The following is a 72,089-nucleotide window of genomic DNA, read 5'->3' as shown; positions in this document are numbered from 1 at the left end:
ATAATTTGACTTTTAGAAATCCACTTGTCAGAAATGACTGACGGGAACAACTCCACAGACAGACAGGCAGGATAATATGTGAAATCCCATTAAGAGGGGGATGATTCAGTTAATAGCGTTATATTGAGTAATTCAAAGAGCTGCGAGAGAGGATCTTGACTGAATAGTCTCACTGCAAATAAATGATACATATAGAAGATAAAGGAAGACATAAGTATATCGAGTTGATCATTATACATTACAAACATGTCCTCAAACATCTTACCATATTCCATAAAGGCACACAATTACTATTAATAAAGAGCCACTTGGCAGTGAGCAAGAACCTCAAAACTGTCAATCAGAGCCTACACTGTGTGTGTGTGTGTGTGTGTGTGTGTGTGTGTGTGTGTGTGTGTATGTGTGTGTGTGTTTCAAAGAAACTCTTGCCTGTGCAAGTGAGCAGGATTCTGTGGCAGTATAAGAGATAACTGTGAAAAGTTGGATATAACCTAAAAATACTTAATAAGAAATGAAATGGCTCATAAGACTAAATTTAGTAGTATATGATCTAGCCAGGTCTGTTACTGTAGGCTGTAATGCCAGCTACTAGAAAAGATGAGGCAGAAGGAATGTAATATGTTTCAAGGCAGGCTCGAGCTACCGAATGAATTCAAGGACAGGCTGAGCAGCTTGGTGAAATGTCTCAAAAGGTAAACAGAGGGATGGGGATAGAGCTCCATGGTAGTGTACCTTCCAAGCATTCATGAAGTGTGTTCAGTCATTAGCCATACACACACACACACACACACACACACACACACACACACACACATACACGTACACACACAACTATGTAGGTATCATGGTAGACAGGGGGCAAACAAAATATTTAGTGGAAAAAGTAAGTTTTGGAACAACATGTTAGGATAATATCATTTCTAAAAAATTCCCCAAATCAAAGAAAGAAACATGCCACCAGTTATGACCACTTGGCTGCATTTAAAGACAGACATGAATGACACTGTCTTGATCTAATATAGGTTTATACTCTTGTTCCGTTACAGTGTAGCTGAAGGTGACCTACATAAAGGTGACTTGTAGATGCCACCAACCAGTCTGATCCCACAAAGTGACAGACAGGAGGCTCAGGCAATTAGCTCTGTCTGGGGCCAAAGGGGAACGGGGCACAGGATCAAATCTGAGGTTCCTACATACTTATATCAAAAAGCAAAGACTTTCTGGGAAGCTCAGCTTTTACACCTTTATGGTATGCCCCCAGCCAAAACTTAAGTTTTGCCATTTCTTACCCATTACCTCACCCTTTAACTAGAGGCCACCGAACTGAGGAAGGGAAATGAATGGGACTTCCCGGAGCATGCCAGGATTCTGAAAGAATGGAAAATGGAATCCTAACAACCAGACGCAGGAGTAGAATTGTGCGTTTTTTTAGATACTACATATTAAAGATGGACAGTGAAGCTCTGTGGTCAGGGACTGAGAGGGCACATACCAAATTTATGAGAACGCTAGTCTCTAGGGTGGGAGAAAGGGGGATACAATTGTGGAGGACAAAGGTTTTCACTTAATCTCTCGATAATTTGTAGGTTCCCATGAAGAGAAAGTCTGGGGTGGCCCAGATAATAAATATATAGTGTTGCTTGCAGCAGAAGCCTGGTGATCTGAATTTGATCCCTGGACCCAAATGAAGATGGAAGAAAACAAATGACTCCACAAAGCTGTCCCCTGACCTCTACCTGCACACCTTGGTAAGGGTGCCCACACGCACATCACTAATACTTAAATATAGAAAGAAAGGAGGAAGAAATGAAGGGAGGAGAGGAGGGAGGAAGAGAAAGAGAAAAAAGAAAAACATGGAATAGTTATGAGCATTTACTACCCTTACAAAGGGCATGGGTTTGAGTCCTAGCGCCCACATAATGCTTCATAACTACCTGTAATCCCAGTTTCAGGGAATCCAGCTCCCTGTTCTGGTCACTGCAGGCACCTACACTCATGTGCATGTGCCCACACAGACATGCATATGCATACATTTCAATACTAAAATAAATTCCCCACCTTCTTTTGAATAAGTAAACTGCAAGGTAAATATGACATAATAATGTTTAATCATGGCTATTAGACACACAAATATTTTTCTAACTTTCCCAAGTATTTAATGGTGTGTGTGTGTGTGTGTGTGTGTGTGTGTGTACAGGCACCACAGCAAGTATGTAGAGGCCAAAGGACAACTTTGTGGGTTCTGGGGATCAAACTCAGGTCATCAGGTCTGTCAGCAAGTGCCTTTGCCAAACAAACTCTCTTGAAGGCTAGACACATTAATCTTAGGCATTAATAAAAATAACTTTACTATAGTGCTTCAACATTTTTTTTTAAAGCCATTGAAGGCATTTTGTTAACCTTCAAATCCTGGGGCCATCAGTAAGTGTTCTGTCACCTTGAGAAGAAACAAATGGTGATAGTCCCTGCTCAGACAATGAGAGGAGTGGCTGAGAAGGAGACATCAGAAGTGTCATTGCCATTACCCACCGAACTGTACAGAGCCTGGGAACCCCACCCCCCATCTCTGCACTGCCTACAACATCTCCCGGGTGCACACTCAGAGACAATGAGATTCTGATTTAAACAGACCCACAGGAGAATAATTCGAGTATTTCATGATTCCCCTTGTTCTCCTGAAAGTCAGCATGAAAGCGTCCATGTTCCAGGCTCCCACACAGCCGACTGTCCTAATGCTTTCATGACAGACGGGTCACACAGGATACCCACACAAGAGGTCTTTTTATGTGAGGCATTTTATTCCCCCTCCCCACCAAAAGAAAGAGTAATGAATTATTTTCCAAAGCCTGTGGTTTGTTTCAGAGCGTTCATTTCCATGAAAGCCAATGTCACCCCAATGCAGTAATGAATTCCTTTTGGATGCCGTTCTGACTTCCCAAGGTTACCGACTGAGCTTTCACAGAGACGTAGGCCAGTCTGATGGGAGATAAGCCTGAGGAAGTTGAGGGAAATTTTTCAGGAAGCAGGGAACAGAATAAGGAGGACCCCAGGACTGCTGCATAAGCGCCCGAAGAACATGGCAACAAAGCAAAGACAGGCAGTTGGTGTTTCGTTTTATGCAAATGAGGTCTGAGAATGGAAGCCTCCGTTTCCTGTTTCCACAAGGATAACTTCAAGGGCATATGTAGGAAGACTGGGCGAGAAGGGGTACCTGTGTCGTAGGAAATCATGTCATCCCAACATCAGCCACCAGAGCTCTGCCTACTTCCTGCCACGGTATCCATCTCATGTGCTCTTGATGCTCCTAACTGTCCTACAAATGTGGTGAAGGCTTTAGCGTGTGAAGGAGGGGAAACTCGCTTTATTTCTTTTTCCACCTTAATGAAATGCAGACAAGGGAGACAATCAAAAGAAAATGTTCTGACCTAATTAATCCCAGGACCACAGAAACAATGGCAAGAGTTTTCTTTGAGCAGATGTGCACGAGTCAACCAATTCTTTTGAAAGAGGACGTCGAGCTATGCTTCTCTTTTCTTAGGTAGCGTTAGAATATTCTAGGAGGTGGAGGCCGTTGATAGCAAACCAGTTAACGATTTAAGGATGGAGACTATAACCCCACTCTGATTGCACCCATAGATGTAGTCGTCATCTGTATGTAGATGTATGTGTGCATGCATGGTGTATAGTAGTGCCAATTTGTGCACTTGTGTATGCAGAAACACATGTGTGTGTGTGTGTGTGTGTGTGTGTGTGCGCGCGCGCGTGCGCGCTTGAGGTCAAAATCAGACATCTTCCTTCATTGCCCGCCATCTTATATTTTGAGACAGGATCTCTCAGAGAACTTCAAGTTAATCTACCCAGCTGGGCTGGCTAACCAATGACCTCCAAGTATCCACCTATTATCACCCCTGACCCAAGCTTTGGGGTTACAGATATGCACTATTTTGCCTTGCCATTACATGATTCTGGTAATTAAAACTCAGGTCCCTTTGTTTGCAGGGTAGCCCTTAATGGTCGGAGCCATCTCCCTAGCTACTGTAGTTACCACTTCTATGGGGTGCATTTGGACCTAATTAGGAGGACAGCAGATCAGCTCTGCTAGTCAAACCTAAGATCAATAGGGAAGGCAAATATCCTTCATTTTGTCTTGTGCTCTCACCTACTCACTGGTGGAACACAACTACTTCACAAAGCTGTATATTCAAACTCAGAAGGCTTGGCCTCATATAAACCCCTTGCCCTGCTGTTCACGTCCTCATATTTTTTAACTTGCTTCCAGAGCAGTTGTAGAAGTGGATGTAAAATATGAAATTATTGCCTAAACTTTCACACCACAGATAAGAATATTTCAAGGACACCAGAGACAGGATGTGACAGTAAAATCCTCAAGGTGCTTAATTTTGTTCTGTTTTCTAAACTTGCCTTTGTACACAGGCCATTGTTATCTTGAATTTGCTCTTTACTGGGTTACGACCAGGGGACCCTTCTTTTAGCTACCCTTTCCCAGCCTTCCAAAAGCTAAGGAAATACAATACTGTAGTCTAAATTCAATACTTTGGGAGCCCAGCACTCAAAATAAACCTAGAAAATGGAGTCTGAATGGTAAACTCCTTAGAAGGCTACCCCTGACAGGAAGTCAAAGCATGACGCTAAAACAAAGAGCCCCTTTGAGGGATCTGCAGCTTAAAAAAATAGAAGTTATAACAGTTGATGTTTGTTTTGGCTTCTCCAAGAAGTTGGAGACAAGAAATTTGTATTCTTTGGAAGACTGATAGAAAGGAGGTTTTTTTAAATTAAGTTTGAGAAGAGCCATGGGGCAAGAATGAATTCTCTGATAGCTGCTCAAATATTTCCTGAACATTATCCCTTTGCAAGGACTGGAGCTTTGATGAATGTGGCTGTCACCCAGGAGATGCCACGTATAGTATAATGAATGGATCAGCTCCTGGATATTCAGTCTTCTATGGAAGATCAGTGAACACAGAGATTCCATGGCCAGTTTCTTTTGGTAGGTTCTGTTTTACAAGCAGGTATACAATTTCAAAATCCAAATTACTGTGAAGCGGTGTCACAAGTGCTCAGTCCATAGAGTCATGTGTACATCAGAGCTGGAGATACATGTGCGTTTCATATTGTATAATTTGATAATTTATTAAGAAGCCAGATTGACTCAGGAACACCAACCATTTTTTTTCTGCTGTTGACTCACTCCCAAGCAAAATTAACAGTAGTCAATGGTTTGTTTTCTCATATCCAATTTAACAACATATAGTTGAATATGCTTACCTAGAGTGCATTGATGGACACTTGCCCTTACCTAGACTGACATGCTCCCTAAAGTTGTGCTTCCTTTAAGGCTTCTCTCCCACAAGGTCCTTAAGTATAGTTGTAAGTATTATGTAACTATTATGCAAAGTGATTGGAGAGCATTCTGAAAGAAATTGTAATCCTCAAATAAGATTGTTTTGTTACGATTGAGATTCCTGGGCTCTGATGGTCGCAATGGTCTTGCTTTCAATGTTTGTATCCCTTTCTAAGAAAATAAATTCCACTGCTCACTCACCTATGACCAAATAGCATCTTCTGGCCTGGAAATCTTCCAGGAGCTCACTTTGGGCTCTCTGAAGGTGTGGGTGATGCTTTCAAGTCTTCCACAATGTTTTCACATAAATGGTCTTTTGACTTTAACTGCGGAAACATGACTGAATTCAGACAAAAGCCTCCTCCAGAAGAGCTATATTCTCTGAAAAGAAGTCTACAGATTATTGCCCAAATCATGACAGGCCTAAGATGAGATTCTGCAATATTTGGGGTTCCAACAGTGGCAATCCTCCGGAAATCAACTGCCATCCACCTACAAAAATGTGTTTTCAAAAAACAAACAACTTTCATCTCTTTCAAACCAGCCTCCTCAGATCTCCTTTCCTGTTTGCCTCCTCTCTCATGTTTCAAAGGGCACGATGGAAGCAAAGCCAGGAGCTTCAGATTCGATACAAAACCCAGAGAGGACCAAAGGGAGTCCTTTCTGGGAATGAAGATGGGTAGCACAGAGTAGAGCTTGCAGCATCATAGGGGCTGCTTTGAAAGAGGGCTCATATAAATCTCCTCGAAGCCAGTGTCTTACTCACTTTTGCGTTCCTCACACGGTGTTCAATGGCTCATATAGAATCTATCTTCAAAGATATTTGTTGGTGCCATTGAACATTCAGAAAGAATAAATGCATTCTTCGTGTAACGTGACAGTGTCCACAGGACATAGGTCATGAATAAAATGAAGTCTAAACAACTTTCATTTGCCACAGGGGCGCACCATTTAGTCCCAGCTTCAAATTCACAGAGTTTTAAGACATTTTTCATTTTTGACAATGAGGTTGTATTTGTGTTCAGATAGGTGATATTGATAAGATTGAGAGCTGAAGTTCTTTAGAACACAAATTTAAGTCATACTTTTTTTTCTCTAATTCTTGCGGTCTGATGCAATTTTGTCTTTAAAAATGGTAACGCGTTACCACATTTTTCTCTGTCTTTCCAGCTATCATTTATCTTCAACAATTCACAAAATCATTTCCACCAAGTTGCTGTTAATGAGTACAGTAGCAGAGTGGGGTTTGAGATCATTTCACCCTGACCTTTGTGCTTGTTTGTACACCTGAAATCTTGGCGATGGATGTGTGACTTAGAGAATCCGAGAAAGTAGGGCAGCTGTGCTAACTAGAAACCAAGATTAGGGTTGTTAGACTCCAACAGGTACAAGAAGGAAGTTAACCATAGAGGAGCGCCTATATTGAGCTGAAATGACTGGTAAAAGAAGACATCTTCTGACAAAATCAATAGAAGGGAAAGCAAGAAAAGGATTTGGGAGAGGATTTGAACCTGTATGTGCTGAGCCGAGGTTGGGAGGAAGCAGATGATGATGGCAATGAGACAGTGAGAGGGGAGTCAAGAAAGGAGGGCTTCACTCAGGTAGATAAGATGGGACTCGTGTATTCTGTGAGTGACAGACTACCAGACCCTTTGGGACAGAGGGACTGGTGCTGATACTGTGAAAACATGAGGAATGCTTGGTAGGTTATGGTTCTCCTATCACCAGGGAAATGCAAGGAGGCCATGAAGAAAAGGCAGCAGACTGGGAATGATCAGAGTGGGAAAACCTGGAGTCGCTATGATTGGATCTGTTCTGTGTTCACATGCAGGAGTGGAGTAGATAGATGGGAGCAGATGCTCAGTGCTCCCTCTCTCCCTCCATCCCTCCCTCCTTCCTTTTCCCTCTTTTGTCTCTTCTCTTCTTCTTTCTTTCTTCCTTTTTTCTTTTCTTTCTTTCTTCCTTCCTTTCTTTCTTTCTTGCTTGCTTTCTTTTTCTTTCTTTCTTTCTTTTTTTTTTTTTTTTTTTTTGAGACTGCGATTCTCTGTGAATCCCTGGCTTTCATTGAACTTTGCTGTGTAAACCAGGTTGGCCTCAAATGCACAGAGATCCTCCCCATGTCTGCCTCCAAAGGGCTGGGTTTAAAGGCATATACCACCACCACCCAGACAAGGAATAAATGCTCTTAAGAAAAAAATAACAGTTCATATTAGGGACTGCACAAGCAAGGATAACACATTAATATATTCATAAATATAACTATAAAGTATGATTCTCATATTATAAAATAATTATTGTATATATGAGCATAATAAACACAATATAATAGAAATGAACATGTGAGCAACTTCTAATGTGCTTGCCAATAGACAGAGATGAACAAGACAGATACTTTTAATCTTAAAATTTTTATTGTAGGCTATAGGAAAGGGCCATTTCAGGCTCTCTCTCCTCAGCTGCCCAAGGAACTTGCTGGGGACATCTCCATGGATACCTAGGAACCCCTCTAGAGTGAAGTCTCTTGCTAACCCTAAAATGGCTCCCTTAATTAAGCTATCTTCTTCCCTGCACCCCTATCTACCCTTCCTCCATCCCAACCATCCCATTCCTCCAGGGTCTCCCCATTCTCCCCTCCTCACTTTTCTCTCCACATCTCCCCATCACCCCTTACCGCCACCCCACCCCTACCCCCAAGATCCCAATTTTTGCCTGACAATCTAGTCTACTTCCAATATCCAGAAGGATAACCATATGTTTTTCTTTGGGTTCACCTTCTTATTTAGCTTCTCTAAGATCAGGAATTATAGGCTCACTGACCTTTATTTATATCTAGAATCCACTTATGAGTGAGTACATACCAAATTCATCTTTTTGGGTCTAGGTTACCTCACTCAGAATAGTGCTTTCTATTTCCATCCATTTGCATGCAAAGTTCAAGATGTCATTGTTTTTTACATACTGATGAATATCTTGCATATCACCACAGAAGCTTCATCTGGAGATGGATGGAGTTAGAGACAGAGACCCACATTGGAGCACAGGACGGAGCTCCCAAGGCCCAAATGAGGAGCTGAAGGAGGGAGAACATGAGCAAGGAAATCAGGACCGCGAGAAGTGCGCCCACCTACTGAGATGGTGGGGCTGGTCTAATGGGAGCTCACCAAGGCCAGCTCAAATGGGACTGAAAAAGCTTGGGATCAAACCAGACTCTCTGAACGTGGCAGACAATGAAGGCTGACTGAGAAGCCAAGAACAATGGCACTGGGTTTTGATCCTACCGCATGAACTGGCTTTGAGGATGCCTAGTCTGTTTAGATGCTCACCTTCCTGGACCTGGATGGAGGGGGGAGGACCTTGTACTTCCTGCAGGGCAGGGAACCCTGACTGCTTCTTGGACTGGAAAGAGAGGGGGAGGGGAGTGAAGGGAGGGGAAAAGAAATGGGAGGTGGGGAGGAGGCAGAAATTTTTAATAATAATGATAATAAATTTTATTGTAGGTAAGCTAGACACTATAAACTTATCAAATAAGAAATTTTGACTTGTCAAAATGTTAGGAAGGAAATAAAGATAAATGTGGCTTTTAAGTGAAAACTATGAAAATCCCAGTGGGTGAGAGAGGATGCTTCCCTGTGGGACATTAATCATGAATGTTTCAGAACTTTACCAAGCAATACAAGCTATTGCCATTGCTCTTGGCTGCCCACCAGAACTATATATGGTAAGGCTCTTACTGAAGTTGCCACATGCATTGGTGGCAAAATGTAAAGAAACCAAACTGGAACTTACTTGGAAGCTTCCTTGTTAGACATTTTTCTCCCATCCACTAGTTCCCAAATAAACACACTGAGACTTGCATTAATTATAAATGCCTGGCCAAAAGCTCAGGCATGTTACTAGCTAACTTTTACATTTAAATTAACCTGTATTTCTTATTTATGCTTCGCTGTGTGGCTCATGGCTTGTTACCTCATTTTCTACACATCCTACTTCCTCACTGGCTGGCTGACATTATTAAGTAAGAATTATAGCAACACTATCCAGTCTATTTGTATTTGGAAAAATGAGAGAAAATGATTTATTATCTATTTTATCTTGGTGCATCTAAAGTTTTATACCTAATTTGCTTTCTATCATAACTAAGGAAAGCTATAATTTTAACTATTTAGTCTTTAACTCCATCAAAGGCCCCAGAAGGGCAAAATGTTACCTAGTGACAGGTAACATTGCTTGGACAGTCACCCAAAGTTCCCCTGTAATGTTGGGGAATCCAACTTTGGCCTACAGGCCTAGCATGTCTAACAGACTTTCATGTAAAGTAGGGAATTCTGAAGGACTGTCTTGGCAAAGTTTGGCAGTCTTTTTCTTTGTATTCTCCTACTTCAGTTTTGACAGTATACTGTCAGCAATTGAGGCAAGGGCAGTTTCTTTGCCTACATGACTAGCTTTTGCCATAAAAAAAAAAAACAAACCCCAAATGGAGTTGTTTTTGATGCTCATCATCTTCTCTGAAGTAGATTGGTGCTGCTAGGACCAGACATGTCTCACTGCCATAAAAAACCTTATGTTTTTAAATATTCTAAATGCTACATTCTGTAGGTCTTTGAAGTGTTTGAAAACCATCTACTTAAATATATCTGTTTAACCCTGAAAACATATCTAATATGACTATAAGTTTGACTATTATAGATGAATAACTAAATAACCTATATTTCTTAACTATACATTATATTTTTAAATGAGCTACTTAAGTACAATATCCCAGACAAGAGTAGAAACACACTTACAATATAACAGAAATAACTTTAAATTTGTTTCATTAAACTAAAAGCTATACTAACATAAACTAACATAAAATATTTTGAGATTGAAAGTTGTTCTTTGGATTAGATGCAATAATCTACCTTTTTATCCTATCATTTGTATATCCTATACCTCTTTTTACATTTAGAAAGAAACCGCTGAATTTAACTCTTTTGTTTAGCTCTTTTCCTATGACCAATAATAATTTGTAACCAAATCTCCCAAACAATGACAAATATCCATAATCTACTTTGGAAGGATGTGGATGTCATTATCCAGGCTACTTTCTGTTGTTTTGAGGGCACTGCTATCTTTGAGGGATCCTGCAAAAACTTAGGACAATGGTTAAATCTTGGCTGGAGTAATCTGGGACCGGGCTATCTTAATCAGCCATCTTAAAGTGGCTCTGGATGCAAAACTCAGAGGAAAGTGCTACAGACGTGCTCCAAGATGTTGGATCATCTGAGCCATCTGCTCCCATCAGAGATTTTTCAGGGGGTCCTCCTCGATCAAATCTGATTTTTCTTAACCCAGAATTAATCCACATTTCTCATTTCCCATAGAACAAAAGTATAACCTCTCCCCAAATACAACATGCCTTTTGACTTAAAATTTGAAGGTAAGATATTTTTTTAAATATATAGGTTTGTTTAACCTAGCAGTTTCCATAATCCAGGGTTTCTTAACAGCCAAAAAAATTTAAAGGCAACACAATAACTTACAGACTCCAGATTCTTTGTGTATTTTCCATTTTTATGTGGCTTATTATATTTTTATCACTCTATTTCTTTTTAAAGGACCTTTCTATTTTATTCTTAAACTATTTTTATATACTCTTTCTCTTCTTGCTACCAAATTTTTGTGTATTTTTAGATACACTGTAACCCATTTAGAAGTTTTTACCATCTGAATCTGTTATTACTGTGTATTTGTAACCTTTTCTGTCTGCAGGAACAAAACCCCAAATCTGTCATGTAGCAAGCTGGTGCTTGCGGCTCGAGTCTAAAAGCAGTGACTGGGAGAAGTCTCTCTGTACTGTGGCCTGTCTGAGAGACTGTGGAAATCTGCCAGGCTGCTTTGCTCATGGGAGTTGGCTCCATCTCGTGGGCAGTTGTCCAGAGCTGCATTTCTGCCCTACAACTAGCATAAAAGACTAGGACTTTTCAGTATGGCTCTGTTTCTGTGTGTTTAGAACCTTTTAAAAGCTTTCTCAGGTCTTATGTGGGTCCACACCAGATGGTGGGTGCTACATGTAGTTGACATTTCTCTCCTGTCTGGCAGTTCCCAAATAAACACACTGAGGCTTGTGTTAATTATAAATGCTTGCTCAAGCTTATTAGTAGCTAACTCTTACACTTAAATTAACACATATTTCTTATCTATGCTTTGCCATGTGACTCATGGCTTGTTAACTCATTTTCTAGATATCCTGCTTCCTTACTAGTTGACTGGGATATCCCTGATTCTGTTTGACTCTGCCCTTCTTCCTCTCATCATTCTCTCTGCATCTGACTGTCCTGACTAATCACTTCCTATCCTGCTACCTGCCAATCAGTTTTTTTTTTATTAACAATGAGCATATTCCACAGCACTTTCTCCCTGCTGACTAGCATTCGCAGTGCTGGAAGGCACTAGGCAGCTGGGGGAGAGCAGTCAACAATGAATTTACTCCACTTTGGACCCTAGGTGCTACAATAATAGTAACATTCCAGGCAATGTGTGCCCACAGATGATGCATTAGGGGTGTGCCTGTTATAGGTTTAACCAAATATTTTCTGGTTATATTTGAAGCCTCTTTTATAGGAAGGAAACTACATTTACCACTGTAAAAACCCATTCAAAAGCCTATGGCTGAGGAGGTCACAGGCAAGAGCCAACTATAGCTGTTTTGTCAAACCACCTTCTTAATGCTTGTGTCTGTAGACAGTGCTAACCTCATCCTTGGTGACGTTCTGTTCACACTGGACAGAGGTTAATGAAGAGACCTGTAAGGGGTTGATGTTGTGAGAATAAGTGACTGTTCAGTGCTTATTCCTCAACAGGATTTTATTTCTTGTCCCTTTCTCCAATGCTCGAGAAATACCAAGGAAAAGCACATGGACAAAATACAAGGGTGGGAAGACAGGAAGGAGTGTTGTGAAATGCTGCCTTCTGCATGTATCATGGCTGTTACAGCCAGGAACTCGCTTAAGATGCAGTTATCGTCACATGACAAGACCTATCACTGTCTATCATAGAAGAATCCTGAGGTTTCTTTCCTGCCCGAGGGACTGTAAGCAGTTAATGATTTCTGGGGAATGAGGGTGAGATTGCTTTCCTCTGTGGTGTAACCACTAGCAAGTTGCCCTTACTTTACTTTAGTAAATAAATATCATCCATGATCATGTAAGTGACCCTTTTAAACACACAAGTATGCAGACACACACACACACACACACACACACACACAGGAGACTTTTTTTGAAGAAGAAAGGGCCATATGGAGTGAAAGATGAGCAGGACAAGAAAGAATAATGAGGAATGAATATAACCATATACAAATATATATATATAATTATGAAGAATAAATTAATAGGAACATGTAAGAGAATATTGGGGAAAGAGAAATGTGGTGGTCTCCTTCCTGAGGAGCTTGCGTGTAAACTGTGATCCAATGACTAGTAGAAGGCCCAGAGTAGGGGAGATAGGGGCAGGGGTATCCCAAAAAGTAACAGAAAGTTAAAAAAAAAATCCTGCTGAATTCTGGGAACCAAATCCTGGGGTTATTATAAGGGAGTATAAATCATAACCTGTGGCCTCAAGGCAGCCGCAAGCCTGACAGCAGAGACAGACTCATCATCACACGGTCACAATGCAGATGAGAAGGGCGATGGAGGCAAGTCCATCATGCTGCAAACCACAGCGGAAGAGGAGAGCCACTGGATTCTGGGAGCAGGAAAGTGCAATGTTTGCGCTAAGCTTGTGGAGGGTGGCGCCAACAAGCTGGTAAACCCTGAGTGAGAAATACTGTCGGAAAAGCAAAGCAAAACCTTTGTAGGGATCAGGAGTCAGAGAGCAGGCAAAGCCAAGACAATCTAAGTACAAGTTGCAAGATTTGTGAACACTGGAGGAAATGCTTATCCAGACTCAAGAAGAGGAAACTTCCAGAGTATATAGACTTGTTGCTTCTCTGGAAACTGTAACTGAGGTCTGTGATACATAAGCAGTCACAGCCCCTTGTCTGCTTTATCTTCCCTGGCATTGGGGATCCAATGCAAACTTCATAAATTAAGGGTCAGGACTGGGGACTCTGCTCCCAGGATGGCAGAATGGCTGCTGAGTTTCTTTCTTCCCTTGGGCACTAGGACTGTCCACGGGAGAAGAAGGCAATTACACATGAATTTACTAGTAAAATGGGGAGTTGTAGGAAGTTTGCTGGAAAAAAAAACAACAATAACAAAACCCAAATAAATAAAAAATTCTGCTTGCCAGGACATGGTGTAGAAGACAGATTCAAGGAAGTTTGCTATGGAAGCTCCTTGGTGAAAGGTAGAGGCAGCTTGCTGTGACATGGAATGGAGCTGAAGCATTGGGTCCAGGCTAGCATGTCTTTACAAGTATCTTAGAGACTTTGATTTTGTTATTTAGACACGTGTGATTGGATCTGGACTCAACTAAGCAGGTTCCCTCTGGGAGATTACTTCCCAAAAGGATGAGTGGACAGGGAAGACCCTTCTAGAGTAAGCAACACCTTCACTGGGGTAGCAGCCCAGGTAAAAATATGTCTGAGGAAAAAGCAGGACAGCTTTTGCCTGCTTGCCTGTATTCTTTGCAGAAATTGCATCTATTTTGTTGCTGTTAGTGCTGTCATTATCCCTCACCAACACAGAAACCCAGCATCTTCATCCCTTTAACATAGACTGACGAGCAGGGACTCTCAAGGAAACACCTAGCTAAGCCTCTAGCAACGCCTTGCAACTCCTGAGACATTGAGCCTCATGTCCCGAGTAGCTGTCAGTTTTCTGGCTCTCTAGTGGGCAGGTAACCATGGCTAACCTGTCCAGCCTCCAGCCTGTGTTTTGTAAGTCAATCAAATAAGTTCTCTTTCTATTATGTGTTTGTTCACTCATTTCTTTTCTTCTACAAAACCCTGGATGTATCCATAGCAGGAGAAAGGTAGGAGGAGAAACAACCACAGAAGTACCTTGCAAAACCAAGGGCTGTTTAGGAAGCAGAAGTGAGAACAGCGAGAAAGAGTCATGGGTGCATCTGATTCTGCCATGGGTACTTGAGCAGAAGAGCCAGTGAATTCTTACAGAACGTGCATGTTCTATCTGTGACACGTCTAGAACAACCAGGACAAGAGCAAGCACAGCATCTATAAAACGCTTTGACTTAGATAAACCAGTCAAACCCACTAGTCATCTGAACAGTGAAAACTGAGACACCTGATGACGTAATTTCAGCTTTTGACCTAGCTATCAGCTGTCTCTCGGGTCACGTGGGAACCCTTAAGTAATAGAGAGCAGCAATCTTTGCCAGAAGGTAGGAACAACCCCCAAGGCACCAGAACCACAGCCATCTGAATTTTCCAGCCACATGATTGGCAGGAACTGAGCATCTTCTCCACAGAGAAAACATATTTGTCTTACAGTTTCAATTTTCCTTGGCCAAGACTCTTCATTGGATACAAAGTCTATATGGTATCTGACATATGGTTGGCTTAGGAATTTTTGTTTTGCTCCATGGTTTGATTAGATTTGCATATGACCTGTTAGATCATGCACCACAACCCATTGTACATTCAGCAAATATTTGACAAAATCTAGAATGACTCCATGCTCAGAGCAGATGAGCTGTAAAGACGGACTTGGAAATAAACACATTGATTCTTTCAGAAGCCTGCTCCCCTCCACCCACCCGAGGCCCCATTCAATTCTCAGCCTCTCTTCAGAAAATAAGGTTTGCTATGTAATTGAAAGCTACATTCCTGTCTGGCTTGTTTTGGTGGCTCTGCAAATGTCGGAGGGTAAGGATTTGTCAGACTAGTAATTACAACACCATCTCTGTGATGTTTGTCAATTGGGACCAAGTGAATCCTTTAGTCAGTTTGATTTTCTGGGCTATTATAGATCTCTTCATGATTTCATTTCCCATGTATTCAATGCTCCATGAGGCAAGCATAATTTGATATGGTCTAAGCCCTTGATTTGTCAAGTGTTTTATGGGATTTTTTTTCTTCTTTTCTTGATTACAATGGTAAGGCCTTTGTTTTCTTAGGTTAAAAAGAAATGATTGCTACTTTATTCATAAAATTATATCAATATTTCTATACAGAAGAGAAGATTCTTGTAAAAATTATATGGTAGCAAGATTTCCTTGTTTTTTTTTATAATGTATGGAAGAAATTTGTCAATTTCTAAAACCTAAACTGCAAAAAGCAAAAGAGATGAAGAGATGACTTATCTACTAAGAGCCCTTCCTACTCTTGTGGAGGACCAGGCTTGGGTCCCAGCTACCATCTTCAACTGCAGTACCATGGGATCTGACACCCTCTTCTGGCTTCCACAGGCACTGCATGCATATGGTGCGCATGCAATATGCAGGCAAAACCAAAAATCATACACTTAGTAACAATAAATAAATCTTTCATAAAGCCATAAAAAACGAGATGGAAATGTCTATCATCTTTAAAATGAGTATTTTTCAAATGAAGGTATTGATAACACAAAAAGAGCAACACACAAAATTGCATCCATCCTTAATTTTAACAAAATCTCTAAGTGTTTCTTTTTTTCCTACCAATGATTTTAGATCACTCAGTCTTTGTAAACTTGATTGGGTATCACACTCCCATTGTTTATCCATTACTCCAGGGACAGCCGGCTTTCACATTTTTATATATGTACCATCATAGGGTGGTTGCTTAGACTGTGAGTTCCTGGGTCAGAACACAGCTATTAATTTTCATCTCTAGTAACAAAGAAAAGAGATGTGGACCCTCACTGCCCATGGAGAGTGGCACCTACTTCTCCCAGACTTCTCCTACTGCAGCGCCGGCAAAGACATGTGGCCTCCTTTTCTGTACAACATGTGAAAAGTTCTTACTTACGGTTCAGGTTTCATTTGACAAATGGCATTTGGTTGTGGTTTTATTTCATGACTTGATTCACTCTGCACTGAATCACATGCTAAGTCCTTTGCTCATGTTTTTGGTTTTCGGTGGCATTTTACATTTTTTTCTTATTTGTGAGAGCTGTTTGTTCCTTTGAAAAACTCATGCTTAGGTATACTTCTTGCAAGTCCATGCACCCAGTTAATTGCTTTATTTTTCTATTGACCTAGCTTGTTGTTCAGCTTTCTTTGCTTATGATGCTCTTATGATGTGTAATTTTCCATGAGCCGCTGTGTGAATCCCCTCTGCACCCTTGTTTTGTGTCTTATTAAAAAGTCATTCTTGCCATTTTAAGTACAAAAGCATCATTCTCCCTCCCTCTCTTTTTTACTTCAAATCTTTAATCACTTGATCCATCTGGAAGTATTTTCAACATATGGATTGAAGTAAAGATCCAATTTAATATTTTACAAAACCTAAACTATTCATAATATTCTACTTCTTTGGCCTGTGATTTATCATGTAGCCAAATCCCTTACGTAGTTCAGCATATTTATTGACTTTATTCCATTCAAATTTTTGGCATGTCTATTCATATGACAGAACCAAATTCTCTTGCCTATTGTAACTGTGTAATGGAGTTAAGTATACTGAAATCACTCTCTCATTTGTCTGTTAAAAACATGCTCCAGCTATTTTTTTGTGCTTATTTCCTTATAAAACATTCTAGCATAAGAAATAGTCACTAGAACGTAAGACTTGTTAAAAATCAATAGTAGTCACTAGAAATTAATGTCTTAGAGTTGGGAGATGGTCCAGTGAGTAAGGCACTTGCCCTATAAGAGCGAGAAGCAAAATGTGAATCCCTAGGATACATGAACATGCCTTCCTCTATGGCAGGCAATTGGTAATCTCAGTGCTAGGAGGCAGAAACAAGAAAATTGGCTGGCTGGATTGACTGAATTCGCTAGTGCTGGGTTCTTGGCAAGATCCTGCTCTAGTCAATAAAATGTGTAAAACAACTAAGGAAGACATCCGATAACTGTGATGGTTTTCACACACGCTCACACTTTTGAACACACACACGCATGCATGGTACACACAATATATACACGCGAAAAGGATCTTGTTAATAACACAGTGAAGATGGTCTACAGATGAACTTAAGAGAACTTGTTTCTTTAAATTACTGGTGCCTCTTATTATCCCCCAGTAGAATATCTACTTAGTAACTTACTCATTTATGACTCTCAGCATCATCAGAAACCTTCCCTAAATTCTGAAGTTCAACTTACACGTCTTAAGGCCTTAATTCATATTGTCAGGAAAATCTGCTCATAAGTTTGTTGCATGTTGCTTGTTTGTGCACACTATTGGTCTTAGTAATTTTTAGATGCTCAGTCTTTTCCAGATAAATACACCTTTGGCTCTTCCTTCTCAATATCTACCCTTCTCTTTCTTGCCTACACCAGTTTTTTTTTTCTTTTTTTCTAACTGGTATGTTCATGACATGCTTTGCCACTCAGAAATGTGAAGCCTTCATATAGGAAAGTCTGTCAGTCAATCGTTTCTGGGTTTGGGGTCTTGCTTCAGAGAAAGATGCCCATCCCCCACATGCTCAGGATGCATTCCGTATTTCCATCCAATATTTATAGTTTTCATTTTACAATGAGATTTAATCCATCTGGAATTTATTTCTATAGATTTCATGAGATAAAAATCCCACTTTATGTTTTCCAGATGGATAGCAACATTTTCCGACATCAGTTATAAAATTGGTCATTCTCTGCTCGCTGCTTGGAAATGCCACTTTAATCATGTTCTAAATAGATCAGTTTTACTTATTAAGCCAGAGCTTAAAAAACCATGAAAGAAATGAGTTACAGTAGAGAAACACACAAAGTAGGCAAAAAAAAGGCAATGGGAGAAAGATGTACACAAGTATTTAATGTCCATAATAAAACAAAAAGGACATGTATAACAAAATATAGAAATACTCACAGAAAATACACTCACAAGCCATTTCAGACAAAAAAAAAAAGACCTGAAAGACAAAAACTGATAAAGTAGAAGGCCAAGGCGACTCACTCCTCTGCCATTGTCAAGCTGTTCTCTCCATGCTGAAAGTTACGTGGAGCCTCCAAGCTGCCTGGTCTAACCCTAATCAGACATGTCTGAGAACAGATGAAAAGTTCCCATAAGTGAAAAAGCAAAACCTAGAATTAGAAGACAGCAAAAGGACTACCAGGGTCTTTTTATCTCACAATGCGAGGCTGTTTGATCTCCGAGGCTGTGACGTCTATTTTAAGGAATCTCGGCGTGGACTGGAGGTCGGCAGGCCTCGTCTCTACAGTTCTCTCTTTCCCAGGGAGAATCTGGCCAAGAGTTCTTGATGCTAAGTGCCCAAGATGATTAGAGTCCACGCTGGATTCCGAATCGTGGCGATCCTAATGGGTTCACACCTGTGAGGCGTGCCTTCCCAGGGCTCCAAAAGGCTCCTGTCGAATAGTAGTGAATCCCATCGTTGTCTGGACATCTTCACGGCCACTGAAGCGCTTTGTGGTAGGACAACAGAGCCAGTGGCAGAATTCCCTTAGCCGTCTCCCTGGAAGCATCCAGTGTTATTCATCAGTTCCAGGCTCGGCATTTCTAACACCGTCATTGATAGCTGCAACAGAACTTGGCAGACTAACCAAACGCAGAGCTGTATGCTCGTCTTAAGCATCAAATGTCACACTATTGTGGCATTAAAGACTCAGTCACTATGTAGAAGGCCTGAGAGGACCCTGAGGTGTGTTCACTCACACAGAGCATCACATAAACACAGACACCGGGATTTCCCACAAGTGGAAGAACGTGTCTATAGGAAGGGTATTTGACTAAGCTTTAACCAGTCAGCAATGGCTCCAGCAACTGCAAGTGAAGCCCCCCTCCTCCTCAGGGATTGGGGCTTAGTGTGTGACAAGCACTTGTCACACTGTGGCTCGGGACAGAGGGTGGAGTCTGCTTCCCGCATGATGTAAGCTTTCTCTCTACAAATAAAAGGTAAACACATCTCAAGATGTCGGCATACGGGAGATGACTGGTGCTCAGTGTATGACAAGCACTTGGAGATCTAAAAAAAAAAAAATTACAGTGTGCACCAATCTACGATAAAAAACATACAATTTTAAAGGGTAAAATAATAGTGATGATTATAAACACACAACTGACTGAATACATTTCTTAACTTTTATCAGAGATAAAACATAGACTAAGCAGCAGGCATTTTTGCTATGATCAAAGCAGCCAGCGTAAGGAACTGGAAACACTGGCAGTTAGGTTAAATGCTGCCATTAGCAGATTTTCCGGGAAAAGCCTTGAAGACTGCGTGTCTATTTTTGACCATCCATTAATTACCAAGCTGGTCCTGGGTGCTCTCTGACTTCCTGGCATTCTAAGTTAAGCCAGATTTTGGACAGGCCTGAGGAGGGAGGGCTAATTACAAAATACTTTATTTAAACACTAGAAAGTCTTTCATGAAACCAAGCCAAGCCTCAGATTTGAAAGCACTTAAAAATATCCTTGCAATAGTCATACTACTTTATGATCTATTTTTAGAAGCTTGGTGTTTGTTTTTCTGGGGAAAAAGATAAATCCCATAAAAATATGCTGTGGGCAAATAGGCAGTAAGGAGAGGCCCATACATGTCATGGGCGAAGGGATTCAAAACAAAGCAGGCAGCACAGCAAGAGAAGGCTGAGGCGGTTTGACAAATTTCAGGTATTATTACCTTTTCCCTTTCTGCGTACCATTGCTGAGTGTTTTATTTTTAAAATATTTTTATTTATTTTATTTTGTGTGTGTGTGTGTGTGTGTGTGTGTGTGTGTGTGTGTGCATGAGCATAGTCAGTGCCCACAGAGACCAGAAGAGGACATTGCAAGCCCTGGGTTGTGGGTGTTAGGATGAATCCCAGTCCTCTGCAAGAGCAATACCTGCTCTTAACCTTGAGACATCTCCTCGAGTCCTCAAGTTGCTAAGAATGTTAAATAATATACCTCCAAAGCTGTCGCATTCTCCACTTGATATAATACAATCTTAACTTGCATACAATTATTATGAAAAGTTACGAGGGCATTCTGCTTCTTTCCTGCACAGTTTACAACCATGACATTGCTAAAGTGGGAAGCACAAGAAATCAAAGACGTAGAAATTACTAGAAAACAGTTGTGGTTGTATACAAAATAGAACTTGTTTATAAAAACATGTTATCAAACGTGGTAGATAAATACTATACCATACCAGAAATTCATACTTTAAAAACAAATGTCCCAACTGATCATCTAATGGTCACGTCCAATTTAGGAAGTCCCCTGAATAAATGACTCAGAGTTCCTGGGAACGCTAGTGTGGGTTGATTGATGCTTTGAACTCTAGTACAGTTTTAGAGTTGTTTGCTAGATTGCCGTGCCCAGTATTCACCACGTATTTAAGAATGTCTAGAGATGTGTAAAGGAAGAGCAAGACTATTTCAGGCACGGGAAACAAAGCCACCAAAATCCCCAAGAGGTGATGGGGTGCCTTGTGATGTTCAGCATCAATGGAGGCCCTGTGCATGTGGCTGGCACCGCTATCCATCACCTTGTTCTTGAGACCAGGGACCATATATCTCGGGAGTTGTGGCTCACTCTTCTACTGGTGCTGCTCCTGCAGTGGCTGTTGGCTGCCACCGGAAACCATGGCAACACTAAGGACCACAAACTCCTCCATCCCTGCCTGCCAGAGCTCCCTGCAACCTGGTCATGTGATTCACTTTGACAATGCAGAAAAAGCAAACTAACTTGGTAGTTGAACCTAAATGGCCGGCTGTCAACTTTGTGCACCCACGCCTGAAGTTGTCACTATTCTCTAAGAACATATGTGCCATGGCAGAATACCGCCTTGGTCCAGAAGGAAGATATTCCTTGGTGGGACTGTAAAGCTACCATGGCTATTTTGTTTTTCACTGAAAAAGCTGGACAGCTCGAATTCCAAGCTTCCACCTCACAGCAGGCTTATTTTAAAAGCATTTCCCCCATTTGTTCTGCACTCATTATATATATATATATATCAGAGAGACAATGCAGAGAACACCAGATGAGAGAGTGTGATGGTCCCACCACAGTTAAAGGCTCTGTATAACCATGTCACGCTAGAGAGTTGATGGTGGGGATGCTACTTGTCAGCCCTAAATCTTTGGAAGGTGTGCCATGTCAGCCCTGTCTTCAACCTTCCAAACAGTTCCATGAGAACCAACCACTTACGAGTGTTTCTCAGAGTTGGGTAATGTCTGCTACCATGGTAGGAGGTTGTAACGGTAGGCACACATCAAAGTTTCTTCTATTCAGATGAAAAATTCAAGAGTAAGTTGCCTGTAATACAAGATCATTTGTTTGTGTTGTTTCCTTAAAAGCTGTTGTAGGTGAACATTGGGTGGGGGTGGGGGTAGAAAGAGAACCAGGCTCTAAGAAGACAATGAGTTAAGTTCCTGGCTGCATGAGGGGAACAAGCACCTAAGGTATGGGGTAGGATTCCTCAGAGGTGACAGGCGAGGTTTGCAAAGGCACGGCCTCCCTGGAGATGTCCTCCCACTCACTGGGACTGCTCTCAGAGGGCTGGTCCTGGACACTGGGCTGTGCTGGGAGCCTTTCTGGACCGTCTTGCATAGAAGCACGGGTGGCCATGATCAAAGCCACCAGCCGATAGAAGTGCAACGCCATCACCAGGGAATTCTTCACGGCGAAGAACACCAGCATGTGATTGATCACTCGGAAGTAGATCATCAGGACGAGGCGCACCACAAGGAAGGGGCCATCTTGGATGAAGAAGCTGAGCCCAATGGCCCATAGATCTGCACTGTACTGGCACAGGAAGAGCCTGAGGAAGCCCCTGGCTTTCACAGAAGAGGGGCACACCAGTTTCAGCTGGACTGGAGAATGAAAGAAACAACAATGAACATTCTGAGGTGAAAGACAGGAATAGACTCTATGTAGATGGTCTGGTTGTGAAGAATGGAGAGCGTCTGTCTATGCAGTGTAGTCCTGGGAGGAAGCGGGGAGATGTCTCTCCACCTCAGCCCTCCACTTCCTGGCTCTGTGCTTCCATCCACTTTAAAGGCCTTGCATTGTCTCCCAGCCTCCCAGTACGGAATGACCAATTAAATAGACTGAAGAGCATAAGATACAAAGGAAACCGCTATGTGTGTGTTTGGGGGTCTGCAGAGGGGGCAGGCAGCAGAGACCTGTCTGTACTTGCGGGGACTCAAGTCAGGGAACCTGGTACTACCCCTGGTTGCCTCTCTCTCTAGCACTGAGATACTGGCCATGTTGCATAACCTACAGGCATGTCAGTTTCTCCCTTGAAACATTGAAGAGCCTGACTCCTAGGACCTGGGTCTCTCTATTCATCAGCTTTTTTGGAAGAGATGTGTAGACAGATCCTTTACTCATGTTCTTTCTTTACACATCTTCTTTCTATTGGAATAGCACCCTGTCTCTTTTTCTGCTCTCTGCTTCTTCCTTCGGTCTTCCTGGAGGAATGAGGGACTTTCTTGACTGGTAAGGACAGTATATGAATGGCAGAGTCCCCAGGCAGACCGTCCAGGATGCTTCCTCTAGCGTGCCCCTATTTCCACATTTCACTCAACTCAAGTGCTTAGAATTCAAATTTAAATTGAACTCACATTAAACATAATTTTTCTGTGTTGGTGATGGCGTGTGTCTGGTGTGGGAGCTCAAATAATAATTCTATTCTATTTTGTCCTCATGCCTTCTGCTTTTGTCTCCCAGTTTATAAGCAAGACTGAGAATAATTGCAGATGTGTGTGTGTGTGTGTGTGTTAGTTGAACAAAAGGAGACTCCATCAACAGATGAAACTTTTGTTTTAATTTCAAAGATGTAAATTTAATTCAGGGTCAAGGGTAGAAAATAATCCTCTTCGTAATAATAAAGCCTTCCTTCTGGAGTTTTCCAACAAAGAATGTTTCCATCCAGCAAGGGCATGCAAATATGAAGCGACTTTGATGGGGTTGAGCATAATGTACTACTTGTTGGAGAATACAATAGCAGTTTAGTCAGAAGTGACATTTGGTCTTTGTTTTCCAAACAGCTGCGTAGCGTTATCACCTCTGAACGTTTACACAATTTCTTTCTTAAATAAAAATTTTCTTAGCAAGTCTGCAAACCACAAGACAGGAGAGGGCGAGCAAATGACAAAGGAAAGACACACTGAAGGTCAGTGAGTGCCTTTCTTGAGAATTCCACATTCGGGGAATCCCTTTTGGTGGACCTCCCCCCTCCACCAGGGTATAAAGGATGGAGCTTTGGAGTCTATCTGAAGAGCAGCTGGCTGGCTTCTAGCTGGGTAACGAGCACCATGTACCTAAGGCAGATTTCAGCAAAACATCTGTATGCTGTTTGCATATATTTGTTTGTGATTATTAATCTGTAATTGGATTGGCATTTTCCTCTTTTTTTTTCCTTTTTGATAAAGGATCTCAATATGTAGCTGTGGCTGGCCTAGAAGACACAAAGCAGACCAGGCTGGCCCCAAACCCAGAGAGCCGCATGGGACCCCTCCTCCCCTCCCCCCCCTTCAGAGTTCTAGGATCAAGGGAGTGCACTGCCATGCCCAACTATGCCCAACCTTTTTCTTTTTCTAATTTGAAAAAAGTCTGGCAACTCTTGCCATCTATCCAGGAAACAATTTTATTTAAGAAAGTGTGAGTTTAGGATCTAGAGTGTTCGGAAGACCTCTGAGTCTATTAATGTGGACCCCCAAATTCACGTATTCTGTTTTAGTATCACCCTGAAGCCAGCAGGATGATGAGGAAAAGAGAACTGTTAAAGTCTGGGCCTCCTCGAGAGTAACAAACCAAGGACAAGAATTGCCAAGTCATATTTCCAGCAGACCAAAAAGTCACAGTGTGAGTTCAAGCTGCAGCCATTCCACAGAGCTCTCTATGATGCTAAGTCTGTTTCACATCTTTGCTGCCCAGCATGAGAGCCACATGCGAATTACGGCCAGCGTTACTGAAAAGTTGCTCCTTAAGCTTTATTGAATATCAAGCCGTCCAGCTATGTGTGGCTGGTGTGCACCATAAGGTAGGACAGCGCAGCTATAGGAAGTCAGTATCATGGCATTCCAGCCAAATGGTTTACTTCTTTCCCACCCTTAAAGGCTGGCGTATTCATTAAAGTTAAAATAAGGGCTGCCATGAAAGGAAATCATAACTTTCCACATGGGGCTCGGAACTGCACCTCTTACCTTGTATGTGACATCTCACAATGTGACTGGCTGGAAATATGGAGGCCGCACATCAACAGGTCACTAAACACTCGCTATATTATTGATTCATAATAATATATGATGCTGTCAATATCATCCCAGTTCACAGGTGAAAAACTGAGACACATATCTTAATAAATTTTGGCAGGATTACAAATAATGAATGATAGAAGTGTTAGTGAAGTCAGATATAAAACAGCACAGTCAACAGCTCAAGCACTTATCATTATTAATTTTGGGTTTCTCTTTTGGAAATCAAATCTTACATAGAACAGACTGACCTCAAACTTGCTGTATAGCCAAGGATGACTTTGAACTTCTGTTCCTTCTGTCTCCGCCACTAGAGTGCTGGGCTTAAAGGAACACACCACCGTACCTGGATATATATACTCATTTATCTTAAGCTCAGCCACACACCAAGGTGGGTCTACAATTGGCTTTCCTGAATTTCAAACCTACCTTCCTTCTAAGTTAAAGTAGAGCTAACACTGCCTCCTTCATGCTAGTATGGTTTGTATTTAAGAGTCGTACGTTTCTGTTTCTTTATGTAAATATGAATACATTTACCTGCCAGGTCCAGGGGAAACTGTAGCATACTCCATGTCCATACGGCAAGGATGCCACAGATCAGTATAAGGTTAGTCCTAGAAGACAAGAGCATTTTAAATCATCAATAAAACATGACCAAATGCAGAAGAGAGAGATCAGCTAAAATGCAGCTTGTTGTGTACTAACTAAAGCTTTTTGGAGTTAGCAAATATATTGTGTTAAAGTAAGTCCGCAAAAAAATAACCATGCCTGACAATGGAACTGTACAAAAGATACATAGCATAACTGTACAAAAGGCTGCATAGCAAGTTTGAGACCATCCTGGTCTACACACGATCTTGTCTCTAAAAAGAAAAACAACAGAAAAATAAATAAATCATAATAAGCAGAAATGAGAACACAGCCTACTGATCCCAAATTCTTCTCTACTCTGCTAACACTGTAGAAACATTACAGGAGAGAAATGCTGTAAGAAACAGCTAGATACAGACACAAGCATTCAGACTCCCAACTATGATAATGATGTCCCAGAAAAGCAGACTATAGCACCAAGATTCCAAGACGGTAATAAAAAGATAATTCAAAGAGCTGGAGGGATTACTTAGTGGTTAGAGCACTTGCTGCTATTGCAGAGGACCTGGTTTGGGTTACTAGCACCCACAGGGTGGCTCACAACCATCTGTAACTACAGCCCACAGGAATCTGACAGGCTCCTTTGACCTCTAGTACCAAGCACACACATTAATACAGGGGAACCCCTATATACATAGCATTTAAAAAATAGCCTTACAAAGAGACAACTCAAAAGGGCAGAATGATGCTCATCTACCCAAAGCTTGTCATAATGAAGGAAAACATCGTTAGGTGGGGAAAATGCAGGGACGACTTCACTAAAAAGGACGTGCAGCAGAGAACAGACTACAAGTAAAGGGAAGTGTGTGTGTGTGTGTGTGTGTGTGTGTGTGCGTGCGTGCGTGTGTGTGTGTGTGTCCTTCACTATTGTATGCTCAATGCCCAGAATAGTACCTGGCACTGATAAATATTCAGAATATAATTATAAAAAATTTTGATTGGACATACGAAAGAATGGTCTATGTTTAAAGAAACAGACCTAGGAGAACAATCTGAAAAACAAGAGTCCAGAAGAATAGAAGTGGCATAAATCGAAGGTACTAAAGAAGAAACAAGCAGACAAACAAAGCTAAACAAAACAAAACCAAGACCACACATCTTGTGGTTCTAGACTGTGCTTCCAGCTTTTCCCCAGTGAGAGTTTTGACTGGAGCGGGCCAGAGAAACACTAGGCAGCATGATGCCTAAAACACGGGTGGTCTTGAGGGGTCTCAGTAAACACACTGAGTGGGGGGGGGGGGGCCTTGAGAAGTGAAACCTCAAAACTCGTAATTTCTAAAGGAAACATCTGACCTGTCCTGGCCTGCCTCAGCGGTTGCTGTGGTGAAGGGATTGATGACAGAAATTAAAAAGAAAAAAATGAAGGCTTCACTTTCAAAATGAAGCAGAGACGTGTCTCCAGGTACAGACAGCGAGTTACCATTAATACCTCTTTGGATTATATAACTGAGTCTCCAGGAGGCCTCCGAGAACCCTCAGAGAAGGCGGTAATCGCCAGTGTTATGAGAGGGCTCTCTGAGAATAACTGCTCTTCGATCAGCTTAGTTCATCCATCTTCCCAAAACTGACTTGGGATTACCAGGCGGGCAATGCCATAAATTGATAACAGACATTTGGATCTAGATGAGCCTCCCTCAGATATCTCCTACAGTGTCTTATTAACAAAATTAAGCAATATTGTGAGTGAGTATGGCTAGGTGGTTTTCTGACTGAGCCAACCGCTCCCAGAACGGAGTGCTCTAGCTGATGGCCGCAGGCTCTGAACCAGGCTCCGCTCCTCTGCGTGTTTGATCAGTGACCTTGTGAATGATGCAGAGGAAGGCTTCTTGTGTGCACATAATGCACAGAGACAGAGAGCGATTCTCCAGAAAACCTGATCACGAGTCCAAAAGATGTGACTGAATAGCCTAAATTGGGGTGGAACAGAATAGAAAAGATTCCGTTTCCCAGAAGCAGCTCGTGGGTTTTCCCTTGATATCCAATTATGCGCCCATGGCGTGACATGATTTATGGCTTTCCAGAGTCCAATGCAACCATAGGTCAATTCACAAGAAATATGAAATCGAATTTTAAGTGGAAGTCCTTTGAGAAAGTAGACTAAACCTCTTCTTTACTGTGTCAATGTCTATACACAGCAAACCTCCCATTTTTAACTAATATTATATATGGTTTCTGATTTCAGGCTTACCCAGCAGGCAATTTTCTCCGTGTCTAACTCGGTGATTACACTTAATCCTCTAGTAACTCACCAAAGAAGGCACATATGTTATTCATGTTTGATCAAGAAGGAAACGGGAACCTAGAGAGTTGGGGAAAATATGTCCAGATTGATTTTGTTGGAAAAATAAAGCTAGATAGCAGAGTTCAGCCACTATCCTCTAAAGAGAGTTGCTTTTAATTTTTAAATATTTCTGTATATATGTGTAGCTGTGTACGTGTGTGTGTGTGTGTGTGTGTGTGTGTGTATTCCCATTCTTGTGGACTGAGTCACGAGGAGGCATCAGACCCTCTGGAGCTGGAGGCACCGGCTGTTGCAAGCTGCCACACTCAGGTGCTAGGAACAGAACGCCGGTCCTGTGGAAGATCAGTTTGCACTCTTAACTGCTGAGCCGTCTCTCACACCCATATCCAGCCCTTTAGCTCTAGTTGTGATAATTCATTTTCTCCTGGTTGTGACAAAACCAGATAACCAAAGCTCGTGAAGACAAGAAGGATTTATCTTGGCTCATGGTTTGAGTGATGTCACCCATAATGGCGGGGCATGCATTCTGCAGCTAGGAAACAGACCCTGGTGAATGTTGGCGCTCTGCTCACTTTCTATTTTTTTGGTGTTATCGTTCATCTCAGTCCCCTGACACCTTGTGTAAAAACTAAACAACTCACTAGAGACTGTACTGTGCCACTTACATTCCGAGTATGTCTTCTTTCTCAGTTAATCTGTTTGGAAGAACCCTTATTGATATTCCCAGACATACGTCTCCTAGGTGGCTCTAAAACCTTTCAAGCTGACAATCCAGAACATTCCTCACACCAACCTCCTGCAACATCTCCAGCAATTAGAGGAAAAGCATTAGTCCTACTGTGTTTTAGGCTCTTCCACACACATCTGAAACAAGCTTCTTGAGGAGAGAAATGTGTGCATTAACTTGCAGAAAAGGACAGAGCCTATGATTGCCAGGAAACATAGAATGATGTTGGATATGGAACAGATCAGGGAGCTAAATGTTTATTCCCTTTCGTGCTTAATGGGATCCAGTGAGGGAAATAAAATAAACTCGGGTCTTGTGAGTTCAGAGCAAAAGCTCAGCCCCAAAGGAGTCGAGATGCATCTAGCATGTCTAATAATATCGCCTAAAGATGGAATATGTCACTTCCGGGGCAGATAGATTAATCCCACAGAGCTTCCAAGAAAATGGCTGATATTTTAGAGAGAATTTTTAAAACGGAAGGCAAAGAGAGTTTTCTTAAAGCGGTCATTTTTGAAGTTCCTTGCAATCGCAAACTTCAATAATTCGACCCAAAACATTTGTCCGTAAGACAGTAGTGTGCAGTGACAGTACACAGTCTCTGGATCCTAGGGACAGGAGTGCAAACATCAGCTCCACTACCCGTGGAGAGGCAGAATAAAGTCTCTTATGCTAGCCCGATGCTTACAGGCTTCCTCATGTCCGCATGCCACTCGACATCTGTGCGCTTTTGTGTACTCGTCTGCGTCATGAGGATGACAATTACAATCACTACTAGATTTCATGGGATTGTTTCGGTGTATTATTTTTACTGTGAAACGTATCTTGATGCAGCACCCGACTCAGGCTCTGTATGGGGGAGCATATTGGTTGCTTTTATCTTATTGCATATATTTATAAGATAATAATAGCAGTGTCTGCCTCAGTATGAATGTCAAAACTAACTAACCTATTGACCTAAAGAATTCAGAACAGTTCCAGGAACATATCATAGTAAATAAGCAATAACTGGGATTGTTATTTATTTGATGAATATTTTATTTTTATTCTACCTTCTCTCTAAAATACTTGGTGTCTCAATTTCATCTCTTTATTACAAAGAGATGAACTGTAAATTATCCCTAGGTCTAAACATACCCAACTGTAACCATATCATTTTCTAAATTAGTTACTTTTTCCATAGTTGTGAAAAAAGCAACCCAAAGAAGGAAATTAGGGTGGATTTAAACTCACAGTTTAAAGGTGTTGTTCAGCACTGCGGAGACTCTCAGAGCCGGGCACCTGAGATGACGGGCTACATTGTATCTACATTGTATCTACATTGTATCCACATTGTATCCACAGTCAGGATACAGATGAGATAAAAGCTAGTCCTAATCTCCATTTTCCAGGTTTTCTTTGTTATTCAGTCTCAGAACTCCGCCCAGGAAATGGTGCCGCTACATTCAGGAAGAGTGTTTTCTCCTCTGCTAAACCTCTCCAGAAGGCCCCTCAAAACCACACCCCAATATGTGCCTTCTAGGTGATTTCAAATTCCATCAAGTTGATAGACAAGATTTAGAATCAAAGATAGTGACTGCAAAGCTTTACCTATGTACATATAACCTGTCCACACACAAAGGATGGAAAAATGTGAGTGTGGAGAAAAAAAACTATCAAAAATAATTTTGGAAAGGCGCAGGTAAAATATTAATCTAGAGAAGAATAAAACCAGAGAGTAAACCCAAGGAGGTTAATGCTGGAATGTAAATAAGTTGCTGAGCTTAAGCAGCAATCAAGAATCTCAAGGACAGCTACCGTGAGGTGTGAGGTTACTGGTTGCCTGTGTTTCTGTGGGTGCAGCTAACTTCCTTGGGTTGGAGTTTTCTTTCTAGCACTTTCTGTAATGCTGGATTTCTGGATAGGTAATATTTAAATTTGGTTTTCTCATGGAATGTCTTGTTTTCTCTGTCTATGGTGATTGAAAGAGTTGGTGGGTGTAGTAGTCTGGGCTTGCATCCGTGATCTCTTGGTGTCTGCAGCATATCTATGACCAGGACCTTCTGGGTTTCAGAGTTTCCATTGAGAAGTAGGGTGCAATTTTGATGCCTTTATATGTTCCTTGGTCTTTTTCCTTTGTGGCTCTTAATATTCTTTCTTTTTTTTTCCTGTTTAGTGTTTTGATTTTTATATGGCGAGGTGAAGTGTCAGACTTTGTAGACCCCCCATGGGAAGCCTTACCCTTTCTGAGGAGTGGATGAGGGAGGCGGTAGAGAGAAGGGTGGAGTGGGAGGAAGGAAGGGAGTAGGGATAGCTATGTTAAATGAGAAAAGATTATATTTAAGAAAACTTAATTTTTTAAAAAAAGGAACCAAAATACACGTTTAAAAGAAAAAAATCTCAAAGGACTATGGAGCAGATTTATCTACTACTGTTGTAATACCAATTGACCTTTAGAAATATTATTCAAGAAACACGACTTACAATGGCCTTCACAATGTATCCATAGTCAGGAAACAGACACAGACAAATACGAATGTTCAGCTTGTTACCTTGGTTTTTTTGTTTGTTTGTTTTTTGTTTTTTTATTTTCTTTTTCTGTTCAGCCTCAGATCTCAGACTATAAAATTGTACGATCTATATTCAGGACGGTACCTGAATTTCATGTCATCATGAAATAAAAGATCTTCAGAAGTAACATTACTGGGGCAAGTATATACTTTTTCTTTTTGGTAACCAGGGAAATAAGTTACTAGCTTTTGCTGGATCAACAAAAGCACCGTAGTAGGTGAACATTAAAAAATATGAAGCCCCAAGGACTTGGGTGATGGCTCAGTGAGGAAGAGCACTGGCCACTCTTCCAGAGGACCCAGGTTTGACTCTCAACATCCGCATGGAGAGTCATAACCAGCTCTAGTCCCAGGGTATAGGACACTGTATTCTGATCAACTAAATATCAGGCACACACATGGTGCACAGGTATGCATGCAAGCAAAACACACCCCCCCCCACAAAAAGTAAATGTAATTTTAAAAAACATGAATAAAAGAAGTAGCAGTTTGATTACTTTATTAAATAATTCTCTTTGGAATACAAAGTGTTTTTATATGAAAGAGATAATCAGTGAATGAGATTCACATATGTTAAAAACGTGATAAACATGTTAAGATAATGAAGGAGAGAGAGGGAAGAAGAGGATGGGTACAAAGCACAAAGCTTTCAGAAGGAATATTGCACTGAGAAAACTGCAAAATCGAGAGACTGAGCATGGGAAAACTCGGGGAGGCCTCCTCTGCATTGTCCAATCTTCTGAGATATAGTAATGGTGGGGGAACAGACTTTTTCTTTTTAATAAACGGTCTGTGTTCAGAAACCATACAGAGTGTTTCCCAGAGGTGATGAACTATTTCTCCCGAAGATGGATTTAGACTCATGAGCATTTTGGAAGGGAAGCTACAGCAAATGAAAAGGTCAACAGATGCCTCTCCCCCTTAACAAATATGGCTTATATTAGACACGCTGTCAAAGATCACCATCCATGCTGTGCAAATGAACCAGAGACAAGCAACAAATTCGGTAACATTGGCTCTCCTTAGTATGGCAGAATCTCAGGTAACAGCAGTGAGAATCTGCAGCATCCACTCTCGTGGTTCAGTTCCGTGAAAGAAGAATTGTATAAGATGGTGTTAAAGCGACAGAAAAAAATTTATTCCAGATGATTGGAACTGGTGGGAAGACTGAGTCTAATATGCTGCCACAAAAGGTGGGAGAGATTTTAAACCTAAGAAAGGAAGCCCTGGAGGACCCTTGGGTGGCAGCTGATTGATGTGTGTGGAGGACTTGCGTTTGCTAATTGGATTTAAAGTGTTCCCACAAATACTGCAAGATGGAACCCCATTTTTAAAAAATATTTATTTATTTATTTATTATTTACTTATTTATTATACAATATTTTGTCTGTGTGTATGTCTGCAGGTCAGAAGAGGGCACCATACCTCTTTACAGATGGTTGTGAGCCACCATGTGGTTGCTGGGATTGAACTCAGGACCTTTGGAAGAGCAGGCAATGCTCTTAACCACTGAGCCATCTCTCCAGCCCTGGAACCCCATTTTTATTGATGACATTGCTCCTTATTAGAATTTTTAATCCATTTGGAAGACATGGATCCTACATCCTACGTCCTTGAGAAAGACAAGAACTAGGAGGAGACTACATTCAACAGCACAGAGAAGTACCGTGCCATTTCCCAAAAAGAAAGGCTCCAAGGAAGAGGAAACCAAAGCTAATTGCGATTTGAATATGAAATGTCACCCCCCCATACTCCATAGGCTCCCGTTTTTGAGCACTTGGTCCCCAGCTGATGGCATTGTTTGGGAGGGTGTGGAAACTTTAGGAGGTGAAGCCTAGCTAGAGGAAGTATGTCACTGGAGATGAGGTTTGAGGTTTTTACAGCTTCTCTTCTCTCTCTGTTTCTTGTTTTCCAGGCCAGCTTCCTGTTTTGCAGCCATGTCTTCCCCAGTATGATGGATGGTATCCTGTCAGGAACTGTAAGCTTAATAAACACCTCTTGCCCCTAGGTTGCTTTCTGTTGTTGGGGTATTGTCCTATGCCAACAGGAAACTAACCCTAACTATTTAGGAAGGGAGGAAGAAAGGAAGGGATGTAGAAAGGAAGGGATGTAGAAAGGGAAGAAGGGAGGAAGGGAGGAAGGAGGGGAGGAAGGCAGGAATGGAAGAAGGAAGGAAGAAAGGAAGAAGGGGAGGGAGGGAGGGAGAGCCACATCTCTAAAGTTTATGCAAATGTTAAATATATTAAGGCCAACTTGGTCAATCAGAGTAGAATGTTACAGGAGAAGAATTAGTCTTAAAAGAACAGAACTAACTTAGAATGCCGCATGATGCTTGACACTCAGGCTATGCATGTTGGTATGTTAACCCCAGCATTGAGGAAGCAGAGGCAGAGGTAGATGGATCTCTGTGAGTTCAATGCTAGCCCAGTCTGTATAGTGAGTTACAGGATAGCCAAAGTTACACAGAGACCCTGTCTCAAAGAAAGAAAAAGGAAAAGAGAAAGTAGGAAAGAAAGGAGGGAGGGAGAGAGGGGGAGGAAGGGAGGAAAGAAGAAAGGAAGGAAGGAAGGAAGGAAGGAAGGAAGGAAGGAAGGAAGGAAGAAAAAGAGAAAGAAAGTTAGTTTATACTCAGAAATGTGGTCTTCCACAGATGATGGGCTTCATTAGAAATAAAAGGAGAAATGCACACCTTCTGCTTCAAGGCTGTAAGTCCACTCATATGAGTGATGGATAGAATTCAACTTTAGCAGAGAATTTCTAAAAACAAGGAAGTTATGGAGGAATGTGATAAATTCTGTGCACTCGGCTGATTAAGAAATTATAGGCATGTTCAATGAATACCCAGCAGTGCCCTGTTTAAATGAAAAGATGAAGGTCACACAAACATTTCCTGATCCTAAATGCATGTCTTCAGTGGGTACAGCTCTAAGAGTTTAAAGGTTTCATCACCATTTCTGCTCAGATTACATACTGACTACAAACTGCATTGTTTTACTGGAACTGTGTAGGACTCAAGCTAAAAGTAACTCTGGTGTTAGATAGATAGATAGATAGATAGATAGATAGATAGATAGATAGATAGATAGATAGATAGAATATATATATGATATATATATCATATATATGATAGATAATAGGTAGATATATAGATAATAGATAGATAGATGATAGCTAGATGATAGATAGATAGATAGATAGATAGATAGATAGATAGATAGATAGATATCAACCAGTGTCACCCAAAGATTGGTAGATTCTTCAATTAAGAAAACAAAGGCAGAATGCTGGAGAAATGTCAAGATTCTGAACCTTCCCAATAGGCCCTTAAGATCACTTCACTTCCTGCCAAGACCACAAGGATTTCCCTGTGTGTGTGTGTGTGTGTGTGTGTGTGTGTGTGTGTGTGTGTGTGTTTATAAAACTTTGAAAGGTAATCATAGCCATGTGACTAATCAAAGTCCCTGGGTTACCAGAATCAATATTTTTAGGAAGCTGTGCTACAGTGTCTAGAGTATTCTACCTCAAAAGTCACCATGAGCCACAGTGACAATAGTGCGCTGTTGATAAAATGATGAACACATGCATCCTTGGTGCTCTTACACTTGGAGCCAATTGATTTTGAGTAGATAAGGCAGATGAACTCAGAAAGAGCATTTTCAACAAATATTTTTGAGTCAGTTATTCCAAGCTGGTATAACAAACAATTCTGTGTCAGTGCCAAATAAATTGAAATTGAAAGTTTAGTTCAGGGGCTGGAGAGATGGCTCAGTGGTTAAGATCACTGGCTGCTCTTCCAGAGGTCATGAGTTCAATTCCCAGCAACCACATAGTGGCTCACAACCATCTGTAATGAGATCTGGTGCCCTCCTCTGGCATGTGGGCATACATGGAGGCAGAATGTTGTATACATAATAAATAAATAAAAATCTTTTAAAAAAGGAAGTTTAGTTCACAGTGTACACAAAATTAAATCAAATGGAAACACACACACACACACACACACACACACACCAGCTAAAAGTTTCCATAGGAAGAAAATGAAACACTCTTCTGATTTTGGATTTGTTATTATTTCTTGTATATGCTACCAAGAAACATGACCCAAAAGAGAAAAGGTAGTACAATGTATTACATAAAACTATGCTGTTCATAATACATAATTGTGGGACTAGAAAATGGTTCAGCAGTGACAGACTTGGGTTGAATTCACAGCACTACATAGGGACTAACAACCATCTATAACTATTGTTCCATGTGATTCAGCCCCTTGTTCTGGGGACACACCACACACACACAAAATTGGCATTTTTCATATCATTTCTTATATTATAGGTAAGATCCTAGATAAGAACTTAGAAGCAAGCTATTAGAAGCGAGGAATAATCTCGAGATACATTCTGGGACTTGACCATAGAATGAGGGACATTGGCATCACGGAGGTGGTAGGGTATGGACGGAAGATTGCAAAAGTCCACTGGTGCAGTCCGGGGGTCATTTAAACAAAATGACTTCAATTTGAGAAAATACAATTGAAAATGATATTTAAAAATAAAATCTGTAACAGAATCCTATACTCTCCATGGGAGGGTGTTTGTAGGACTCAAGTTCTTATAAAACATTGTATAATATTAACAAATGATCCACACACATTCTACAATAAACTTGGAATCATGTCTAGATTTCTTTCTGTCCACGAATGAAAAGCCTGCAGATACGAGGGCCAACTATAATTTATTCAGCTCCATTAAGCATCAACTTGCATAAGATGAAAGTTCAATTTTTCCAAAATATATGCTCAGAAAGTATTCAGATTGAATTGTAAGTGACAGAAAAAACTGGGGGATTGATGATGTTTTGAAATATCAAGTGCTCTTCAAATTCTTGCTGAAACAAAACAATCCTGTTCTGGCTGAACTGAGTGCTCTTTCGTTCATAACTTGCTTATGGTTTTACTACCCAAGCTCTGCCCAACACACTACCTGGCACATGTTACATAAAACACCAGTTCTAAGTCAATTAAACAATGCCTAGTGACTTCCAAGGGTCCCTTTTATGGGTCAACCAATTAAATAAACTTATTTAATAATCAACATTTATTGGTAAACACGGGATTCATTACTCTTTGATGATGCTTCTGGATGGGGCTCATAGAGCCCATTAAGATAACTGGGTTTGGCATTTCTCTCATTTTACGATGAGCACCATAAAACATAGCCCTCCCCAAGTCCTGTGTTGCCTCTGTTCTCTATAGATACTTAGCATGTATGCATTCATTTTCAGACAGGGGTAATTTATCATTATGGTGTCATGTCTCTGTAACTCTCCACATTCATTACTGCATGTGCTCCATCACAATCCATTCCTGTTTCTCTAGTAATGACATTGTATTGTAATTATCTTAAGCATATTTGAAAGCATTATGCAATGCAAAGTGCTGATCAACCATAAGGCATTGAAACCACCAGACTAAAATAAACACTATGACTACAGGGATCCAATTCATATTGAATTCCTCAAAAAAGAATGCCAACTTAATAAACTAAAAGAAAAATTAGTATGCACAAAACAATGAGTGCTCTTGTAAAAAAAATCCCTCGTTTATAAATAATGATTCACACTATAATTGAGAAATTAAGTTTATTTAATAAGTTGGTGTATTTTTCTCAGTCTTTATGCTATGTTGTTTGAGGAGTGTGGGATAAAGTAAACTGTAGCATTAAAAGCCAGCCTCATTCCAATTTATTTTTATAGCATCATACAAAACAACCCAAGCTTAAAGTACATTCAGGCGCGGGGACTCAAATCCCTAATGGGAAGAAAGCGGCTCCATAAACAGATGTGATCATGGATTCTGAGTTTATTTGCTTGTGGCAAAAATAAAAGTACCAACTCAATAAGTTTTAATTTATAGGCATCTCCATCAGAAAGCCTTTGGGCGCTTTGAACCAAACGGACTAAATATAAAATTTCATACAATAAAACTTCATCTGCTCCATTCTGCCTTCTTGCTGGGAAATGTAAATTCTTCAGCTGCAGAAAGGGACAATTTCTCTATGTCTCTTGTAACTCTGCTGTGATCTAAGAGAAAATGCCATTGACTATACTCCTGACACCTGACTGAAGATGGAAGAGACACCCAGAGGGCCTCCAGATACATATAGTCACTGTGGTTCTGCCCTGGCCCTCTGGACTGATGGGGCAAATATATGGTAGTCTGGTCTAAGCCAGGCTACATATATCCTGTCCCTTTCTTAGGCAAAGTCTCCATCCTGCATTTTTTTTCCACTATAATGATTGGTTCCTAGTATGTATCTAAATATATATGTGTACATATACTACATGTGCTGTGTATGTGAATACATGTTCATGGGTGTGCATGTTGCTTGAAGTGCCTGCACATGTGTGTATAAGTGCATATGAAGCCCAGAGGTTTTATATTGGGTATGTCCATCTATCAGCATTCTTTTCTGAGTCTCCTGCTGAACCCGGAGTTTACTGACTTGGCTTGAATGGGTAGACAGCAAGCCATTGGGCTTCTCCTGTCTCCACATCTCCGGTGCGGGGATCATAGACACACACCACCATGCCTAGTATTTACATGGGAACTGTGGATCCAAAGTCAGGTCTTGATGCTTGCACAGCAGAGAGTTTACTAAATAATTCACCCCTCGAGCCCTGACATAAAGATATCTTTAAATACATTTTTCACGGAAAGTACAAATTCGAGATGATGAGACAGAAGTGTGGTGCTTCTGACCTTACCTAACGTTATCTTCCTTCAGAGTCTCAGTGGTGAATTCCAGTATGTCCGCTGCTGTCCCCACAAACATCAGAAGAAGTTCTGAGAGTTGGTCTCTAGTAATAGTGCCTCCAATGGGCAGAAGCCACCGTCCAAGGATCAATATTAACAGCAGCGTTTGATGGAGTCCTAGGGTCCAGACTGGATCACATACCCTGGATAAAGTATCTAGGAGCCCCGAGGTCTGTTGAACAGAGACAACCCACAGACATCAGGATTAGAGACCATCAGTATGTAGAAGATTGTCTACTTCAACATGGATTTCAGTCAACAGTGTGTTTCTGTCAACGTTTTCCAAGAGCCATTATTAATTTAATAAGGAAAATGCCACCCCTTTTGGATGAACACCCTAAAAAGGAAATATAATGGAGTCCTTAAGGTCAGACTTACCCTGTGGCTAATTTAAATCTTACATTTAGTAAGATGATATCTTGTTATAGTTAAAGGACCAATGTAATGTTTTAAAGATCATTGTGGATTTTATTATACTCTACAATAAAGTATAACACATAGCACAGTTTGATAAGTTCCATATTAAAATTATAAAAAATCTAGTATTTACTTTAATTGACTTTAAATCTGAATTTACTAACAGGGTTTCTCTGTGGCTTTGGGGCTTGTCCTGGAACTAGCTGGCCTCAAACCCACGGGATCCACCTGTCTCTGCCTCCCAAGTGCTGGGATTAAAGGTGTGTACCACCACCGCCCAGTAACATGGGGAGTTTTAACATACTACAATCTTCTTTTTGTTTTACACTGCCTTAAAATTCTAACCAGAAAAAAAATTAGTGTTTGTCCATTTGCTTAATGGAAGAGAATAATTGTAATATTTCCTTTCTTTGCTCTGAATACATAGAATATTATTCAATAATCCATAATTCAGCAAGAAAAATTCACTGTGCCTTTATTTTTAGGTTTTGAGAGAAACTTAGATACCCTACTAGATCTTGGAGGATATATCCTTCTCATTAAAATTTTAAGTAAATTTCAAAGCATGTTATTACTGGTTTAGGCTAAAATATCTCAAGACTACAAAAGCTGTGTCACAAAAAGACAGGATAACAATGCCAGGTGACCTCTGCCAAGGGCATAGCTACCTTTATGCAAAATCAAAACACACCTCTTGATCCGTTGTTCATACCAAATCCACAGTACAAAGGGACAGAAGTGACCAAGGAAGACAGGGACCTTGATGGAGTCCATACAGGAAGATCAAATATTTTTATTCCTTGCTTCTTGATGTCTCTCCCGTGTGGCTTCACATACAACTCACTTAACTTACAGGGTAACACATTATCAGGATAAATACTACTATTTTAGCTAAGATGAAAAGCAAGTGTCTTGTCCACGGTGGCACAGGGAAGTTCTACTAGAACTTGAATGAGAATGCATGCCTTGCTCTATTCTCCTCTGGGACTCAACAGTGTGTCTTATTTTAGAAAACATTTTTTCAGTGGTAGTGACCTTGTTTGTCTTGAGTCCCCTCTGTAAACTCTTTGCAAAGAGGTCATTATCAACTTGCCAAATAGAAGATGTGTGAAGAACAAGAGTCACTCTATCATTGAATTTTAGCAAACATCTTTTTCTATTATATGGATGCTATATATAAACATAATGAATATATAATAACAAATATGTATTTATATATCCCCAACTACTTCAATAAAATAAGAAAAGAAAATAAGAGTTATGTCCATTGGAAAGGAGGAAATAAAACTGTCTTTGCTGACATCATATACTTTTATATGTAGAAAATCTTAAAGATTTGGTGGGGAAAATAAAAAAAAAACTTGCCGGGCGGTGGTGGCGCACGCCTTTAATCCCAGCACTCGGGAGGCAGAAGCAGGTAGATCTCTGTGAGTTCGAGGCCAGCCTGGTCTACAAGAGCTAGTTCCAGGACAGGCTCTAAAAAAGCTGCAGAGAAACCCTGTCTCGAAAAACCAAAAAAAAAAAAAAAAACTTTACTGGAACTAATGAAGAAATTGTAGAGTAAAGGTCGATATTCAAGAGTCAATCTTCTTTTTCTATACTAGTAAAAAAAATAGATGTTGAAACTAAAATTCATAATCACATTCTCACTGTCAAAAATAAAACACTTGGTTATGAATCTAATAAAATGTTCAAGTACATGTGTGTTATATGTGCATCTATATTAAAATACATGTTATTTTAATACATATATGTCAGATATATAGAGACATAGATATAGATAACAAAGCTACTAATACTGAGGAGTTAAACCTTCTTTCTGCTTTCTGGACAGTACTGAGAGTCAAACACTGGACTTTGTATCTGCGAGACATAAGTCCTAGCTCTAAGCTATGTCCACAGTCCTTGCAGGCTGAAAGCAAAGATGGACTAACTGGAGAGATGCTCTTGTTCATTGCTGAGCAGACTCACCTTTGTCCACATGTCAAGTGATCCATGACTTGTCGTGTATTTGATGCTAGCTCAACCATAGCATCATCAAACTGTTTTGTGAGTGGTGAGGAACTGAGTCTAAAGATGCTATGGAGAACTAAAATATCCAAAATAGCTCACAAAACTGTGTTCAACCGCCAGCACCACATATACCTGATGTGGTGGTACACGCCTATAATAGCATTGTGGAAGGTGGAGACAGGAAGATTAGAAGTTCAAACTCATTCTCAGCTACATAGTGAGTTTTTAGCCAACCTGCACTGTGTGATACCCTGCCCCAAATCTATACAGATGTTGGACTAACATATCATCAAGACGCAAGATATATTAAGAAGGGAGATTACGTGTGTATGCGTGGAAGAGGTTTATGGGTAATTCAGATACCTTCCTCTCATTTATGCTGCAGATTTGAATTTGCTCTGATTAAAGAAAGATGTTATTAGGCACAACTGTATATTAAATATAGACATATTAGAGTACCTAAATTTGTGACAATATAATTAATATGCTGTAATATGATACGCTTTAGTTATGTTTCTATATACTTGTTGTAAGAGTTGTGCTTCTAATGCATGCGATTATTAATGTTAAGTACACCAGCATGTAGGTGATGCAGGTTTAACGAAGGAAAACACGTTTTCTTTTACAATTCTTGTGCCCAAAACTTTTGCAACTTTATGAAACTTATCATAAATTATGGGGAAAGCTCTCACCAAATCTATGATCTTTCCCACTCCGTTGATAGGTCTCTGGGATGTCGAGGTTTGATTGATGTTTCCTCCGCTGCTGACGTTCTGTGCCTGGATGCTGCAATTCTAAGAATTGAGGGCAGGTGTGGGAAACCTGTCACAGTGAAGTAACAGCAAAGCAGCTTCACTCCATGCAAGAGAGGATGGAGATGTGCAACATTTCCAGGGACCCCGTAAACATTACCTGAGACCAGAGTATGAAGTGGAAGGTACCGAGGAGAGCGTTCACTGCCTGACCCTCTTTCCCAATGCATGGAGGATACAGATCTTAGAGAGCTATAAAATCTATGGGTTAGTTATAAGTGGGGGTCCTTTTCTTGAAACTTTTTGGGAGCAATTGTGATACCAACTCTAAGAATACATTTATTTTATTTTATAAGTTTGTTTTCTTACCAAGAAAGCTCTCTATCTAAAAATATCATTCCAGTTAAATAAACAATCCAATTACTTTTCACCCTTCAGGCCAGGCTTCAGCACAAACAAGTCAGCACGTCCAGCATCCCAGATGCCAGTGCTGCTAGTAAACCAACTTAGGGTTGTGGGAAATTTGATAATTGACCTAAAGGATGATTTCCTTCTTTCCTTTCTTCATTATGCAAACAAACTATCTGTAATCTTATCTAGCCAGATATTGGGAAACTGAGGTAGAATAGAGGTGGGAAAATTTATAAGACAACACTTGGCAAAGTAGCCACCGCAGCAGTAGACTTTACAAACTGGCTTTAGAGAGTGGTCGACTCTAAGTATCTGCAGTGCTGGCATGTTTTATAAACACACACACACACACACACACACACACACACACACACACCACACATGAGAGAGAGAGAGAAAGAGAGAGAGACCGAGAAACAGAGACAGAGAGACTACCACCAATCATCACCACCATCACTACCATATTCCATATTCCATGATTACACATTTCTTTAGAGAAAAGTTATGGTGGGGGGAGAAGAGCTAAAGCTGTAAGAAGTATTTTTTCTTAATTATTCTCAATACGGTACCATTTATACCATAAGCCATTTGACAAGGAGACAATAAAGTCTACCAAGGAGCCATTATTTTCTGCTCTCAACTTAAGTGACGAGTGTTCTAAGTGAAATAACGTGATTAGGAGTATGCACCTTATGCGCATATGTGCCTGTATGTGTGTGTGCATGCATGTATGTGTGTACATGCAAGTGAATGTGCAAGTAAGCATATGTGTGTGAATGTGAATGTACACACGTGTGCATGTGTTACATGTGTGTGCACGACTGTGTGTGCATGCTCATGTTAGTGAATGCACATGTGTGTATGTTATGTGTGCATGCATATATGTGTATACACGAATGTAACCCACGTTTAAAGAAGAGATAGTGTAGCCAAAACACTGGATCTTTGATGCAAACCACCAATCATCATCTGTCATGTAACTTGGTAATTGTTAGTATGTAAACTATGTAAATGTTGGTAGAGACAAAATTTTAACCACCTGTTTTGTATAGGTATAAAAATATACTGTGTATTAAAAGTGCTGAGGTGCTAGGTTCTAATACCTTTACTTTGTAAAACTGTAAACATTTTGCTATTAGGGGAAATGACACTCTTGAAGGCAGTGCCTTCTAATGTGGAAGCCAACAGTTTTGCATGTGCATCACGGTGCTAAATGAGCTCCTTGCCTCTCCTTGGTATTCAGTTTTAGATTGATGGACCTTTTCTTCGCAAGATATCAAGGCTTCCAAAAAACAGGGGGCTGACCCATTCACCCTTATTTGACATGCTCTTTTTTGTGTCTGGTGTTTTAGTGGGCATCATCATCCAGAGGATTTTAGGAAGGTAATTTTGGTACCAGCATGGCTATGTCATTGATTTATGGCTATGTCATTAAACCCTAAAATATCCCTTTGACTCAAAGATAACGAGGACATCATGAAGAACTGGGCATTTCCATCACTTTCAGTGAGCTCTCTCCCGAGCAGAGCTCATGTGTGGTTAGAACTGAAATTCTTAGGATATTGTGGTTTGCATGTGTGTAGCATACATTACTTCAGGAATGACGGGATGAAACTGGTCATCTAGAACAACTGGGATGCAAGAATATGGAGAATATGAATGGAAACTAAGATTTATCTTTTAGTTTTAATTCTGTGTATGTGTATGTCTCTTTGTATTTTTATGCCACATGCCTGCAGGTGACTGAAGAGTCCAGAAAAGGGTGTCAGATGTCCCAGAGCTGGAGTTCCAGGATGTGGTGGGCCCGGTGGGTGTTAAGACCTGAACTCGGGTTCTCTGCAAAAGCAGCAAGTGTTCTTAACCACCGATCCATTTCTCTAGTTTCATAAATGACTAGTAAATTATTCTTTTCCATCATGGAAAAACTCAGATGATTCTTATGTGAGCTCTCCTGAAATATTGGAATGTATTCTTCTGGGCTGCATCTTGGTTCTGAACTTAAGTCTTTTAAGCCCCACGGCTGTCTTCTATAAAACAAAAATATCTGCACCATGCCTAATGTTTGAGGTCCTTAAATCTCTGCGTGAGAAAATCTATCTGAAAACTCTGTGAAATTTCAGGTTCTATGTAACAAAATTGATTGTGGCAACTAGAGGACAAAGGGGATTTCTATATCTCCCTCGATTCTGAAATGCCACTTATTTCTTTAAACATAACCCCAATATTTTTCTCTCTCTTTTTTTCAACTTGCATCTCTGCTTGCCCTGCCTGCTTCAATCTCTTGGTATTCATTTTAATTTCCAGTGTCAAATAACAACAATGAAGGTTCAATTTCTTTTGTAGTATAGGAATCACAGAAGTTCTGCCCAAGGCTCAAGGCGCTCTCTCGCTCTCTCTCTCTCTCTCTCTCTCTCTCTCTCTCTCTCTCTCTCATTAAAAAGAGTTTTTGGTTGCATGCTATTGATTGTAATGGGATTTGACCTGTATATCAATTAGCTGTGTAATACATTTATGTTATGAAAGCATTTGGGAGAAATGAATTCTTATTGTGGATGTTAGCCATGTCATAGAATTGATGTGTAGAGGATAAATTGATTCAAATCACCACAGCTTATTTTCATAGTCCTGACAGGAGAGTCAAGTGGTCCTCTGGTTCTTTGTGGTCTTTTTTATCAAAGCCATGGTGACTTGAATTAGCCAATCTACAGTTACCAAAATACTTTAATGCAGACATTGAGGTTGCCTTGAACTTTAATGAATTTCACCAAGAGGTCTGAGGAGGAGAAATGCTTTATGGTGGCTACATGATTGATATTTGCTTGGGAGTTTCTTAAAAAGCTATCCGCAAAGGTAAATTACTCTCCTTGTACCTCAAGTTTGCAGGAAGCATTTTCAGATAAAGTTACATATAAATTGGGAGACTCAACCTTGATATAAAATAACAGCCACAGTAAAGAAAATCTATACAGGGTCAATTTTGAGCAAATCTTGCCTAAAGCATTTTATCATTGAAGCTTCCAAGGCTGGTACAGGAGAGTTAACAAAACAAATGACAGGCTCGGTCTTGAGTCTGCCAGCCAGACAAGTTCACGGAGGAAGTAGGTCGATATTTAAAACATTATATAAACCAGGTATGCTGGGAAATGTCTGAACTCAGGAAGGTGAGGCAGGAGAGTTACCTCAAGTTCAGGGCCAGACTGGGCTACATAGCAAATACCAGGTTAGACTGTGGCTCAAGAAAACAAACACGGGTGATGGGAAGTGTTTTATAAATGGGGATTGGATTAGGAGCCATGGTCATCTTCTGTGTGGTTGGATATGTATGGTACCTTTTCCTGTGATGGGCTCCATGATATTACTCCCTTATGTTTAATATCAAGGTCCTAGAAGTGCATTTTATTCTGCTTTCATTTTTAATTGTGTGTGTGTGTGTGTGTGTGTGTGTGTGTGTGTGTGCATGCTGGTGCCTGTCAAGGCCAGAAGAGGGCATTAGAGATCCTGGAAATATTACAGGCAGTTGTGAGCAGCTGGATGTGGGTGCTGGAATCTGAACTGCAGTCGTCCGCAAGAGCAGCAAGTGCTCCTAACTGCCGAGCTTTCTCTTCAACCCAAAGATTTCTGTTTTACTATGATGTCCCACCAAGCTCCAAAAGCCTGTCTCTCGCAATCTGCTTCCCTTGTGTTTTCAATGGTCCCTAGAAGTTTGAATGTATTCATGTGGACACAGATAAAGGCTTATTTTTTTTTTTTAAAAAAAAAGTAGTTTCATTTTTAACTTTGGTATTTCTTAAGAACATCTTCCTAATAATGCCAGATCAAGGCCTTAGCATAATGAAACTCTTAGCATGTCTTCGATCATACTCACAGAGCTAGGGAGATGGCGTAGCGCTTAATGACAGGCTGTGTAAGAATGAAGACCTTAGCGCAAATTCCCAGCATCCATGTGAAAGCTGGGCTTCCCTGCATGATCCTATGACCCCAGAGCTGGCAGGGACAGACAGGAGGATTCCTGGGCTTGCTGACAGAGTTCAGTGACAGATCTTGCCATGAGGAAATTTGGCAGAGAGGGATGGAGGAGAACACCCTGTATCTTCTGTTGGCTTCTTCAGGAAGAACCCAGTTTCAGAAATGTACATGTACACACCCACACATGGACATACAAACATAAGCAGATAAATAGATCATTTTCTCAGCCCCCTGTGAACTCAAGCTAGCATGTCTTGGTGAAAGGAGGGTAGATCATAGAAGATCACTGTGCTGGCTGGTTCTTCTTTTTCTTTTTCTTTTTCTTTTCTTTTCTTTTCTTTTTCTTTTTTTTGTCAACTTAATACAAGCTAGGACCATCTTGGAAGAGAAAAACTCAATTGAAAAATGGCCCCATCAGACTGACCTGTAGGCAAGCTCGTGAGGCATTTTCTTGATTGGTAATTAATATAGAAGAGCCCAGTTCACTAAGGACAGTGCCCCTCTCAGGCTGGTGGTCCTGCGTCTATAAGAAAGCAGGCTGAGCAAGCCTTGATGAGCAAGCCAGTAAGCAGCACTCCTCCATGGCCTCTGCTTCAGTTCCTGCCTTTAGGTTCCCGCCTTGCTTGAGTTCTGGTCTTGGCTTCCCTCAGTGGACTGTGATCAGGCTTATAAAGCCAAATAAACCCTTTCCTTCCCAAGTTGCTTTGGGTCATGGTTTTAACTACAGCAATAGAAAGCTAATTAAGACAATCACCCACAGCAAGTGCTAGTTAAATAGTTGTAACTCAGAAGTCATTGTGATTATTTAATTTATTTTTGATAAGTTAGGATGTCACTTTCCTTTGCCCCTGGCCTCTTATTTCTTCAATTCTAGATAATTCCAAACCCTTGGGAAGGCATAGTAATGACACAAATCTCGTCCTGTTCTGAAAGTGGACTGCTGCTGAGCATCACCATCTTCTGCTTTTTAGGAATGCATACCTGGTTTCCATGGTGCAATTCAAGGAGCCACAAGGACGGCATGATGTTGATCAGGTATAAAAAGATGGCCGGAGAAAGCCTGAAAGGAGAGAAAGTGAGTTTAGCTTTTTTTTTTTTTAATTTCAAGAAAAAACATAAGGAAGGGGCCAAGGAGAGGGCTCAGCAGATACAGTGCTTGCTGCAACCCAAGGACCTAAGGTGGGTCCATGAGCCTACTATGTAAATGCCAGGTGACCTTGAGTGATCCCCAAATGCAGGAAGTGAGGACAGAGGACCCTCTGAGCAAGATGACTGGCTAAGCTAGCTGAATGGACAAATTCTAGGTTCAAATATGACACCCTGCCTCGTTATAGAAGGTGAAGAGGGACTGAGGAAGGCATCCAATATCAACCCTCTGCCTTCCGTGTGCACACACACTCCTAAACACATAAGTCCCACAATGTGAACACACATGTACCCCCCCCCCCCACACACACACACCTTCCCAAAAGAAGAAAAACAGACGCCCAAGCGCAATCACTAACCGTGGTTACTCTCTGTGGTTGGTACATGATTTCTGCTGCAGGGATTACAGGGAAGAGCTGCAGTAACTGCAAAGCCTCTACCAGCTGCCATTCGCACCGAATCCCTAATCCAATTAATAGGAGCTGACTGTAAGATGGCACTGGGGACACCGCCAATTAGTTTCAGGCACAACACTGCTTATTTTGTGTTTAAGATGTTTTACAGAACGCAAATGCAGCCAGAACAAATCCTGGATTTATTTCGACACTGCAGTTTCAGGGAGTGTTGTAGGAATTTTCTTTCTTTCTATTCTCGATGTAGAATTCTGAGATCTTAGATGACGACTTCTTGCTAGAACACAAAATCCCAATGACAAGGACAAGAACAGAGAATGGCTCATTGGTTTCCCGTGAATTTGCCAAACCTGGAAAATTAAAAGAAAAGCCATAGCCAGAGGTTTGGGAATTTTCGAGAGGTTGGTTCAACATTTGCTAATTCCTGATTCAGAGGGAAGGCTGAAGAATGGGCTGATAGAGACGCCCTTAGGTTCAAATGACCTGTGCTGTTAATGTACCCATTTGTTTCCCAGTTCACACGATGGCTTCAAGTTTGGTAACCAATTCTTAATGTCAGGGGTCAATTCCCAAGGCTTTGTCAGTGGAATTGACTCTCTTGAAGCTCTGAAGGTTGCGGCTCGCCATAGTAGGTCAGCATAGTAAAGTTTGGGTGCTGCTCCCATTCTGGCTCCTACAGGAGAACTTTGGGCTGTCTCAGCACGCATGCTGGAAGAGTCCTTCCAGGTCCCTCCTCTTTTTAAAGCAGTTTCATTGCACTAGGGTTCACTTGTATGATATAATCCAATCTCCAAATCCTGTCCCATTTATGACTACGAAATTCGGAGGGGAACTGTGGTAGCACACAGTAGCCGCATTAACCTGACAGGGATCATTACGCCCCAGTGTCCGGTGGTCGAAAGTGCTAAAAAGAAAGTGGATTATACTCCTGTTTTCATGGAATCGTGCCTGCGTTCCTGAGTTTCACAGTCTAGAACCACCAGGGAAAATGAGTCTTAGTGGGCGATTTCCTGGATTAGGTTGCATGTGGGGAGAGAGAGAGAGAGCGAGAGAGAGAGAGAGAGAGAGAGAGAGAGAGAGAGAGAGAGAGAGGAGAGGAGGGAGTGGAGGAAGAGGATAGAGGAGAAGAGAGAGCGTTTTAGATGCTTTTTTGTTTTCCTCTTTTTTTTTTGTTTCTCGTCTCTCTCTCTCTCTCTCTCTTTCTTTCTTTCTTCTTTCTTTCTTTTTTTCTTTCTTCTCTCTGCTCTTTTCGTTCTCTCTTCTTCTAGATCTCTCTCTCGCTCTCTCTCTAGAGAGAAGGGAGAGAGTTTCTTAGTGAGGGTAATTGACTTTGGGAAAGATCCACTCTGAAGGTGGCAGGCAGCACCATCTAGGCTGGTCTCAGAACCAAGTCAGCATGGAGACAGCTAGCAATAAAGCATGCAGAGATCCAAGCATTTATTCTCTCTGTTCTGACCGTGGATATGATGGATTCAGCTCTTGCCTTGACTTCCCCACAATAATGGGTTGTAACTTGGAACCATAGATGAAATAAATCCTTTCTTCTCTAAGTTGATTTCGGGGCAGTGTTTTTTTTTTTGTTTTGTTTTGTTTTTTTTTTTTTAATCACAACAGCAGACATGAAACTAGTACAATGTGCATTGAACACGCGCCCTTAAAATTTTGACATAATAAATTGGACACAGTGATGCACACTTGTAATCTCAGTACCCTGGAGGTTTATGCAGGAGGATTGCAAACTCGAGGCCAATTTGGATGGACAGCAAGATTCCTTTTAAAACCAAATAGTAGTAGTAGTAACAATAACAACAATAGTGATAATAAAGTGAAATAAGAGAAATATCCTTTCCAAATTTATTTTTTCACATTGTGTTTTGCTTTGGTTTTGTTTTTTCAAAACTACACAGTTTCTCTCTGTAACCCTGGCTGTCCTTGAACTCACTGTAGACCAGGCTGGCCTCAAACTCACAGAGCTCCACCTGCCTCTTTCTCCTGGGATTAAAGGTGTGCAACACCACTGTGTGGCATGTTTTGCTTTGGATTAAATTCTTCCTTGACAGAGTATCTCAAAATCAAATTTGTAATTTGATTCATTTTATTAAAAATGTTTTTAGTACACATTTGTATTTATGAGATTAAATATTACCCAAATTGCACTATTATAAATCAGAGAATAAAGATAATGGGAAAAAATAGCTGCAGTTTTAAAAGGCTATTAACCCTTTTGTTATCTTCTTTTACCTTCTGTAAAGAAAGGGCAAGAAAAAAAAGAGGTCTTTTAAAAAAATCAATATTTAATATAGACACTCTCCTACTTTTGATTTCTTGCCAAAACCAATTTTGAAGCAAAAGGTTATGGGTCCAGATATTATTAAAATCTGATATGGAAGATGTCTGAGCTGCAGGAAAATGTCAAAAACCCATGTTGAGCATGCTCTTAAGCGAAAGAAACCATCAACTGTTTGACCATCTATACCACAGAAAGCAGGAGGAGGCGCTACCGTGTGACATGGGGAAGGAAGTGAATTCTGGTCAGAGGGCAAGCTGCACGCTGGCAGTTGTTTTTGTTTGGATGCAATGAATGTTGGCTGAAGCAAAAGATTGCTAATCTCAAATTAATGCCTAGTAATACTGTTACAATAGTAAGATGGGGAAGTATTAGGCTGAGCACACACTAGCTCTCAGTGGAAGCTGAGAATAAAACAATGACCTTAATGTCTTCGATACACTAGATTCATTTCTTTTTTTTTTTTTTTTTTTGGTTTTTCGAGACAGGGTTTCTCTGTAGCTTTGGAGCCTGTCCTGGAACTAGCTCTTGTAGACCAGGCTGGCCTCGAACTCACAGAGATCCACCTGCCTCTGCCTCCCGAGTGCTGGGATTAAAGGCATGCGCCACCACCGCCCGGCCACTCATTTCTTTAATTAGAAAAAATATCATCCATTTCAGTGTATGTTCCCTAATTAGAAGATTGGCTCTTCAAACATACACACACACACACACACTCACACACACGCACGCGCACACACACACTCCTCAAGATTCAGGATTTTCTCTCTTCTGTAATATAGAAAGTCTAACCACTCTCATTCAACAGTCAAGGACTCCATGATCTGTTTTAGTTTTACCTTTCTTTACCCTAACCACATCCCGTCAAGACTAGCGACTCAGTAGCCCAACTTGCTGTGTTTTTAAGACAAAGCAAAACAAAATAAACAGGAACGAGGATTAGGTCAGTGATGTCGTACTTTGCTGGTATCTTGGGTTTCCAACCCCAGTGCTGTTAAAGCAAATCAATTTGGAAGAGGTTCCCTTTCTTCAACCCTTCTTTAGTAGAGTTATCTGACATAGAGAAGGAGGTGAAAAGAAAGAATCAATAGAGGAATTAATTTACTCAAGTCTGTCCATAGCCTCCTCTAACGAACAATGGGTCTGGGTTTAGAACAGCATCCTTTCCAGCTGAGCTATAAAGAAAAGATGTGAAATGCCTTTAAATGTGCACATCTCCCTCAGACAGTGAAAACTTTTTTGGAATGATCTTCTGTACCTATCTTCCCATTTATATCAGACTTGCTCTGGCAGGGCATGGCGGTCATTATTCAGAATCTGCCTTGCTGAGATACTGAGCTATTTTGCCACCATGTGGATGTTAGACCAGCTTTCTGAATTGAAGCTTTCCTAAGGCAGACCCTGCATCTCCTGACCTTTCCCTCTCCCTGATTGTTTATTTTCCTGTCTCATAGATACCTCACTATCTTGTGTTCAGCTCGTGTTTGCTCGGCAAACTTTAGCTGTTTAAATGCTTGCATTTATGAACCAAGAATAAATGAATGGGCAAAATGGATGAGTGTACTGACATGCACCTAGACCAGCAAGTCCAGCACCAGAGATGTTCTTCGAGCCATGGCCTTTGAGGAATTATTACTCGCCATTTATTTTTTTAAAGATTAATATACATTTTTATGTATGTGTGTATCCACATTTGTGCAGGTGTCCACAGAGGCCAGCAGGCAGCATCGGATCCCCTGGTCCTGGAGGAGTTACATGTGGTTGTGAGTTGCCTGAAATGGGGGCTAGGGAGTAAAGTTGCATCCTCTGGAAGAGCAGCAAGTGCTCTTGACTGCTGAGCTATCTCTCCAGTCCAGTGCCTGAGACTGAATGGCCAGTAGAAGTGGTCACACTTGGAAGACCTGAATCGGAATACCGCCTCTTCCTTTCCTTCATGTTGGGAAACTTTTTTACCTTTTGAGACATAGGCTGGTTAGAGTGTGAGGAGAAGCAACGTGAGCCATGTGACCAACATTTCAGATGCTCGATTACATAGCTTCTGCCTTCTCTGGGCTCAGCTCTGAAATTTTGCCCATGGCTACACATGGGTGACGATGCATAACAATTACTTAGTCATTTTAGTGAAGTGCCGTTTTAAGATAACCTAAGACCAATTCTGTTCTTAAACCACAATTCTCACAATTAAACATATTTAAAGATGCTTGCATGAGAGGAGGCTGTTAGCACGGCCGAGAACATCCCAACCGCTGGCTTCACATTTGACCTTTGCAAAGTGGAGAAGTTTGTGGGCCACCTGCCTATTTTTAGCTCTAAGATGAAGCCCACTCTGAGCCCTGCACGCTTCTGGGCTGTGTTATTCTTCTTACGAAACTTCTGCAGCCTTCTTCAGATGCTAGAGATGACGTACTGACTCCCTGTCTCAGACCTTCACACATGTGTCTGCCTCTCTTTCTTCAATGCAGCCTGACTATCTCCTTCTCCCTGGTTCTTGTCAACAATGTGGGGGCATAGGGACTCCCTTTAGAAATTTTTGACATGCCACTCAAGTCTCAAGCTTTCCTTTCATGCATTTTCTCCATATGCTTTCTAAATTTATAATTATATATGGGTGTTAGTGTGTTAGATATCATTGGGTTATGTATCTTCCCCCAAGTATCCTAAATTTTAGTGCACATGCAATTTTGACTATCTGCTCCTAATTAAACAACACCCTCTGCTCCTTCGGAGTGCCTGGCACAAGCACTTAGTGATTTGATAAGGACCCTGGCTTGATTAGAAATACCTTCTTGAAATAAACCATAAATTAATTTTATTAAATAAAACTAATATTTTTTTCTTCTGCTCTTAGGAGAAGTGCAGTGTCTCATCCTGAGAAGATAGCTATGTTGTATTAGTTTGAAGGACTGGAGTATTCTTTAAAATGTCTTTATAGCCGGGCGGTGGTGGCGCACGCCTTTAATCCCAGCACTCGGGAGGCAGAGGCAGGCGGATCTTTGTGAGTTCGAGACCAGCCTGGTCTACAAGAGCTAGCTCCAGGACAGGCTCTAAAGCTGCAGAGAAACCCTGTCTCGAAAAACCAAAAAAAAAAAAAATTAAAAATAAATAAATAAATAAATAAATAAATAAAATGTCTTTATAATTTATTTATTCTGTGTATGCTGCATACACGCATGGCACAACACATACCTGCAAGTCAGAGGACAAATTTATGGACTTAGTGGCTTCTGAGGATTGAACTCAGGTCCAAGGACTTGTCAGCAAGTATCCTTACCCATTAAGCCATCTTACTGTTCCGGATCTGTACTATTGATTTTGTATCATCAATACTATTCAGTTTTGGAACCAAAGAGAGTTTGCATTTTAAAATTAATAAATTGAATCTTCTCCCAGTTTTGGCTGTGTAATCAATCAAATCATATGGTCTTTCTTGGGAGCTTTGTTTTTTTTTTTTTTGTTGTTGTTGTTGTTTGTTTGGTTGGTTGGTTTTTTGTTTGTTTGTTTGTTTTGTTTTGTTTTTTTCTCAGCTTCAGGAATAATTAGGTTCCAAGCAACTTGCTTGATGACAAGCGCACAAGAGAACCTAGCCAGCTCAGAAATCAAATGAGTTTGATTTCTGGAAACTTCTTCATGAAAAGGTCACACATTATACTGCTGGACAATGACTACAACACATCCAAGTGGGCCATTTGTACAAAACTGACAATAGCCCATCACCAACGAGCTAGCTTCTTGGAGAAACTCAAAATACATTATAATCTCAATTATTGTCAGAGAATTAAAGTTGTCGGGTGCTGCTGCATTAACACCAAATTATTTTGCTCAGATGTGTTTTCTATCTTAACATTTCATTTAAGATTTTTTTTTCGTGCATACCAATTCTCTCCAAACAAATATGTCCTAGGCTTTTCCTATGTGTACTAACGTAATTATTTGCTGCTTAATAAATTAGATGGCTTGGTTTTATTTCCTGACAATATGAGCACCGATGTCTTTTTCAACACTACGCTGAGCTCCCTCACTTCCTGTTCCTATATTCTATCCTTCTCTATTCAAGTAGGATATCAGATGACTCGGGCTGACATTGAACTCTGGCTTCTTCTTCCTCCATCTTGCCTGTGTTGAGGTTGTTGGCAGGCACCACTACATCTAGCTTAGTGCCGAGTTCTTCAAAAGATGTCCTGGCTGATTTTTTTTTCCTTTCATTTTGTACTAAAACTAAAATGCTCTTTATCATACAAAGTAGTCATTTCAACAAATTATGGTGCTTTTCATAAAATGATTATGTCATGGCATTTAGCACTTTAGTGCTGGGGTGGATTTTATTTATTTCAATTCAGCATTAGTCTAGAATTAGGATTCAATTTTTCTCTTTCTAAAAAAATGACAATTATTGTTCTTACTGAAAATGTAACACCCATTCATTTTTTAGACATACAACATTATATACACACACACGGAGGGAAATTAGCTATAATATCACTTGTGACATTAGCATTCCTTTATTCTGGCTTTCCAATCATGTATACAAATGTGAACATAGGGTAATATTTAAATGAAGCAAAAAATAGCGTTCAAAAATTACTTCTACAGATTTAATTTCTATTTCACCTCATGGTATTTGACACGCTATAGAACAGATTGGAGTTGCAAGGATCACACACTCAAATTTCAAAATCTAATGTTAAGGCCCCTCAAATATGCTCAGTATGATTTCTAGAAATGCTGATTTTTGGAAATTGTTGTTCTTCTTTGGGGCTTGAGTTCTGATTTAAGGATTCCTTGGCACCTTCATCAGTAGGCTGCTTTCTCTCCGTGAATTTCAGACTATGTGACATCCGTGCTGGCTCCTCAACAGGGGATGTCTGTGAGTGTCAGGGGATTGATGGTTGTCAACACCTTGGTTCTTAACCTGTCCTTCGCCAGCATCTCATCAGTGAACCCAAGGCTTTTTCATGACTATAGCCTCTGAACTCCTGGGAAGTCAGGGTCTTGACACCAGCAGCCATTCTTTATTTCTTAAAGTAAAATACCCTCCGTCTCCAGCGCTACTCCCAATTGGTTTTGCAGGTGCCTTCCAAGGGCAAGGGAAGCTATTACTGAGTGCCCATAAGCTCATAAGAATCCCCAAAGAAGCCGGGCGGTGGTGGCGCACGCCTTTAATCCCAGCACTCGGGAGGCAGAGGCAGGCGGATCTTTGTGAGTTCGAGACCAGCCTGGTCTACAAGAGCTAGTTCCAGGACAGGCTCCAAAGCCACAGAGAAACCCTGTCTCGAAAAACAAAAAAAAACAAACAACAAAAAAAAAGAATCCCCAAAGAAACAGACTGGGCATATGTTAATGATTATCAATCAGACAATAGATTTGTTTTCATTTATCCTATGTAAGTCTGCTAGATAGACGCTGGCAAGAGAGGAAAGCAGAATTTTTGAAAGGATTTAGACTATACCTTGCAATAGAAAAGCCACTCATTGTACTTTAGATTCCTTGTAGGTTCTATTAAGAGAGACAATTTTGGAGGTGAATGTTAGAATTCTTAATTATTGATTTGTTAATAATTTTAAAAATAAAAACCATACTCCTGCCGGGCGGTGGTGGCGCACGCCTTTAATCCCAGCACTCGGGAGGCAGAGGCAGGCAGATCTCTGTGAGTTCGAGGCCAGCCTGGTCTACAAGAGCTAGTTCCAGGGCAGGCTCTAAAAAAGCTGCAGAGAAACCCTGTCTCGAAAAAACCAAAAAAAGAAAAAAAAAAAAAAAAACCATACTCCTGAAATTATGACGGAAGTGGGAAGGGAAAGTACTCTCCACACTGTACTCAATCTCAGAATCCCCAAGAGCGTGTTTGAAGCAAGGCCAGCTTTATTACAATCAGATAGCGGATAGCTGATAGTTGAACTTCTGGATCTTGCCTCACAACTAAATTCGTGTCAGGGGAAGAGTATGAATCGATTCGGGGATCCATGTATGATTCTTAGCGTAAAAAGTTTCTCACCATAGGAAATCATGACACCTTTTCACATGAACCGGTTCTGAGAAACAACCTTAAAGATTCCTGTCGTGACAGTTCCGCAGCCTGTGTCATGGCGTCTCAGGCAACGGCTGCCTGTGGCATTGTGTCTTGACCTTCCAGCCTTACTGCACCCGGGACATAATTAGTTGGATATCCTTTTATTTCCTCCACAGGTCACATGCAGCTGCACAGACCTTATATTCCATACAACATCTTGTATAAGGAATGTTTGCTTATTGAGAATAAATGTTTGTTTAATAATGCATAAGTGAGATTAAGTTAGTCATGATCATAGGGATTTTTGTGATGCCTGATAACATAAAATATGAGTGTTATTTATGTAATATTGTAATTTATTTCATTATGCATAAAGATAATGATATATGTTTATTCTTTTCTGTAGGCGAGGTTGAATCTTTACTTGGAGCTCCAACCTGAAGCTATGTAGAATTCGTTTCTTCTTCTTTTCTTTATAACCTATTTAGTTTTAACAAGAACATTTGTTTGCACATGAATGTGTGAGCCATGTGTTTAGCATGAACTTTCCTGCCTTATGGAAAACATCCTATACCCGATAGCAAGAGGAGACAATGAAATGGAAATCTTGGCTTGCTGTCACTATCTGTGACCTTTGGCAAATCATTGCTGTGCATGAGTATAGTCACACTAAGATGGCATTTAAAAAGGGAACTGAGTTTATGACGTCATTTGAGAATTAGAGAAGATAACGGCCCTGTGAAAACTTTGGTATGCCCTGAGTGTGCCGTGACTAGTGACTGTTATCATTTCCATTATCACCCCATAAGTGTCATCTTCACCATCCTCATCACTATTACCAGAGACTGCCCAGGAATAACACAACCAAGTCATCAGTTGGCTAATTTAGGTAAACCAAAATATTATATAAGACAAGAACCATATCTAAGAAAGTAGAAAGCAGAGGGATTCATAAAAATAGAAAGCAAGTGAAAGGAGGGATTTCATTCTCCTAAGAATGACTAATCTTTACTCTAATACATGCATAAGTTAAGTCAATTATATATTGTCTACCTGTATCAGGCCCAACATATAAACCACAATTAAAATATAATTCTCTAATATATACATATATATATACCTATATGTGTACTACATGTATATATGTGTGTGTGTGTTTATATACATCTATGCAACACAGATGCATAATGCATATGTATATGGAGATACACACATGCACATATATGTGGGTAACAAGCTTACATTCAGAAAAGAGGAACCAGGTGAATACCCACCCTGCCACTTTGCATGAGCAATTTCCTGTGTCTTAAATATCATTTCTATGTGACCTTTAAACAAGAACTTCTTATGGTACATAAATTATGATTTTTAAAAGAAAAAAACACTGCTTTTCCCTAACCACATAGTTGATATACTTGGGGCTGCAGTCTCCTGACACTAATCCTTCAGAAGAATTTATAAAGCAATATGGGGCCCCCACACAAGGAACTCAGCCTCAATGTGAATGAGACTTCTCTACTGCTAGAGAAAAATCCAGCATTCCACATTTGTCCCAATGCTGCATACGTAATAACCTCCCTGCTCTGAGGAGAAACATAGGAAATATAGAAGCAGGAATATGTCTGTGCTGATGTATTTGAGCTACCCACATTGATTCTTTTTCTCTGTTTTGCTCTAAGAAAAATGAATCAAAAGATGTCAGTCACCTTGATTTCAGTTCTAAAAGTTATCCATTGTGTGTTTTCATGGACTAAGTTTGGACAACAGCCAGGACTTCAATTTTCTTGATATTCTACTCTAACTAAAGTGTCATTATTACATTTGTCCCCAGTCCATCATGAAAGAAAAGGAGAGACCCCTGGCTTTACCTTCACAGTCCATCACAGAGATGCTCTAAGAGAAGACCAGGACTGAGCCTCGGCCTGAACGACACAAACCAAAGCAATTCGAGGGGAGGTATGCAGTGTGTGATTCCAAACTCACTATCACCTAATTCATCTTTCTCTACTGAGCTGGAGGCTAAGGCTACAGCACACAAACCCCGGCAAGCCTACCAGAAGAGAGAGAAAATGGAGAAGATAATGTCATAAGATCTGGGATATACGTTGACTCACTGCAGACGGGGACGGAAAACCTGATTCATGGTGGAAATTTTACTGAAAGAGCTAAAATTCCAGAGAACTTTCAGGAGATGTGACTAGCAAGTGAGGCTGAGGTTAGGCAGAGCACAGTCTACCTTCTGAGAGAACGTCCATGGCCTGACTTGGCCATGTGGAAGTCACTGGGGCTCCCTTCAAAAGTTTCTGTTTTCATCCTCTCTGGGGCCCCAAAGATTAATGAGATTGAAAATGAACAATGTTATCTGATTTGAGTTAAGGAGTTAGGATTTCTATTGCTGTGAAGAGACACCATGACCATGACAATTCTTTTTTAAAAAAAAAAAATGTTTAATTCGGGTGGCTCACTACATTTTCAGAGGTTCAGCCCATTATCATCATGATGGGGAGCACAGCGCGTGCAGGCAGACATGGTGCTGGAGCAGTGACTGAGAATCCTGCATCTTGCAGGCAGTTGGAAGTTAACAGAGACACTGGGCGGTATCCTGAGCATAGAAAACCTCAAAGCCCTCCCCCACGGTGACACACCCACTCCAACAAAGCCACACTTCCTAATAGTGGTACTCCATAAGGGATTATGAGGGCCAATTATTTTCAACCTACCACGGAACCCATGCCTGAGAAAACCAAATACAAACATTTTACTAAAGTAGCATAACAAGAAAATGACTTACATTTGGGAGATGTGTTATTAGTATCTCAAGGCACATAAATATTCTCTTTTGATTATTTCTTCTCCCTGTATGATTCTAATATGTCAGCTTCTCTTGATGCTTTGAATAAGAAACATCTCTCATAGCCTGAGGCATTGACTACTTGGCCCCCAGTCTTCAATGTAGCTGTTTGGAGATGTTTAAGAGGTATGGCCCTGTTGAGGGAAGTATGTCACTGAGGGTAGACTTTGAGATTTAAAGCCTTGCACCATTTCCCATTTGCTTCCCCCGATTTGCCTTTGTGATTCACGATGTGAGTTCTCTGCCTCCTGCTCCTGCCAGCATGCCCCTGGTCTCCTGCCATGCTCCCCACCACTGGAGACTGACCATCTGGGGTCAGAAGACAAAGCAGAGTCTTCTGCAAGTTGCCTTGGCCGTGGTGTTTCTTTAAAGCAACAGAAAAGTAATGACTATAGATCATTTCACTTTGAAAACCTCTGCCCAGTCCAACTACCCCTCCGGCTACCGAGCAGAACCCACCTGTTTCTCACCCTGCCGTCCGCACCACCCAGGGGCCCCTTATTTATAACAAGCATTTGTTCATTTGATATGTTCGTTCATCAGTTTACTAATTTATGTGCTTCTTTAGTGATTTTTTTTCTCATCTCCTTCATTAAAATCAGCATGAAGTGACTGGGGGAAGGAAATTTCTTCCGTTTCTGCATATCCACTACATCGAATGAGTGTTGGCTGTGTGTCTTGTGCTTGAATGAAGGGTGAGGCTCCAGGATCCCTGCTCTGCCAGCCGGGAGTGTCTTTCCTCCCAGCTGGATTTTGAATCCCTCCTTCCAGATGCAGGTCTCACCCTTTTATCCTGTTGCTGCCCAGATGCTGCAAAGTTCTCTGCCCTGCCTGCTGGTGCTCACCCCCCTGACTCCTCTGGGATGTTGAAGAGCACAGCAGGCAAGGATGAGAGCTGGCAGTCTTCCTGACTCCCTCCCTCGTCCTTTCCAACTCTGTAAGCTTCCGGGAAAAGATTTAGCAGCTCTGTGCCTCAGTTTCCCGTATGAAAATGGGGGAAATAGGGGAATAAAAACGTAGTGGTTGTTGAACTAGATGGGACCACGTGTGTAGAATCCGGCAGACCTTGAAACTCGATAGACGCTAAGGATTCGCAATGATTTTCATTCCACACATTACAGCCCTTGATCAAAATGCTATATTTTTATTTAAAGATTTCAGATTTATTTTTTTTCTTTGTTTCCTGTTACTTTTGTCAGGCCATAATACCTTGCATAATATTGTTGTTACTTCCCACACAAATAACTGTCAATTTGGTTAGGTAGCATATGTCTACAACCACAGCCCTCAGGAGGAAGAAAGAATGCCACAGGTTGAAGGCCACCAGGACTGCAGAGGACTGTCTAGAAAACAAAACAAAAACAAAACACAGCAAAGGAAAAAGAAAGGATGGATGGCGAACGTCATTACCCACTAACTCAAAGGGTCACAAATCATTCGCATTATTAATATTCTGATGAAGAAAGATCTGTATTTAAAAGTCTGTACTTTTGCCAGTAATTTCACCTTAGAATTTTTCTTTTTTATTCTCAGTTACTACCTCCTTCCAAGCACACAAGCCCCAAATTTGTCACAAACTTGGGTAAATTTCCTATCCCCTGAGGAGTATTTTATCACTATTGGCTGGGAAGCAATTGGAATATTGTCTTGTGTTTGATTTTACCTAAACGATAATTCACAGATCCATTGGCTCTTTGCCCAGACAATTGAAAATAAAAAAAAAAAATCAAGAAACAAATTAAACTAAGTGATGCTGATTTCCATCTTGGAGAAAGACAGATGAAGATTCAGGTAGTGTGAACACTAGGGGAATGAAAAGCAAGCCCCCCCCCCCCCCGCATTCCTTCTAGGTGTGTCACTGGGGGGTCCGCCCTCTGCATTCTATAGGATTCCAGCATTAACTGTTCCAGCTGGCAAGTTAGTCGGGATGCTGTAATGCTCCTTGTCCCTGTGCAGCTGAGCTCAGCATCTAGTTCCACTTTTCCCTTCCAAAGGGCTGGGAAGATGTCCTTGGAGACATGTGCATGCTTGCTGCATGGAGAAATCGAATCCCCACTGTCCTTTATAGCACGGGGATTGGTGCCATCCCTCATTCAGTTTTTCAGGGTCCAGGTTTAAATTCTAACAAAATGAATAATATTCAAACTAGCCTGAAAGAGTCAAAAGGAAGTTCATGGGTGCACTAGTCATTTCAAAAGGATTTTTTCTACTCCCGGTGTATGCGTGCTTATGTCTACCTGCAGGATGGAGCTGTTCGTGTCTCCCTCCAGTCTGTCATAGCCATTGTTAGGACGCTACTGGAATCAACTGATTTTTCAGTATGGGAGAAGGGTTAGCGTTGTGATGGCCTCCTCCTCCCTAGCACTATTGGCTAAGAAGCGACTGAAACACTGTCCTGTGTGCTTCGACTTTACCTAAATGACAACCCATACATCAGTTGGATTGTTTCCCAGAAAACTGAAATAATAAAAATCAAGGAACCACTGAGTTAAATGATACTTCTCTTCTCTTCTCCCCCCCCCCTTCCTTGTCTTTCTTCTCTTCTGCAATTGTTCTCATTCAGCTACTTCTTTTTCTTCTTCTTTTCTGACGGGTGTAACAAGTATTTCCAATTGGAAAATGTATAACTCTCCTCCAAGTCCATCCTTGTAACAAACGAGCCATAGCAAAGAAGTCTCTAAGTGCCCTGTCCTGATGATACACAGTGGAGCATCTCTACTCCAGTGCTTAAACTCTGTCTCGCCCTTTTCAATAGCATCAGTATGAATAAACCATAATTTTCTCACTATAATTTTCTCAACATAATTTTCCACCAATATGTGGGGGAGTTAATGTTTTGGCTTGTTTCTTTACATATAGAGTCTTTGGGAAGATTGCAAAATAGAAAGAAGGCCCATGGTTCAAAAAATTACCTGCCTGCGTATCTATCTCAGTTCATGTGAATCTACACATACAACTATATAAAATTACATTTTCCCATATAGATAATACGTGTTATATTTCACTGTATATAGTTAGCATAGATATTACTGTGTAGTGTTTGTTCTTTTCTCTCTTTGATTCTATCAGCTAGTAATTTGGGATAGAAAATGGTTCATAATACATCCAAACAGAAAATGCTTATTCCGTGTTTTTCTCAGAAGACAGCAACCAAGAATGAAATAGGCCCCAAATCAAAGCCTTTCCCATTGCCATCATGTTATTTTAAGGATAATTTCATTTATGGCTTTTTTTTTTTGAAGCCCATTGTTTGTGGTTTTTATCTACAGTGCAAACGACCATCTTCGCAGGCTGGCTTACAGCGTGCCTTCTGTAGCATCGAAGCCTGGGGATTGGGTAGAACTAGAGTGAGCAGGCTATTCGCACCACTTCACGTACGCCCATTTGCTCATGAACTTTTGTAGTGAGCCAAATGTATCAACTTTCCTGCCTGCATACTTTCAAATATTGGTTGGACTATCAAGCCAGCAAACTTTCTCTTGAATCAGTGATGTAATACAGAACACACAGCAGAGGTCTATAGTTTGAAAGAGAAGGATTCCCCCCCCCCCCCAGTTTTGCACTCTGAACCAATGGTTTAGTAAATAGTCCCTCTGCTAAATTCTTTGACTCACACAAGAATAAAATGTGTCCAGCTGATATTTTGGCATAGAATATTTTAATACGAAAGAAATGAAAAAAAATCAGGGTATAAAAAGAGGCTCTTACGATTCATTAACTCTCAACATATATAAGTTCACATAATCCTCCAACAACCTGTGAAATACATGTTTGCAGATCTGCCCCTGAAGCTTGGAGACACTAGGTAAATCCACTGAGGTTTATGCAAGGAAGAAGGAACACCCACAATCTATCTTATTTTTAAGCCCAATTCTGCAGCCCACAGCTTAAACACCAACATGACTCCAGCTACCCATTTATCTGACTCACTGACCCACGTGCATGTTGCCCAGATTATTTTCCCCTTCCTTGCTGGAAGTGCCATGACAGCCTGAGTCCACGAAACACACAGAAGGCTATGATGTGTATTCCACCACTTCTGGTGTTACCACAGGAGCTGAACGCCTCTGGCCTACTCTTGGGGAGAAAGGGGTTACTTCAGGTTTCGCTGAGTTGACTCCTTCCTGAGATCTACATTTGTCCCAGAAACGCTCGTGGTTGGTAGTCGTGTCCGGACTACTTCACACTGGACAGTTTTTGGCCTCAGACTTCCTCCTGCGATGCAAGATATGTCTACTCTAGTGTATTAGGACTAAGGGGTAAAAAAGACAAAACACTCCAAATGTTTCTATTATAGAACGCGTAGGTGAACGTAACATCTCTCCCCCTTGGTTTCTCCCCTTTATAAGTCTTAGAAAGTACCACAAAAGCCTCATGCTTCATAAATTGTTTGTGGTAAGGGGGATGGCAAGTATCATGCTTACCTTGGCTTTGCCAGCTACCCTGAGCCCTCCAAAGACTTGAGCATTGATAATTCTAGATATTTCTCAAAAGCAGAGGTCTAAAGTCATGTTCACCTCATCTTCAAAGGTATCCCATCTTCTTCCACAGTGACTATGAAACATACAACCTTTCCGTACTCTGTACTCTGTTGCTGAGGGGCTTTTGTCTCTGAACGTGATAGCTAATACAACAGCAAAGTGCATGCAGTTAATAAATAAACTAATACCAACCACCGTCGTCTTCCTCGAGGAAAAAGGCCTAAGTTGGAGAAGTTTGGGATGGAATTGCCCTGGAAGGTAACTATGGGTGGCTGGGGTGCTCTCTGCAAGTAGTTGGGCAATCTTTGTGAAAACCTTTTTCATTTGCATTCAGTCTACAGGAGGAAATGCAGCCACCAGCGGAGGGAACCCTGAGTTCCCATGCTGTGTGGTTAAGACTAAATCATTGCTAGTCCCTCTTCCAGTATCCCTAGCACAAACCATACCTAATGAGGTAGGCTGCCAAGTTTCAAAGCCACCAAACGCAGACACCTGAAAGTGGTTTCACACTGGAGAGCCAGGGACGTTTGGGGTTGGAAGGAATTGGAAGTGGCTAAAACCACAGTCGCACCGAGGGCTGGCAAGAAGGGAAGAGGGCTAAAAACCAAAGGTGGGTGCAGGGGAGCCACTTTACAGTGTACGCTCCGGAGCGCTGAGCTCTGCCAGGATCACGATGCCCGGCAAGGCATCCCGACTCTTGCACACTCTGGCACATACATCCTGGACTGGTCCGGAGTCAGTCTCACACTCGAACTTACAAAGCAGTGCATCCAGTGATCAGCTCTACTCCTCTAGTGAAGGCTATCAGCAGGATCAGCCAAGTACATAGGTCCAGACTCCAGCCTTTCCAGCGCTACGCTGGGATCCAAGATACAACTGGCTTGCCCAAAAGATGTAACCGCATCCCACGTGCCTGCGAGCTCAGCGGAGAACCAAACCGGCCCGAATGCCAGCGAGGAAACCACACACTGCAGTGACAAGGGCTTTGGTGCCACCTGCTAGAACCATAATGAACAATGCCCGGGACCCTCTGCCTCCTCACTTTCCAGGACACTCACCATTTGTAGCCTCTGCCGCGCTTGAACTTGAGGGTGAGCACTGTCTCCAGGACCAGCAAGAGGTTGAGCAGGGCCAGCAGCCAGTAACGGTGCTCTTTCTTCACCCAGGTCACTCGCCAGACAGCGACCAGAGAGTGCAGCACGAACAGCAGCCTGGTGACCAGCGCCTTGAGCAAAACCAACCCCACCATCCTGCCGGTGCGTTCTGCCAAGCCGGCGCCTGCGCCCTGTCGACCCTTTGGGCAGCACCCTGTGTGCACCCCTGATCAGGAGCGGGACAGTAGCTGGACAGCACCGGGACTGCGACTACAGGCTGAGTTCTTCCTCACACTCCCGCGCAGGACTCCGGTAGGACAGGAGAGCGCTGCTCGCCCCGCCCCTCCAACTTCCAGAGAACTCTTTCAAAGACAGAGTCCAAAGCCAGCTTCTCCTTGCTGCTGGGCTCTGCAAGGCATCGGGAGGCTGCACCACCCAGGCTCCCCCGGGTGTTTTCCTGCAGCGCTGCCCATTCTCCTGCGGATGTTGGGGGCCAGCCTCCATCACTGCCCTCTTCCCCACCCCCAGGACACCAGGGAATTGGCAGGAATGCCCTCCACCGCACTCTGAGCAAATGAAAGTGAGCTGTCAAGGTGCTTCAGGGCTGAAAGGGGAAAGGGCAAGCCCACATTTCCCCTTCGCTTTCCTACCCAAGTTTTCTCTAGGTCGTTCCCACATCAGAAAAGTTCAGCTGGCCCTCGTGGTGACTCGCGAAACTGGGACTCAAGAGAACCAAAGAATCTGCTGTCCAAGCAATTTTAGAACTGAAGTTTTTGTCCAGTTTGAAGAAATGAAACTTCCAGGGAACAGAGGCAATCAGGCAGGCTGGCTTGTCCCAGCCTCTCATTCAGTGAAATGTGCAGCCTGGGCATACTTAGCCAAGGCTCTAGTACTCCAGGAGGTGGAGGCAGGGGGATTGCTGTGAATTTTAGGCCAGCCCAGGCTACAGTGTGAACTCTGACTCAAAAAATAAAATAATTAAATAAATAAAATAAAATAAAATTCAAAGGAAGGCTGAAGCTTTAGCTTAGTCTTAGAGTGCTTACCTACCATGGGATATGTGGGGAGGGGGGAGAATAGGAGAGGGGCAGAGAGGAGAGGGGAGGGAGAAAGGGGGAGGGAGATGGACATTATGAGTACTTGAGGTAAATGTTTGCCATCTAGAACGCTTGTGATGAAGATATGTAAATTAAATTCCAAGCATCAGTGTTAGAGAGGGAACTGAAGTCTGGGATCCAGAGTCCTGCATGATTTTTTGCTTCCTTGTTTGATGGCCTTCAAACTTTTATTATTATTTATTTTGTAGGGTTTTTTCCCCCTTAATTGGATTCAAAATCTCCCTGAGAAAGATGTGGAAGAGCTATGTTGTTTGTAAACTGAAAGACTATGCAGCTGGGAGACAGTTGTAAAATTAATAAAGTGAGCTAAGTTATTGGAACCTTGCCAGATTGACCTAGAGCCTTCAAAGCTCTGTGCTGCCAATTCTTGCTTTGTCTGGTGACAGAGTTTAGGAAATGACAGTCACAGTACTGTGAAGCAAGGGTGCTCTCTTGTCCATAGGAGTAACGTGGAAAGAGACGTGTATGGGGATGTTATTGGAGAGAGACCCATAGAAAGCACCTGTGGGTCATAGATGGTAAACATGGAAATTATTGCCAGGACTAAGAAAGTCACTGCTCTTTAGTGCCTGAGACAAAGAAATCCTGAGACTTGTCAAACGCTTTAGCAGAAACCAAGCTAATGCCCCTAGAGCCAAATAAATTGGATTTACTACAGTTTCCCGGAGAGAGACACTCCATGGAAACTAGACCAGATCAGCAAGAGTGTTCAAAAAGTGTGTAGATCCCAAGAATGACTTATTAGAAAGCATCAGGACTTGATTTAAGTGTTCTTGGGACTTAAAGACCATGGGGCTTTAGATGGGATGCTACAGAAAGGTAGAATAAATTTCACGACTGGCTTTCTTGCTAAGCCTATCTTGGATAGGACAGTGTTTGGTCATTTGTAGGCTGAACAATTTGTTTTGGCCGTGTTCACACCTGAGTATAAAGGAACTCTGCATCCTGATCCACAGCAACACAGAATTGGCCTTTTGACTGTGGTAACACACGAGTGTAAAGGGACAGTGTTGGTATTCTGGTCTACAGAGTTGGCCTTCTCTGGTGTGAAGTTTCCCTTGTTTAAGTGGAGGAAACCAAGGGGTGGCTGACAAAGACACATCAGTCTCTTGCTGGCAAGGACTTCTCTCTCCTCTATATGTCTCAACAAGGGCTCTCCAGAAGGGAAATGCAACAAGGAACATCCAAAGTCTTCTAAACATTTTCTTGATTTTCATTTTGAAAATTTGAATTGTATGGAGTCCTTTGCCTGGTTCTGAAAGACAAAGACACTGTCCTTAAAGACAACTGGAAAGTTCTCTTCCTTCCTTTTCACACCACCTAAATAGAGAAGAGACTTTGGAAACTATATGGAGATCTCCAATAATCCTTTTAAATGTATAAAAACATTAAGCAATTTAGCTTGGGGAAAAAAAGGCCTCAGTGTCAATATCCAGCCCCTTTGGTGCCAGCTGTTGTTACACAGGAAGCACACCAGCTGCTTCCCACCTGCTACCTGGTAGCCACCATCAGCCCTCTGGTCCTTTCCAAATGATGTGTTTTCTCAAGCTTCTTTTCTGCATACTGTCACTTGGGTTGCAAGAAAGCCTTTTTCAAGCTCACTCAAGTGAAAGGAGTAGCAGCTGAGAGGGAACCCGTGTTCTAAAGAAGTGGCAGAATTCCCAAGAACCAAGACCAGGCGATGAGAGCTGGGAGCTTGAGTGACACCAGAGACCTGCAAGCTGCAGCTTGTGGAGTTTTGCCCAGCAACTTCGACCTTATTGGTTCCCAGCCAAACGTCTGAAGTTGGAAAGGGATTCTATTAGCTTCCATTAACTCTGGATACCAGTACCTATGGGTTGCATTTGGACTAGTACATCAAAGTTTCATGTGTTAAAGGGCTGGGTGGTACTGCTGAGAAGTGAGTAGATGTGAGCACCTCTGTCTCAAATGATGGGTTGATCTGTGTCTGGACTCGTGACTGGATCGACCATTGGGAGGTAGTGGAGATGGCCACTTGGTTGGGATTTCTGAAGGTCTGTCTTGTCTCCAGACAGCCTGCCCGCTCTTTCCTGGCATCTGTGAACTGAGTGCCAGAAATTCTACTCTATTCTGCTTTCACCATGGCTTCTACCTTGCCATGGGCTCCCATAAGTGGAATCTATCAACCACTAATGAAAACTCTGGACCCATGAGACAAAAATCATCGTTCTGTTCCATTGTTCGGGTTTGCTGAAGGAGCTCCTTCAGCTCCTTCAGCCAATAGCCTTTAAGATACCAGCCCACTTGGGCGTGGTCTCTTTTGCTTTAAAAAGCAGTGTGACCCGTTGTGGTGGTACACACTGGTAGGATTTGCTAAAGCAGGCAGAGGTAGGAGGATTGCTTTCGAGGCCAGCCTGGGCTACACACTGCTTTTTAAAGCAAAAAGAGACCCCACCCAAGTGGGCTGGTATCTTAAAGGCTATTGGCTGAAGGAGCAGAAGGAGCTCTCACAGGACAGGTTGAACATTTTTATCACAGTGATAAAAAAGTAACTGACCAGGTTACGTCCTCAGCACTCCATAGACTGCCAGTCTGGGCTTCATTTACTGGCTGTTCCTACACAATGAATATGTCAGTGCAGCTTCCTGGGCCCTTCCCCATCGGATTCTGGGAAGAGCTGTATAAGTAGCGGTGGAACAGAGGATAGAAGGTATATGATGACTGACCCATGTAGAACCTTCACATCTGTGTTGACATGTTAACATAGAATACTTGCCATGATACAGGTGTCCTTGCCTCATGCTGCCTACACTCTGGCACATGATTGTGAAGGCATCTGTGTGTTTGCAGTAGGGATACAGTCCAAAGGTCACCTCTTCGTTCAGAGATTACCCAAGGGAAAGGTTGTTGTCAGACGTGACACTCCTCCGGGGTGGTAATCCTCGCTCTTCCCTTCTCTAGATGTGCATACTATTTTGTTAGCATTTGTATACATAAGTGTGTGCCTACATGTGTAAGACAATGCTAGAAAAAGTCAGTTGCTGTACAGAGGTGTACATCTATCATCTATTTCCCAGAAGAACTAGTCTCAGTCAACACCTTTTAAATTACTTTTTTCTGGTGGCTACAATCACACCTCTAAAAAGTCTTTCACATTCCTCCACACTTAGCTGGAGCTGATGTAATATGTCTTTGGTAATTTCTCCAATATGTCTACCGCATTCTTCTAGAACATGGTCATAGGTTCAGGTGTTAACTTGACACACCTAAGAGGGGATCAGGGAATTGCTCCCATCCAATAAGTCTGTAGTGTACCTTCATGATTACTGATTGTTATAGCATGGTCCAGCCTACTGAGGGCAATGCCAACCTTGGGCAGGTAGGCTGGACTATCTAAGAAAGACATCTGAGTTATCCAGGGGAATTAGGTAGCAAGCAGGACTTTTCTGTGGTCTCTGCTTCAGGGCCTACTTCCAGCTTCCTGCCTTGAGTTCCTGGCTTGGCTTCTCTCCACAGACTATATATAATCTGAAAACCAAATAACACTTTTCCTCCTAGGGTTGTTTTTGGTCACTGGTTTTTTTGTTTGTTTGTTTTTGTTTTGTTTTTCACAGAAGCAAAAAGTAAACTGGACAAATGCCTTCTATTTTTCCTCTTGTGTTTTTCATCGGTATTCTGATGGTGTTTCTAAAATTGATCTCCTGGATGTCCTCGTTTGTCTTTGGATTATTATGATTATTATTAAATTTCAGCAGTGCATTTTGTCAAGTTATTAACTGTGATTTGGTATTTTATTTATTTCATTGGGTTATTCTTGTTCAGTGTACTCCAACACCTTTTAAACCATCTTTAGTAATTCTACCTACAGCCTTTAATTAATTCCGTCCTCCTACATTATTTCATTCAGTTGCTCACATTTTTCAATCCCATATTTCAGTGACAATGATATATTTGTATTGATATATTCTCAAATAATCTGAGGATGTGCTCTCGCTTCTCACATTTGAAAAATCTGTGTCTGGGTTGATTACAGGGTGGAATACGCTGGGAAAACGGTTTTCACCATCAGCTTAATTGGATTTAGAGCCAACTGGAAACACACCTTTGAGTGTGTATGTTAGGGCAATTCCAGGGCAGGTTAAGAACAGAGGGAAGAATAGCACCTTGAATGTAGGCAATGCCAGGCCACAGGCTGGGATCCCAGACTGAATAAACAGGAAAAAGAAAAAGAGGGCTAAGCTCTGGCCTTCCTCTCTTTCTGCTTCCTGGCAACTATCTCAAGTTCCTCTGCCAGATCCACACCCCCAACTTTTATCTTCATTTAGTTACTTATGTCAGATATTTTATCACAACAACAGAAATAATTAACACACACATATACATACACACATACATACATATACACATCCATGCATACATATACATATACACTCCATTTGTTCTTTGTCCATTGCAAAGACTGTGGTTTGAGACAGAGAGTCATGAACACTTGTCAGATCTGTTTCCTGTCAGGGTGCAATGAAGAGGGGCAGGCAATGATGGCTAAAGTGGGGGCTTCATAGATGTGATTCAAGTCAGGGTTCTCCCCGTACCCCCATACCAACGGTGGCTTCAGAGAAGATCTGCATCTACCCACCTGTGACACTTCTATTTGGTCTCCTCTACAGCTTAACTTAAGGCAAGACCTAGCCCCTCTTCCCTCCTTTAGAGAATTGCTCATATTACTTTGAGCGAATCACAGATGGCACCCTTGAGGAAGGAGGCAGGGATGAATGGCAGCCATTTTCCACTGCCCTTGATACAGCTGCCAAGTGAACTGAGCCCCACTGCTGTCTGCCCTTGCTGAATATCTTGTCTTCTTTTCTGGTGTGCTCAGAGGAGGAGCTGGGCCCCTTTTCGATCCCAGGATGTCTTATTTTCTCTGGTTTTTCTTCCTAACACTTCTACCCTTATTGCATCTGCCTGAAATTCCTTAGGTCCCTTCCCCCAACCTCTTGTGCTTTCTGGCCTTGTCTCTATCTTGTTCTTCTAGGCTTAAGATACTTTTCTGCCATCTGAAAGGCAGAGTCTTAGTTCCTGGCTCACAACCAGAACATACATAAAACTCACAGATTAACTTAACATCCTAAGATGTGTGGCTTGAACATGAGACATTAACAGCGCCTCTCCCAGAAAGTTTACGGTGTGAAGGAGAACAGAGCAGTTGGAAGCTCACAATTAACTCTGGTGGTAGTTTCTCTAAAAAAAAAAAAAAAAAAAAGCAAATTCAAGTGTGATTATCAACAGGTGAACACTCTAAAATCTAGAGAGGGAGAAACAGCCAATGTCCAGGTAAGCATCTCGACATACCTAACTTCTGATTACCTTCTTCAGCTCTTGGCTCTTCCTTCTCCTTTTTAAGTGATCCTCTTGTGACGTCACGTCACTGGAGATGTGAGGATACCTTCTTGTCTATGGTTAGGATTAAGGCAGCTAGAGGTTTAAAAGGTGCTTAGAAAAAATGCCTGGAATGCAAGCACTTAGCAAATATTTGCTAAACAAACTAACGGAGTTATCCAAAGGGGCAAATGAACAGCACACACATCATTCATTCCCCAGAGGAATGAATTTATTGCTGAGTTTCCTTGTAAGGCCAGCTTCAGGTGGGAGGTAAAGAAGAAAGCCAGTGAGTGCTTTCTCTGTGGGCCTGGGAGTTCAATATCTCATTCTGTCATGGGAAGCAGGACCACACATTCCATCAAAATCCTACCCCATCTTTTGTGAGAAGACACACTTGCTGGAGTTTGGGTTGCTCTATTGACACATACATTCCAGAACAGTGGAGTGGTCCAATTAGCCTCAGATCTATATGGCTACATTTGAAACCTGGATCTCTTAACAGCGAACTGTGCTCCCTCCTGGGATATATTTAAGTCCTTCCTCCCAGTGTCTCAGAATGTAGCTATATTTAGAAATATAATCATCTCTTGTCCTTGTCCTTGCATTGCCTTAGTTTATAACAATTACACACAGCAGTAGGTTCAGTGTGATGCCTCTAGACACAGGTACAACATGCTTGAGGACTTACCCCTGTCCCGACCAGTGGGAAACAAACCAGGGTCCCTGGTAACCAAAAAGAGAGAGAAATGAAGGGACAAAAGATACAAGAAATGGACAGCAAGTCTATATTCAGACTTGTATATCAAGCTGCCAACTTTATTTTTTCTCCAGGAGCATTATATAGCAAACAGGCAGGGTAAGATGCTGGAATGTCAGGTCTGGAGTCATCAAGCTGATAGGAAGAGATAAGGAGACACTGAGGGTCTGTAAATATTTACTAACAAAAGAAATGCTAATTACTTCTGGTGCCTGGGATCCTCAGGTCTGCAGGGGATCTTAACTCACAGGGAGATAAGGGTTATCCTAGGACCCTAGGCCTGGAACTTGCCCTACAGAGGCTTCTGAATAGCTTGCTTAACTTGTGACTAAGATGGCTATAACAAAATATAGGTCTTTGCTTCCAGGATACACCATTACTCTCCCTTCTAGCCATTACCCCTTCCCCTGACCACTTGCTTTTCTTAATAGTTCTCTTCCCACTTGATTGCTACCTTTTCTTACTTTTTTACATTCAACCCATGAGAGAACACTTACAACAATCGTTTTTCTGAGGCTGGCTTGCAAGGATCTCCAGTCCCGTGATTTTTCCTGCAAATGTTCTTGTTTAGTTCTTCCTCATGGTGAATGTGGCTCTGCACTCTATAGGATGTTCACCCTGTGTCTTCCTTATTCATTCATCTGTTGGTGGGCATCTGGGCAGATTCCACAACTTGTCTGTTGTCACCATCAGGATGGATGGGTGTTTTTAATCACATGGTGAGTGCCTTTGATGCCTTCGGATATATACTCAGAAGGGATGAAACTGGGATGCCTGCTTCTTTTAGGATATTGAGAATCCTCCATATTGATTTTCATGGTAGCCAAACTTCCTACCTACAGTGCATGAGGAGTCCCTTCTCCATCCTTAGCTTTCTTTTTAAGCATTTCTTATCTTTTCTCACTCTCCCCATGATAACTATTCTGATTGAAGTGAGATGGGATTGTGATATAATTTTAAATTCTTTCTCTAATGACTAAAAGTGATGTGGGATTACCCTCTGTATGCTGTGAATATGTTTTGTTACCACTGGTTAAGGAGGAATCTTCTTTGGGCCTGTATCAGAGCAGAATAGAGGTAGGCGAGAGAACTAAACTGAATGCTGGGAAAAAGAAGGCAGAGTCACAGAGACACCATGTAGCTGCCAAAAGAGACAAACACCAGACAGAACTTTACTGGTAAACCACAAGCCTTGTGGTAAAATACAAAATAATAAAATGGGTTAATTTAAGATGTAATAGTTAGTAAATAAGAAGCCCAAGATAATAGGCCAAACAATGTTTTAATTAATATAGTTTCTGTGTGATTATTTCAGGTCTGGGCAGCTGGGAAACAAACGAGCAGCCTTTGCCTACATAAGGATACTGAACATTTTTTGTTCATTTATTCATTGTACATTTGCACTTCCTTACAAATATCTATTTGGTTCATTTTCCCTTTATTTGGTTGGGTTTCATGCGCTTGTGTTTT

At 41.4% G+C, this 72,089-nt stretch overlaps 1 protein-coding gene across 1 annotated transcript; it reads right to left on the bottom strand.

Annotated features, from left to right (window-relative positions):
- Positions 1–20,109: 20,109 nt before the first annotated feature.
- Tmem26 (transmembrane protein 26) lies at positions 20,110–63,785 on the bottom strand. The gene is made up of 6 exons (XM_038343294.1): positions 63,369–63,785; positions 46,110–46,188; positions 40,692–40,793; positions 37,521–37,741; positions 25,130–25,206; positions 20,110–22,204 (listed from the first exon to the last, which is right to left on the bottom strand). The coding sequence occupies exons 1-6, from the start codon at positions 63,557–63,559 to the stop codon at positions 21,789–21,791; spliced, it is 1,086 nt and encodes a 361-aa protein (XP_038199222.1). The 5' UTR covers positions 63,560–63,785; the 3' UTR covers positions 20,110–21,788.
- Between the last annotated feature and the right edge of the window lie 8,304 nt (positions 63,786–72,089).

Source organism: Arvicola amphibius, chromosome 9 (genome assembly GCF_903992535.2).
Source record: "Arvicola amphibius chromosome 9, mArvAmp1.2, whole genome shotgun sequence".
NCBI classification, from domain to species: Eukaryota; Metazoa; Chordata; class Mammalia; order Rodentia; family Cricetidae; genus Arvicola; species Arvicola amphibius.
This window is presented reverse-complemented; position numbering and strand designations above follow the sequence as displayed.

Excerpts from the sequence above, each read along its gene's own strand:
- Tmem26 (XM_038343294.1), bottom strand. The coding sequence starts at position 63,559 with ATGGTGGGGTTGGTTTTGCTCAAGGCGCTGGTCACCAGGCTGCTGTTC. Across the intron at positions 46,189-63,368 it reads CGCGGCAGAGGCTACAAATG|GCTTTCTCCGGCCATCTTTT; the intron begins GTGAGTGTCCTG and ends CTCTCCTTTCAG. Across the intron at positions 22,205-25,129 it reads GTTTCCCCTGGACCTGGCAG|TCCAGCTGAAACTGGTGTGC; the intron begins GTAAATGTATTC and ends TTCATTCTCCAG.